The following is a 72,089-nucleotide window of genomic DNA, read 5'->3' as shown; positions in this document are numbered from 1 at the left end:
CCCACACACACACACACACACACACACACACACACACACACACACACACACACACTGGCTCGACGCACACACCAGCAACCACATGTATAAACATCAGACCACTTACGTACAGTAGGCTACGGTGAAAGCTCCGAACTTCCTGTGGAAAGCACACTGTGTTTAATCCAGGGTCTGACTTTTAATTTTAAAAAGAAACTGAAGGCATTTAATGGTCAAAATGGTATTAATAAATATTTGAATATATTTGAATATTAATAAACAAACAAACTTTGAATATGATTTTTGGGCAAAAGTCAAAGCCCTGATGTAGAGTAACAGACCGCCCCTACAGTTCGGCAGGCATGTGAACCGCAGATTGTTGCAAATGTAACCGTCATAGTGTGAAATACAGTTTAGCTGCTGCTGTTACATGAACGGGCCTCAGCAGAGAGGGGGAGCGAGATGACGTCTCTGCAGCATATTCAGGGAGTCAGGGCAAGGCCGCTAAAGCACTCACAACTTTGACTTTCATGCGTAGGCTGAAGAGGAAGCTCAGTCCTCACAGCCTCATCAGAGACAAACTCAACACATGGAAACAGAAGCTGATGGAGAGGACTGAAGACCAGACTGGAGACTCTTCTGATCCTGAGACTGATGACAGTGCTGATTGGAAGGAGACCAGAGAACCTCAGTCAGCTTTAAACTCTCTGAAACATGATTCAAGACATAAGAAAAAATTCAGCTGCTAAAAGTATTTTCTGAACATTTGAAACATTTAGCGTAACAATGATCCACGTTTCATAGACCAAACTATGGAACTGTTAGCCCATAGTAGTACAACAAAGTATTTACGTGAAGAGATATAGTATATATGAACAGTGGCAATAATAGTCACAGTAAAGATAATGGAACAGTGACTACAAATTGTAGTCGTAGTAGTTCATGTCCTAGCAGGGCACTGCAGTGCGTTACAGGATGTAGCGTGGCATAGCTGGACGTAGCAGGATGCAGCAGGGTGTAGCAGGGAGTGCAGCAGGACCACGGCGACAGCTGCAACCAAGATCTTGGTGCCATCCTAATCCAAGGAAATATGCTGGGCGACAAAAAAACATAAGGACTAGTAACACTAGTAACTAGTAAGGTTAGTAACAAGCATTTCTGGGACAAGGATGCACACAAATGGAAACAAATGGAAAGAGAGAGAAGGTTATAAATAACAGCAAGTTATAAATATAACAGCATAACTAAGAGAGACAGGTATAGGAGAGGAGCCTGGTCGGGCTAGAACTCTCCCCAACCTGATCGGGCTGTACTGGCCTGCCTCCCTCTATTTTTATTATATTACCGTATATACCCGAATATAAGACGATCCTGAATATAAGATGACCCCCCCATTTTCCAGACTTTTGAAAAAAAAGAGATTTTTGTGGAAAAAATCTGGTTTTCAACAGAAATATAATTTTATTGGAAAATTCTAGTGATAATTAATTGGAAAAAAACATTTTAACACCATTCATTAAATATTTGGATTAATTTGTCACAAAATAAAGTGCACTCATGTCAATGAGGCACTGAATGAATGAGTGACAAAAATTAATAACCTTTTCACAAAAATGCAATAATTATGTAGGCCTATGTATGTATGTAATTGTGGTACTTTGAAGATAGAAAATAACCATCTGCTTTTAATCAAACACATCTGAAATTAAAGTCTTGAAACAAACCAAACTGTGGGGTTGCAATAAGAACAGCAGTGCAAATGGGCGCGCCTTTTCACACTACACACAAAACGGGCCTATTCCTCACAGAGATCCCCTGCCTGCGCTATACTCTCACTGTCATCACTGTCATGATGCTCCACGAGCCCCTCCCACAGAATGTCATCCTCCCATTCCCATCAAGGGCATTTGATATGCAGCATTTCTTAAATCCATGAATGATGCTCTGCCGGCTTATGGCATCCCATGCTTGGAGGATCCAAGTACAGAGCAGATGCACGCTGGCGTCTGGAGTTTTCCAGTAGGCGTCAGTGAGTGATCGCCTGACAGGAGCCACTCAGTGTACCTCTTGGCGCGATTATCCTTGAATGACTTGTTGACGACTACATCCAATACCTGTAGCTGGCTTGTCATCCCCCGGTATGATCACTAGATCGCCGCGTTCATTTTCCGCAACTGAGTTTTGACGGGCTCCATCAAGTGTCTGCGGAATGCATCCAAAACGAGCATATTTCTCTTCTTATAAAGCGCACCGCGCGCCTGCCCACACTACCTTGAGCCAGTCCACTACCAGGTCAGTGTCCATCCAGCCCTTTTCCTGGGCACGTACAATAATGCCAGCTGGCATCGTCTCCTTCGGCATAGTCTTGCGTTTCAAAATCACATACGGGGGAAGTTTGGTCCCATTGAGACACGCCAACATTACAGTGATTCAGTTTTTTTCATTTCCAGTAGATGGCACAATAACTGATTTGTCCCCTTTCTTGGCAACAGTGACAGATGTTGGCATGTCTAAAAACACTGGTGTTTGGTCAGCATTCCCTATCTGATCCAGGGGGTATGAGTGAGTTTTCCTCAGTTTAAGCACATATCGCTGAAAAGACAGCAACTTCTCCTCGAAGTCAGAGGGCAGGCGCTGGGCCAGACTCGTTCTACGACGCAGTGTCAGCCCTTTGCGCCACATCATTTGTGTACACCACCCAGTGCTAGCTTTGAATTCATTTGTCGGTATGTTCAGCTCCTTGGCTAACTCCAGAGCCCTCAGCCGAATGATTTCTCTTGTGATTGGCATCGCATCCCGACGTTTTTCTATCACATATTTATAGATTCTATCATCAAGTTCTGCAAACTTGCCACTTTGAGGTCCACGGAAAGCTTTCCTTTGGCTGTTGGTATTTTTTAGTCGTTGTTTTTGTGCTCGCCACCTCCGAATGTTGCATTCTGTGACTCCAAATTTTTTGCCGGCTTTACAAAAACCGGCTTTGCAATTATTAGATGATTCCGCCTCATTCACGACCATAAGTTAAATTTGTCGTCATAACTGTTTTGAACGTGTTGGTTTAGTTGACCAACTTTTGAAGTGCTTTTCTCAAGATAATCTCTTGACCTCTCCATGGCAGCACTTTATTGTTTATTTAATTCATAACACTGTCACTACCGGTAATTACATAGCCTATCGTGTTGGCGCCCTCTGCTGTTTCCCCTTGCTTTCTACCTTTTCCCTCGTGATTTTGTCTATTTCGCGAATATAAGACGACCCCCCATTTTTCTGCCTATTTTTAGGACAAAAACCTTGTCTTATATTCGGGTATATAAGGTATATTATTAGTTAGGGTTAGGGTTAGCGACGGCTATCCAAAGGAATGGAACAAACAATTCAAAGAAGTCCTTGCCCCGATACTATTGGAATCATTTAATTGGACACTTGAGAAGGCTACAATCCCACCATCCTGGAGGGATGCTGTGGTTTGTCATTCCCAAATAGGGGAAAAATAAAGAATACTGCGAGTCATATCGCCCAATATCGATTCTGAATGTAGATTACAAACTGTTCCCATTATCACTAAAAGACTAGAGTGTTTTCTGCCTGACCTGATACACAAAGACCAGACAGGCTTTGGAAAAGGACGCCAAACACAGGACAACATCAGGACACCCTTCATATTATAGACCATGTCAATTAACACCATATAAGCGCGGACCTGATCAGCTTAGACGCTGAAAAAGCATTTGATAGGGTCAGCTGGGATTTTTTTGTATAAAGTACTAGAGAGGATGGGATTCAATGATAAATTCATTAAATGTATAAAGGCATTGTATACTGACCCATCAGCCAGAGTTAAAATCAATGGACACCTGACAGACTCTTTTAAATTGTACCGAGGGACACAACAAGGTTGTTGTGCTAGCCCCGCCCTCTTCGCGATTTTCATAGAGCCATTTGCTCAAATAATTAGACAAGTTGACAGGAATCACGATAGCAAGAGATGAACACAAAAGAGGGTTATTTGCTGACGATATAATTACCTTCCTTCAAGACCCAAATACGTTTACTAAATTAGTAAAGATAATGGAAGAATATGGAATGAGGTCGGGCTACAAATTAAATATGTCAAAAACTCAGGTTTTAACTTTCAATTACAAACCAAATAAAGAAATCAGGGAGAGATATGATTTAAATTGGAATACTAAGTCAATAAAATACCTAGGAGTGATCATAACTCAGGAATTCAACAGAATTTACGGGACAAATTACAAACTAGTAAACGATAAGATTCAAAGAGATGTGGCAAAATGGTCAACACTAGTAATGGATTTCAACTCAAAAATTGAGGTGGTCAAGATGAACCTCTTGCCTAGGTTGTTATATCTTTTTATATCGCTCCCAGATAGAGTGTCAGATTCACAATTCACGGCATCGGACAAGTTTATTTCCAGGTTCATCTGGGGGGGAGCCAGGCCCAGGATAAGACTCAAGACCCTTCAGCTAGACAAAGAAAATGGAGGATTGGCTTTGCCAAACTTTAGAGAGTACTACTATGCTGCACAATTAAGATACATAGTATACTGGTGCTCTTTGAGCTATCAAGCCAGATGGAAGGACATTGAGATGGGCCTGGGTCTGGCCCCTCCACAGTCAAGGTTAAGTGGAAAAGAACATGGATCTTCTTAAGGGTGAAAACTTGATTATGAGAGAAACAGTTAACAGGAGACTGTAAGCTGTTGATTTGGCCTTGTTACACCTCCAGGTTCAGACCAGGGGCCTCATTTGTAAAACTGTGCGTAGATTCTATTCTGAAAGATTTTGTGCGCAAAAACAATATTCTGGTTTATAACACCTTGCGGCGTACACCGGTACGCACTCTTCTCGTTATAAATACGGACGTGCGTTACCTTATGCGGTCCTGCACGAGCCTCACGCTCCTCCCAAGGTCGTCCCATATTTGTCCTAATAAGGTCCATGTTAATCAATCAATGAATATTCCAGCCTTGAAAGGAGCCCTCGATCACCAATCACAAAATGGAAAAATGGGAAAAAAACACGATTCAGTGATTGTGAGATGGATGTGCTCCTAACAGAGGTAGAACATCCAAACTAAATCCTGTTTGGAAGCCTTAACCCTTGTGTGGTGTTCATATTTTTGTTACACAAACTTAATAATGTAATGTAACAGATTTAGCTCAATTACCAATGATACATACATCATTTATGGTTCATATTTGCCATTTACCCCTGTGAGATCACATTTATGATCATTTTCATCTTTTGTGAGAAAACAAGGAAATTCAATTATTAAAAAGGTAAAAAATAGAAACAAGATTTTGGTTCATTATTGGTGCTAAACAGGTGAAAGTGCTCGAAATGTAACAATTTGGTAACTTTGTGTGGGAATAGCAGGTGCAGAAAGACAACATTCCCACACACAGACACCTACAATCAGACACAACCACATAAAGACGTACACACACACACACACACAGATACACATCAAACAAACAACGCATTTCCGGGCGGGGGGCGGGGAGAGCACGGAGGAAAAGCCATATCCTCGCCGCTACGGTGTGGGGAGCCCCTGCCTCTCCCCGTTGCTGGCAGCCCTCGCCGGACCGCGACCGGCTCTGGGTCGGTTTAGCAAGAACGGGATTGTTGGGTTCAGGAAAACAAAAACTGGATTAGGTTCGGAAAACGGGCATACCATCGGAGTTCACTAAAACGCAGTCTACAAAACCTCGGGAGCATTACGCACGATCACACGTGCGGTCAAAAGTTTGCGGAAAACTGGTAACATTTTTACGCATGGAAAGTCTTTATAAATCCCGACTATTGCGAGGAATGTTGCGACGACAAATTTCACCCTGCTTCACGCAACTTTTTCTTGCATAACAGGTTTTATAAATGAGGCCCCTGGAATGTTTGACAAGACCTTTTGAAATTGGAGAGACAAAGGAATACCAGCTTTATGTACACTTGTAGATATGTGTATATATAGAACTGATACCAGACGATGTGTTTTTGTATTTTTGTACCTGTTTCTATTGATGATTTGAAGGAAAGTAATGTCTAAACAGTTGAAGTAGTAGCTGAAAGTACTGACTAAACAGATGAAATAGTTAGGTAAAAGTACTGACTAAACAGATGAAATAGTTAGGTAAAAGTACTGACTAAACAGATGAAATAGTTAGGTAAAAGTACTGACTAAACACTAGGGGTGTGCAAAAAAAATCGTAATTGTATGTCTACTGCAATCACAGATAGATAGATACTTTATTGATCCCAAAGGGGAAATTCAAGGTCCCTGTAGCTTACAGACATCACACAAACATACACATACATCATAAACAGGATGTTCAAATAACAAACAAATCCAGACGAATAATATGGACAATAAAAGATACAAATAAACCTAAATAAAGGGGTGTGTGTGTGTGTGTGTGTGTGTATATATATGTATATATATATGTGTGTATGTATGTATATATATGTATATGTATATGTATGTATGTGTATGTATATATATATATATATATGTATGTATGTATATATATATATATGTATGTATGTATGTATATATATGTATATATATATGTATATGTATATATGTGTGTGTGTATATATATATATATATAATGTATTATATATATTATATTATATATTTATATATTTTTTTATGTTATTATTATTTTTATTATTTTATATATTTTATTTTATATTGTATATATAAATTTTTAAAAATTATCTAATATTTAAATTCAATTTTTTCTAATTTCTTCACTCCATCAATTTAATTTTTCTACAATAATTTTATTATTAATTTTATTTTTTATATATTTGATTATTCTTTTTTTTTTTAGAAATTTTAAATACACTTTTTACAATTAAACAAAATTAAATAATTTACAATTTTATTTACAAAAAAATAGAAATTAAAACTAGGAATACTCGATGATGTATATATATATATATATATGTATATATATATATATATATGTATATATGTATATATATATATATATATATATACATACATGTGTGTGTATATATGTATATGTGTATATATATGTATGTGTGTATATATATGTATATATGTGTATATGTATATATGTATATGTATATATATATATATATGTATGTGTGTATATATGCACACACATGTATATGTGTGTGTATATGAAAAGTAACTACATTTACATACTGTGAATTTTTTTTGAATCTAATCGTGAGCCTAAAAATTATATTAAATCTTGACATTTTCTGAATTGTGCACCCCTACTGAACAGTTGTAATAGTTATCTAAAAGTACTGACTAAACAGTTAAAATTGTTAGCTCCAAGTATTGACTAAACAAAGTCTGTATTTGATTCTGTTTCCTGCAGATGTTGAACAGCTGTTGGTGGTTAAAGAAGAGGTTCCCCCTGAGCAGCAGGAGTGTAGCTCCAGTGTGGACCAGCAGGAGCCAGAGCCCCCCCCACACATTAAAGAGGAACAGGAGGAACTGTGGAGCAGTCAGGAGGGAGAGCAGCTTCAAGGGCTGGAGGAGGCTGATATCACCAAGTTCCCATTCACTCCTGTCCCTGTGAAGAGTGAAGATGATGATGAGGAAGCTCAGTCCTCACAGCTTCATCAGAGACAAACTGAACACATGGAAACAGAAGCTGATGGAGAGGACTGTGGAGGACCAGAACCAGCCAGAAACTCACATCCACTTTTACAGCCAGAGACTGAAGACCAGACTGGAGACTCTTCTGATCCTGAGACTGATGACAGTGCTGATTGGAAAGAGACCAGAGAATCTCAGTCAGCTTTAAACTCTCTGAAACATGGTTCAAGATGTAAGAAAACATTCAGCTGCTCTGAGTGTGGGAGAAGATTTGGCTTCAAGTCACATCTGAACAGACACATGATGACTCACACAGGAGATAAACCTTTTAGCTGCTCTGTGTGTGGGAAAATATTTAGCCAAAAGGCAGATCTGAAGAGACACATGATGACTCACACAGGAGAAAAACCTTTTAGCTGCTCTGTGTGTGGGAAAAGATTTGGAGAAAGGCGACGTCTGAACAGACACATGATGACTCACACAGGAGGAAAACAGTTTAGCTGCTCTGATTGTGTAAAAATATTTGGCCTCAAGACAGATCTGGAGAGACACATGAGAACTCACACAGGGGAGAAACCTTTTAGCTGCTCAGTTTGTAAGAAATCTTTTACAGAGAGAGGAGGTTTACGGTCACACATGGTAGTCCACACAGGAGAAAAACCTTTCAGCTGCTCAATTTGTAAGAAATCTTTTACAGAGAGGGGAAGTTTACAGAGACACATGTTAGTCCACACAGGAGAGAAACCTTTCAGCTGCTCAATTTGTAAGAAATCTTTTACACAGAGAGGATATTTACGGTCACACATGGCAGTCCACACAGGAGAGAAAAGATTCAGCTGCAGTGTTTGTAACAGAAGATTTGCCTGGCATTCTGATGTCAAAAGACATAAATGTGTTGGTCAGATAAACACAGAAGCTGATGGAGAGGACTGTCAGTTTTTCCCACAGAATTAGATTCCATTTGTGGTGGTAGCTGACCCGGGGTGGGGGGCAGAAAGAGGTGCAGACTTCTTATATTGATTGTACTACAAATATTTTTATACAAAATTCTGCAGGTAACCGTTCAAATTCCTAAATGTAATGGTATAATGCAGTAAGGCACATGTGTCAAACTCAAGGCCCGCGGGCCAAATTCGGCCCCTCGCAGATTTTGATCTGGCCCGTGTATCAATTTAGGTTCACAATAAATTTTGGCCCACCTAGTTTTTGTAGTTTTTTTCAATGTTTTGCCACTTTTTCGGAAGTTTTTTTGGGGCCTTTTCTGTCGTTTTTTTCACTTTTTTCTTTGATGGCTAAGTTATTTTTTGGGGGCTTTATGTGGACCTAACTGTAAGTGAGAAGGCTATATGAGACACACAATAATCCAGTAAAAGATTTTTTCGATTAAATAAAAGCATGTGAATAAACTAAACATGTCCGGCCCTTGATGTGATTCTTAGTTTCCAGTGTGGCCCTTAGTGAAACTAAGTTTGAAACCTCTGCAGTAAGGGAAGAGGGCTTTCGCTTCTGACAACAAAGTCCAGTTCATTAGATTAGTATGAACAGGGCATAACCGGATATTATTCCCAAGGAGTACGTTTTGCTCCTCAGTTGAAAAATGTAGGAGTGACTTACATAAGGTAACTGCTATTACTGTTGTAGCTAATTTGTACAATAATACAATAAATTATGAATACAAAACATTATGAAGTGTAATATCTTCTATTTTGAAATATTGATGAATAAATTGTCCCTGATGTAGAGTAACAGACCGCCCCTACAGTTCGGCATGCATGTGAACCGCAGATTGTTGCAAATGTAACCGTCATAGTGTGAAATACAGTTTAACTGCTGCTGTTACGTGAAGTAAAAGTAAGTAAGTAAGTAAAATTTATTTATAAAGCGCTTTTCACAGATAAAATCACAAAGTGCTGTACAAAAGAATAGGTAACACAAACAATATAAAATGTATATACATATGTAAAATTAAAGTGACACTAGTGAAAACCCATCAACCAAAAGCTTTCCTAAATAAACATGTTTTCAGATCCTTTTTAAAAGAGACAACAGAGTCTTCCAGGTGCATGGACAGGGGCAAGGCGTTCCACAGTCTGGGAGCACCAGACTCAGAAGACCGGTCCGCCTCGTGAACCGGCCTCAGCAGAGAGGGGGAGCGAGACGACGTCTCTGCAGCATATTCAGGGAGTCATTCAGGGCAAGGCCGCTAAAGCACTCACAACTTTGACCTTCATGCGTAGGCTACTCCCAAATGGCTCGCATCAGGTGTTAAGCGTGGCGTGGCAACAGCAGTCGGAGATCTCTGCTTGGCGGTTTCTCGCTGTGCTGCCGGTACCCAGAGCAGCATGGTCAGCTGGAGAGATCGGTACAGTCTGACTCTGCAAACGCTGGCAGCTGAAAATCAGACGTTTTGGCGCTTGTGATATTTCTCTGGCGCTGGCTAAAACCTCTTTAAGGGGTGCCAAAACTTTCTCTATGCAGTATAAACCCTGAATAAATACCGGTAATAACTTCAATACTTCAATACTAACCATTAAACTCCGGATTGACTCTAGCCGTCTTCTCTGCGGGGAAAAAGATCAATGGCGGTCGATGTCTTCTGTGTGTTAATTAGTGGTTCGCAAACCAAGTTTGAGGCTCATACTGCCACCTACATTACTGTATTGGAGTGTGTAGAATAATCAATGGCATTAATGAATCTGCATGGAGGAGTAGGTTCTGTTGTGTTTGTGAGAGAGAGACAGAGGCAGACAGAGGCAGTATGTGGCGGTCAACATTGACTGTTTGGACAGACCACCACAAATATATCAATTCATGGGAAACACTGACTGTGGAGGACCAGAACCAGCCAGGAACTCTGATCCACTTTTACAACCAGAGAGGGAAGACCAGACTGACAACGGTGCTGATTGGAAAGAGACCAGAGAGACCAGAAACTTTTATGTGTCATAAACCAGTGAAAAAAAAGTATTAAATACCTTGGAAACCATATCTCTATAAATCTAAAGGAACAACTAAAAATATATTCAATATATGGCTTCAGAGAGATCTGTCTGTTAGGTAGAGTTCTTCTGAGTAAAGATGATGGTATCTCTAGATTTATTTACCCTACCCAATCTCTGTTTATCCATCAGTCCCTCTGTAAAGAAATAAATAACATTTTAATTAATTTTATTTGGAAAAATAAATGCCATCCTTTAAAAAGGGAGATTTTAGCAGCCCCGAGAAGTGTTTTTAAAGAATTAGAAGAATTAAATGGATAAAAGAATGTTTAAAAGCTCCAGAATCCCTTTGTTACTTCATTCCACAGACCATTTTTGGAAAAATGGAGGCCTCCAATTTGTATTACAATGCAGTTATAATGAAATTAAATGATTGCAAAAGTTATCTAAATTTCATCAGCAGGCGCTTAACGCTGCAAAATTATGCTTTATTCATAATTTTTCACAGAACTGTTATATGGAACAATGACTTCATAACCACAAAGAATAAGTCTTTATTTCTACAACATTTTTCTTGCAGACTTACAAAGTGATGAAGCTCAACTTCTTAATTATGAGGAATGTCTTAGACCTAAAATCTTTCCTGTCACCCACAAAGAATATGAAATGGTAATAACTGCTATACCTAGTGGAATTCTTCAACTAATAAAATGTCACTCTGAGAGACAAGAATTGGATCTGACCTTCTTTGTTGATGGAATAAATATTAAGTCATAAATTTACCAATAAACATATAAGGAATTACTTCTACAGCAAAAGGAAAATCACTCCACAGGGTAATTTGTTTGGAACTCTTTATATTCTAACATTCACTGGGAATCAACATGGCTTCTACCGTACCTATCCCCAATAAACTGAAAGAATTACATTTTAAAATACTTGTATTCTTTTTTCGCTCTTTATGTATCGAAGTGCCTTTCTTCTTGAGCTTTATTTTTTTATCATTAGGTAAGGCTATAATACTCCATATATATATATATATATATATTCCTTATATTACTCCTTATATTTTTTGATGTTTTGTAAGTATGATGCCGAATTGTTCAAACACTGTATAACATGTTTGTAAATTTGCAAATAAAAAGAGTTAGGCCAGTGACTAACCATTTTCTTGATGCCATGGAAAGACAGGACTATATATACCCTGTACAGAAAACCCTGTGTGAGCTTTTATATTTTTGCAAAAGCGTTGAAGTGAGCCTGAGATCGGAGACTTCTTTGTGATTGCTGTGCACATGATAATAAATTAATAACATTAATCAAAATGTATTACCTGCTGAAAATGAGTGTGAATGCTGAACCAAAATCGTCTATCAGGTTCCAATTGACAAATCTGAGGATAATGGACTGGAGTTGAGAACAATAGCTCTATATTTCTATGAGAATAGTTTCTGTTCTGCTTAGAGGGAGTCTAAAATAAACTTTCATGTAACTTGAATCCAGTTAATTAGGCTGCATGAAAGTAAGTGAAAATAGAAAATGGATTTCCTGCAGAAAATGCATGTGATTGCTGAAAGCTGAAAAGCTAAACTGGACTGATGTCTGAAATGTAAAAGAAGGAGGTGAAGTAGTAAGAATACTTGAAAACAGTGGGAACATGGGTGGGTCAAAGTAGTTGAAGTTTGACAGATTAATATAATTGTATATGACAATAAATTATCAAATAAAAACATGAACATTAACTCTCCTAACACCAAAACCGAAAAAGCACTTTTTGTTTAAAAGATTGCCAATGAAAAAACACTTACCCTAGAATAAAGCTGTAAAAACCGAATTGTTTGTCGGATTCTCAAAATTCAGACAGTCCCTGAATGTGCTTTGCTTAAATCGGCCATAAAAATTAATTAAAAAATTAATAAAAATCCCTGCACAAAGCTCACTAGTTAAGCCCCAAAAAACACCAAGTGAATAAAGAACTTGCATTGACCGTGTGCTTCTTTAAAAAATAAAAATAAAAAAATCAACCATTTTCTTGATCAAGAAGCTGTAAAATGCATAAAATTCTGCGTCTTCTAACGTACAGGAAGACACTGAGATTTGTTTACTGTGACACAGGGCTGGACTGGCCATCTGGCATACCGGGCATTTTCCCGGTGGGCCGACGGACTTTTGGGCCGAACCGCCGATATTTTTTGGCCGGGCCGGCCCTTAAAGAACTCAATGCGGCCCATTGGTTAATTTTCTTTATTGGCACTGGCCTGACCCAATCAAATCCAGGAACCCCCTTCCCCATTCCGGCCGCAAATTCCGAATCCCACTATGGCCACGCCCCGGCCCTGAGACCGGGCTGTAATATTATGCTGGAAGTTTAGAATTCACGTTAAAATGGACAAACGACCACCAAAGTGCAAGGGAGGTGCAGAGAAATTACAGGAGAAAAAGATTAAGAATCTACAGGCGGATTCCTCAAAAATTTCGGACATGTTTGGGGCTGTAGTAGCTTCTTCAACATCAGCATTACCTGAAGTAGAGGAAGGAGGAGGAGGAGGAGGAGGAGGAGGAGGAGAGGTGGCTGGCAGAGAAGCAGAAACAACATGATCATGAAGAAGCCGAGTGACCACGACAGGGCCATGGGAGCGAGTGAGGAAAAGATGGAAGAGAGAGTAGATGACGATGTGGTAAGGAGTAGGCAAATCAACAGGGACTCTCATGAAGGGAGGACTGGCTGCAGGGAATGTCTCTGACCAATCACGGTGGGTGTGGGCCGCCTGGGCCAAAAATGCCAGGGCCAATTTTTTGTCCCAGTCCAGCCCTGCTGTGAGGCATAGCCACGAGATGAAAATTCATCCAAACTGACTGAGACAAGCACCAAAACACAGCACAGCCTAGTGGTGAACCGTGGTAGAAGAAGTATTCAGATCCTTTCCTGCAAAAAAAGTACTAATACTACACTGCAATAAGTCCTGCATTGAAAATGTTATTTCATTAAAAGTACATAAGTATCATCAGGAAAGTTTAGTTTAAATATTAAAAGTAAAAGTAATCCATGCAAAACTAGTAACTAAAGCTGTTACAATCCAACACTGGTGTTACCTTTGTAAATATGTAACTAATTCTTTGTGTGACTGTTTATGCCATTATAACTGTTGGGAACAACAATCTTTTTACATTTGGGTAAATAGAGTCCAGATTAAAACAAATATGTAAAAAGTACCTTTTAAAGAAATAGGGAAACTAACTACCATAATATTTAAAAGTTTTCTCAGAGCTGTGGAAATGCGATAAAATATTTGTCTTTCTTCAAACGTGTATTTTAATCATTTATCTTCCTGTGTTTTCCTAAAGAAGCCTAAAACACTTCCGGAACTTTATTTTGAAGCTCAGCAACTAATCTGCACCGGAAGCTGTAGTATTCACTGCGGCTAACTTCACACTTTGAACAAGATGGCGTCTAGCAGAAAGGAGTGTTAGCAGAGTGTCTTTGTTGTGTAGAGAAAGAGGTAAAATGTGTAAAGTCCAGATGCTGAGAGCGTTGGTGGAGCAGCGACTAACTGCGGCTGCTGAAGAGATATTTGGGCTGTTTGAAAGAACGATAGCAGAGTACGAGGAGGAACTTTGTCGTTCAAAAGAGGAGAACGAGCGACAACGGGAGCTACTGGACGCTGTTTACAACCCTCAGCTTCGGCTACACAGAGCAGGTTTGGTCATTAAACCTTCAGTTGATCTTTCTCTCCTTCCTGGGATCTCTTCTCTCAGCAACGATATGACGATAGGACGTATGGAAATAAGCTTTTGTTCATAAGATCTATTGTAATCTTCGCTCTTTAACAGGCCTTCGCCAAACCCACCAGACTCCATGTAAATAATCAGGACTTTTATCATCGTAAAACACACTGCATTCAAAGTGGACAGAAACACAATAAAACTACCAAAAGCCGTCTTGGTTCGTCTTTCCACTGTTCCAACAATCACCACTCTGGTTTGGTTGAAATTAACTCTAATTCACTGATTTACATGTGGAGATATGCTGGCTCTATACACGCTAAAAGTCCTGATTATTTACATGGAGTCTGGTGTGTTTGGTGATGGTGATTTCGGGGCTGTTTTCTAGATAAACAAAGGTTCGTTTTGAATATAAAAGCCTCAGCTTCGGTTACAGGTTTGGTCCCTTTACTTCTTCCTCTCTCTCTGTTCTCTCTCTGTTTATACTGACATCTGCGCAGCAGAGCGGCTCTATTCTCAGCTTTACGGTAACTAAACCACGTTTAAGAAATGCTGTAGGAAGGGTTCTCAAGTTTTATCAAAAGCTTGGAGTGTGTGTGTACATCGTACTAGGCGCATCCCCAGGCCATGCCACAGGCGTCAGGAAGCACCCAGACGCAACTGGAGTTGGTCCATCCTCTGTCGGCGAAGAGAAAGGAGGACATCACTAAGGGGATTGTGCATTACATCGCCCAAGATATGAGGCCAGTCAACACAGTGGAAGGCGCGTGTGTGTGCGTGTGTCTGTGTGTATAGGCTGGAGCTTTGTTCTCATTATGTCTATTTAGGCTTTGCTTGTGTATCACCTGGCCGATGTGAGTCGAGTGCTGATTGTGAGTTGCGCATGCTCAGATTTGCGTCTGTGTCATACTCTTCTTCGAGTCCTTTGCAATTTCAGATGTTCTGCCAATATCTAACGCAGGTCACAGCTGATGGGGTCGGTTCGGCCAGGTCCTGAGGGCTGCACTGGGGGACGTTTTCACACTCCAGTAGGTGGGACATTGGCTGTGTCTCAAACCGCATACTTCCGTCAGACCACTTCCTGCCGTAGTGCCCACTTTCAGTGGTTAGTATCGTCCCCAAAGGAACACGTATGTTAAAACTGGGGCTGTCAACTTTAGTCGTTTAGTCGACTAACCGGTCGATGCCGTCTTGGTCGACTGACATTCTCATTAGGGCTGAACGATTAATTGCATTTGCGATAATATCGCGATATGTTAAAACGCGATTTCCTAATCGCAAAGGCTGCGATTTGGTCTCGATTTGATGACTCGCGAGAGCAAATCAGTCTGCACTACGCAGAGAAAGCATCAACTTAGCACGCTAACGCTACACTGTACCTTGAGCTGATCTCTGTCATTCAAACTATTCTGAGTTGAAGTTTAAAACTTTTACAGCCATTTTAATAAAATGAAGGGTTTTGTTTGGGCTCGAGTCCATACATGCAGTTAATGGATACAGGCACGCAGAACTGAAGGCTCGTTTGGCATCGAGCTAGCTCTGATTAGCGGTTAGCTCCGGTTAGCGGTTAGCTCCGTTATAAAGATATAAAGATATGGGTGGAGGAGCTGCCACTGAGAGGGGTAACAATCAGACTGATAAATGACGGTTTGGGGAGCTTTTCACAGCAGCGTGGCCGCGGTGTTTCAACGGTTTTATTAGTCCAGTTAATCCCACGGCAAGACCACAGCAGCTAACGTAACGATAGCCTCTCTGAGCTAGTGCAGTGTTGACGGTGTCGGCACGCAACTTCACGAGGGGGAGGGGCTGGAGGCAGCTCCTCTCTGTGCACTGTAAAAAAATATATGTGTGTGTATATATATATATATATGTGTATGTATGTGTTTTTACTTATTTAACTGTCTAGTGTGTAATTGTGTGTTGTTCATAGCCTACTATACAATGATTTATTGTTTGTCTTTGTTGAATAATACAGAAGACAAAGAGCTTAAAAAAATAATCGAATATCGAATCGCAATCGCAATATTTGGGGGAAAAATCGCAATTACATTATTTTCTAAAATCGTTCAGCCCTAATTCTCATTGTTTTTTTTTTTTTTAACCAATAAAGAAATTTTCATTGATTTACTCCTTGATATTTATTCCTTTTTATAAGCAGTTATATATTACTGTATTCTAAATATAATTAGCCTAAGTTTTATCCCCAACTTTAAATGCTTTAATTTACGCTATTTTGTAACAGCGCCACAGTTTAGCGCGCACTAAGAACACTTGGGAACCGCGACGCGGTGGCTGGCTGCACCGTTGCTTCCGCCTCAGTAAGGAATATAGGTAGTTTTGCTGTATTCATTCAGTTAGAACGCTACTTGTTTTGGATTTAGTCAACAAAATGTCCAAGAAATCTAAATCTTTTGTCTGGCTGCATTTTACAAAAAAAGACGACAAGACTGTGGAGTGCAAGCTATGTGGCCTAAAGCTAACTTACCATAGCTCAACGACCAATATGGCCTAAAAGCGGAAAGCGAGATATACACGTGTCAGACAGCTTGCTATGTCTAATGTCTAAAAGTTTATATATTTTATTGGTTATGTACTAGGCGCATCCCCAGGCCATGCCACAGGCGTCAGGAAGCACCCAGACCCAACTGGAGTTGGTCCATCCTCTGTCGGCGAAGAGAAAGGAGGACATCACTAAGGGGATTGTGCATTACATCGCCCAAGATATGAGGCCAGTCAACACAGTGGAAGGAGAGGGCTTTAAGAACATGTTTAAAATCGTCGAGCCAAGATATACTGTGCCAGCACGGGAGACTGTCATGCGTGCGCTACGTTTGCGGTTTGATGGACTTAAAGTAAATGTAAACCAGCTACTCCAATCCTCCGAGGCTGTAAGCCTCACAACTGATTTGTGGTCTTCGCTTAGAATGGAGGCATACATGACAGTTACGGCCCATTTTATCAATGCGGACTGGAAAATGAATAGCGTTGTGTTAGAAACAAAGCAGATGGATGAAGCGCACACGGGAGAAAATGTCGCTGCGCGACTCACTCAAGTCGCGGACACTTACCACATTCCACCAGAGAAGCGGGTGTCCGTGGTAACGGACAACGCTGCCAACATGGTCCTCTCGGTGGAATTACTGAAGGGATCCGGTCAGTGGCCAGACGTGGAGTTGTGTGCAGGCCACGCCCTGCAGCTGTGCGTAAATGCTGCGTTAACAGAAGACCCGGTGTCGCGCACGGTGGCTGCGGCGCGCCGTCTTGTTGGGCACTTCAAAAAGGGACACAAAGCAAAAACGGGTCTCAAAGAGAAACAGGTGCAGCAAAAAGCTCCTGGGCACGAACTCATCCAGGATGTGGCCACCCGGTGGAACTCCACCTGCTTTATGTTGGAGCAGCGCTGGCCCATCCCACCGTTTTATCGGACCCCAATTACACCAAGAGGAGTGACAGCAGCACTTTGGACATGACAACAGAGCAGTGGAATATGGCTGAAGACCTCACAGACGTTCTTAAGCCCTTTATTACACTGACCGAGCTGTTATCTTGCCGTCACAGATAACGATAGTCCAACGAAGAAGAAGATGAAACTTAAGCTTGTGCAGGAAATAGATAGTCGATGGAAACTCAAAGACCGAGTTGTGATGACAAGCAGCCTGTACATTCCAGCTGCAGTACTGGACCCGCGCTTCAAACAGCTACCTTTTCTTAGTGATGAGAAACGGGATGAGGCCTATTCTGAAGTCGTAAAACTTGCACAAAGGCACAAAGGCCTCTCAGGAGACAGCGCAGAGCAGACAGGGGATGATGAGGACCCGTTGGCAAAAAAACAGAAAACGGCAAAAGAGAAGGAGATAGCAATGCTTCTTTGTGGACACGGTGCAGAGGATGACCCTGATGAGCCAAGCACACAAAGATCCTCTTGCGACGAAATGAAAGATTATCTTCAGGACAGAAGTAAAGTGGACACTGCTGGGCCACTTGCGTGGTGGAAAAATAATGAGGAGAGATATCCACAACTTGCTCGGGCAGCCAAACGCCTGCTCTGCATCCCTGCAACCTCCACTCCTGCAGAGCGCATATTTCCCAAAGCAGGATTTATTGTTAACAAGTCGAGGAGCTGTCTTTTACCCAAGAATGTGGACATGTTAGTGTTTTTGGCCCACAACATAAAAAAGGTGGACTAGGCCTTCAGATCTGTAAGTAGCCTTAACGGCTTTATTATGCTGACTCAATAGATTGTGTTTTCTTATGTTTTTGTTTTTATTTGTACACTTGACGCGTTTGAAAATAGCCTAAATAATGTAACAAAACGAAAATAAACCTACAGGCCTTCCTACTATACAGCCTATTATTATTATTATTTATTATTAGGATTGTTTTTTAGGCTATTTGGGTTTTTTGTGTGTTTGTTTTAAAACGCCTAGATCGGCTGGACAAAAGTTAACCCATAGCTTTGAAAGTAAAGAAGAATATACAGCCTGTATAAATTAGAGCTTTTGTTAGGATTTTTCATTATTTGGCAGTTTTAGCAGTTATATTTTTTGTAGCGTGTGGTGTGGTCAGGTGCGCGATTGTGACTGTCACTATAGACCTAGGACAGAGCTCCTCACTTTACAGTTAAAAAAATCATTTAATTTTCCAAGAATTTTATTATTATTATAGTTTTATGTATTATTGATGTTTTTTCGTTGTTTTATAAATGCTCTATGACAATTGTTTAATAAATGTTCAATCAAAATGCAAAACATTGCGTCTTTTTTATTTTTTTTAGTCGACTGGACAGGACTTTGGTCGACTAAGCATTTCTTTGGTTGACTACAGCCCTAGTGAAAACCATTTCAGGTGACTACCTCATGAAGCTCATTGAGAGAACACCAAGGGTTTGCAGTTATCAAAAAAAGCAAAGGGTGGCTACTTTGAAGAATCTAAAATATAAGACATGTTTTCAGTTATTTCACACTTTTTTGTTAAGTACATAATTCCATATGTGTTCATTCATAGTTTTGATGCCTTCAGTGAGAATCTACAATGTAAATAGTCATGAAAATAAAGGAATACATTGAATGAGAAGGTGTGTCCAAACTTTTGGCCTGTACTGTAAGTTAGCATAGTTATGCTGATGATAGGGCTGCTCGATTATTGAAAAAAAATCATAATCCCGATTATTTTGGTCAATATTGAAATCACAATTATGTAACACGATTATTTCAAATTGACTTTGGGAATGTGTTGCATTTATTAAAAAGACACCTTTCAACAATTCTTAAAAAAAATCCAAATTTGAACATTTATTGTACTTTTTGAACTGTTAAAATAAATATAACAGATATTCAAATCAGAGTATTCAAGTAAAAATTATAACCACAAATAAATAAGATCAACAATAAAGTGCACTATCACAATCTCTTTAAAACAAGAAAGGAACATTTCGGCAAAATATATTCAACAAATTCCAGCTAGTAACTCAGTCCAATAATATTAAAGGCTGAGGTCTGAAGGTAAGACTGTAGCTCACTAGCTATGGCCTGCTGCTGTTGCATGAAGAGGTGTGACTGTAGTGACCTTGAAGAAGCTGCCTAGGCCCTTCTTCTTCTTCTTCTTCTTCTTCTTCTTCTTCTTCTTCTTCGGAGCATCCTCAGCAGGCGTTGCTGCAGTCTCAAGAGGGACATTCTCCTGGAATGAACAAATTATACATTTGGGAATTTATTTTTAACCTGACCGTTGTGGTATTAATGTTCACAATATGCGCCAACATGTTCATGCACTTAATACTTTATTATTATTATTAGTATTATTATTATTACCATGACAGTCTTCATCTCCGCTCTCAGTCTGTCTTCAATGGACCCTCGGTTGTCTTCATGGACATATTTGAGTTTGAACCTAGGGTCTAGGGCAGAGGCCATGTCAAGCAGCTCTTGTGTTGCTGTGTCAGTGTACTTGTCATTGAGATAATCTACTATCTTCAGTTTGATGCTTTTGGCAAGGTCCGTATCTTCACCCTGCACTTCCAGTATTTGGTTATTGAAGAGGTGGAGGGTTGGTTTCAGGAAAGAAACACTGACATATTTCTCTCCAGAAAGGGCGTCAGTGAACTCAACCAGAGGGCTGAGTGACTTGTTGATGGCCTCCAGCACATCAATATCCTTCCATGTGAGGGTGAGATGTCTAGCCTTCCGGTCACTGGAGAAAACCTTGGCAATGGCCTTCTGTTGTTCAAGGACTCTGTCGACCATTCAGTCTTTAGCGAGTGTTCAGGCAGGTTCAACTGCTTCTGAGCCTCTGTCAGAGCCCTCTTCTTTTTCCAACTGTAGGAAAAGCTACTGACCACCTTCTTGCAGACACCCATCGCCCGGTCAATCCTGGGATCCTTCATTGCATTCTCTAAGATTACAACAAATTATCACAACCTTCATCAAAGCATTATTTGCCATTTCTGGTGTGTGTGGTGGTATTATTATTATTATTATTATTATTATAGTATACTATATAGCCTAAGCTAAGCAAGTAGTAGTAGACTAATGGTAGAATGAGGCTAGTGTGAGAAACAATCACGTCACATGTAGCCTAACTGACTTATTATTATTATTATTATTATTTATTAGTATTCCTAGTATTGTTGTTGCTGTTGTTTGGCATATAATTAAATCACCACATATCATAGGTAAATCCCTATCCTTTTTTTAATTTCAAATTCAAAGAGGCTTTATTAGCATGACCATATTGACACAGTATTGCTAAAGCACATAAACAGGGAAACATTTAACACATTTAGATACAATTGTAAAGTAGGATGCAGACCCTCACAATCACAATCACTCACCTATAGCCAAGTGGAGTCTGTGCCCAAAGCACTGAAGCCTCATCCATCCATTTAGTTCAGCAGCCAGCTTTATGTTTGAGGCATTGTCCGAAGTGATGCGGATGAGCTTTTCTTCGTTTAAACCCCATGCAGCCAAAGCTTCCCTCAGTCCATTGGCGATGTTTTGGCCCGTATGGTCTTCGGGAATAAACGCCGTTTGGAGGCATTTGGTATTCAAACGGAAATCTGCATCAATATAGTGGATTGTGAGGCTAATATATGGCTCCGTGGTTCGGCTAGACCATATATCCGTTGTGATTGCGAAGTATTCTGCTTTGGTCATGTCGTCAGCCACTTTTGCATGGCATTTGTTGAACAAGTCTGGCAGAGCAACTCTTGAGAAAAAGTGTCGAGATGGCAAAGCATAACACTTATCCAACATATTGACCATTTTCTTGAATCCAGAGTTGTCAACTGTGCTAGTGGGGCGCATGTCTTTAGCTAAATGATAGGCAACAGAATCAGTAATTTTTTTGTGCTTTTCCGAATTCAAAGGATAGGGAGTTGCGCTGTAGAGTGTCTCTGTTATTGATGCCTGGGTTACACAGGATGTTGAGGAGCTTGTGGGTCGCGGTTTCTGTTTCTTCATTAGATTTTCATAGGTCACTTGGTGTTTAATTTTCAAGTGGTTAAACAAATTTGTTGTGTTCCCTTGCGTTGCAGCCACTACCATGTAGCAAATCATGCACGTAGCATTTTTCTGCTCGTCGTCGGATTCCACGAAGCCAAACTGTTCCCAGACAACGGAGTTGGTTTTGCCTTTTTTCCTCACCAATTGCTCCTGTGGCTGCCCTCCTTCTGCCATCTTTACTCGCGCTGAGTTTTTAAATTTCAGCCAGCGGATGACACACGACTTGCCTCCCTGACTGAGTTTACGGCTTCAGGAGGGGCGGATGTGCGCATGCGCGTGTCATTCAGAGCTCAAGACAAAATAAGAGTATTCTTGCAAAACAGAACATGGCAAAATAATCGTTTTTTCTCAATTATACTATTTTGGTGATCGTTGGGAGCCGAAATCGAAATTCAATTAATTGCACAGCCCTAGCTGATGACACACAAATCTACATAACAATTTCACCTGGAGACTACAGTCCAATACAAAAACTGGCTAGGTGCATTGAACAAACTAATGATTGGATGTGCCACAACTTTATTAAATTGAATGAAGGGAAAACTGAGGTGATCATTTTTGGAGCAAAAGAGGAACGATTAAGAACCAGCGCCCAGCTTCAAACAATAATGTTAAAAACAACCGACAAAGCCAGAAATCTTTGTGTACTTATGGACTCTGACCTGAATTTTAGCAGCCACGTTAAGACAATAACAAAGTCAGCCTTTTACCACCTTAAAAATATATCAAGGGTAAAAGAACTTATGTGTCAACAGGATTTTGAAAAGCTCGTCCACGACTTTATTTTCAGTAGACAAGACTACTGTAACGGTGTCCTTACAGGTCTCCCTAAAAAATCAATCAGACATCTGCAGCTGATTCAGAACGCAGCTGCTAGAGTCCTCACTAACACAAGGAAAGCGGATCACATCACTCCAATTATGTCTCTAAGTCTCTACACTGGCTTCCTATGCCTCAAAGAATAGATTTCAAAATTCTTCTGCTGGTTTGTAAGTCGCTAAATGGTTTGGGGCCAAATTACCTTTCGGATATTCTTGTTAACTATGAACCACAGAGGCCTCTAAGATAATCAGGGATACGTTTGCTTGCCATTCCCAGAATCCGAACAAAAAAGGGGGAACAGCGTTCAGTTTCTATGCACCACGTATCTGGAACAAACTTCCAGTAAACTGTAGATCGTCACCTACGCTCAGCTCTTTTAAATCAAGACTGAAGACCTTTCTTTTCGATACGGCCTTTGTTTAATTCTTCGCACTGCACAATTTGGGGAATTTTATTCCTGTATTTAATCTGTTTTTGACTGTTATTAATTTTGTATGAATTGCTTTTAATTTTGTATTAACTATTTTTAGTTTTGTATTAACTTTCTTCATTTTTAACTGTTTTAATGTTTTATGTAAAGCACATTGAAATGCACCGCTGCTGAAATCTGCTATACAAATACAATTGCCTTGCCTACAAATTCTGACTAAATGGTTGAAAGTTTGCTTTAAGTATTGACTAAACTGTTTATATAGTAGCTAAAAGTACTGACTAAACAGTTGAAATATTTAGCGCAAAGTACTGACTAAACAGTTGAAGTAGTTGGCTAAAAGTACAGTATAAATGGTCTGTATTTGATTCTGTTTCCTGCAGATGTTGAGCAGCTGTTGGTGGTTAAAGAAGAGGTTCCCCCTGAGCAGCAGGAGTGTAGCTCCAGTGTGGACCAGCAGGAGCCAGAGCCCCCCCCACACATTAAAGAGGAACAGGAGGATCTGTGGAGCAGTCAGGAGGGAGAGCAGCTTCAAGGGCTGGAGGAGGCTGATATCACCAAGTTCCCATTCACTCCTGTCCCTGTGAAGAGTGAAGATGATGAAGAGGAAGCTCAGTCCTCACAGCTTCATCAGAGACAAACTCAACACATGGAAACAGAAGCTGATGGAGAGGACTGTGGAGGACCAGAACCAGCCAGGAACTCACATCCACTTTTACAACAAGAGACTGAAGACCAGACTGGAGACTCTTCTGAACCTGAGACTGATGACAGTGCTGATTGGAAGGAGACCAGAGAACCTCAGTCAGATTTAAACTCTCTGAAACATGATTCAAGATGTAAGAAACCATTCAGCTGCTCTGAGTGTGGGAGGAGTTTTGATCGCAAGCATCTCCTGAAGAGACACATGATGACTCACACAGGAGAAAAGCCTTTCAGCTGCTCTGAGTGTCAGAGGAAATTTTGCCGCAAGTCAAATTTGGAAGATCACATGATAACTCACACAGGAGAAAAACCTTTCAGCTGCTCAGTTTGTAAGCAAAGATTTGGCCACAAGTCAACTCTTAAAAAACACATGAGCATCCACACAGGAGAGAAGCCTTTTAGCTGCTTAGTCTGTAAACAAACTTTTACACAAAGAAGACGTTTACAGTCACACATGAGAACTCACCCAGGAGAGAAACCTTTTAGCTGCTCAGTCTGCAAAAAATCTTTTAAATGGAGAAAAGATGTATATAGACACATGAGAGTCCACACAAGAGAAAAACCTTTCAGCTGCTCAGTCTGTAAGAAATCTTTTACACAGAGTGGAAGTTTACGGTCACACATGGCCGTAGTCCACGCAGGAGAGAAAAGATTCAGCTGCAGTGTTTGTAACAAAAGATTTGGCTGGAGTTCTGATGTCAAAAGACATAAATGTGTTGGTCATATAAACACAGAAGCTGATGCGGAGGACTGTGGAGGACCAGAACCAGCCAGGAACTCACATCCACGTTTACAGCAAGAGACTGAAGACCAGACTGGAGACTCTTCTGAACCTGAGACTGATAACAGTGCTGATTGGAAGGAGACCAGAGAACCTCAGTCAGCTTTAAACTCTCTGAAACATGATTCAAGATGTAAGAAACCATTCAGCTGCTCTGAGTGTGGGAAAAGATTTGGCTGCAAGTCACGTCTGAAGAGACACATGATGACTCACACAGGAGAGAAACCTTTTAGCTGCTCTGAGTGTGGGAGAAGATTTGGCTTCAAGGCAACTCTGAAGACACACATGAGAACTCACACAGGAGAGAAGCCTTTTAGCTGCTCAGTTTGTAAGAACGATTTTACACGGAGAGGAAATTTACTGTCACACATGAAAATCCACACAGGAGAGAAGCCTTTTAGCTGCTCTGAGTGTGATAAAACTTTCACTGAACGTGGAAACCTAAAGAAACACACACAGATAACTCACACAGGACAAAAGCCTTTTAGCTGCTCAGTTTGAACAATATCTTATACACAGAGTGGAGATTTACAGAAACACATGATAATCCACACAGGAGAAAAACATGATTGTGTTGGAATTTGTGTTTTTAGGGCCCGAGCGCCGACGGCGGCGAAGGCCCTATTGAAACTGAAGGAATTATTGCTTCTTTCTTTCTATTCTTTTCCCGTCAAATGAATTGGCTTTTTGAGGGGCTTATTATATTCAAAAACTCACCAAATTTGGCGGTCGCATCAAGTCTGGTGAAAATTTACGTATTTTAAGGGTTTCGGGAATAGGCGCACAAAAATGGCTCGCTAGCGCCCCCTAGAAAGTTAAGAAAATTGAGCCCCTGCAGTGCGTTTAACATAGACTCACGAAACTTGGTACACATATGTAACATGTCAAGATGTACAAAAAACTTCATTAGAGCCATACCCTAAAACCAAGCCCAAACCTCAGCACAGACTTCTTTTTTAATTGGTGATGGTTTGACCTGCCCCCTAAGCTTAAGCCACGCCCCCTTTCATAACATTTGAACCATTTAAGGTTGACACTTGTGTGATGTAGACCCTTGTGTGAGATATCATTGAACTCAGCAGAGACGTCCTTATTCATTGGTGATGGTTTGGCCCACCGCCTATGCTTAAGCCACGCCCTTTCATAAAACCTGACCCATCTAAGGTAGAGTCTTGTGTGAGGTATCATTGTACTCAGCAGAGACTTCCTTAATCATTGGTGAGGGTTTGACCGCCCCCTATGCTTTAGCCACGTCCAATCGCTGCTCGCAGCTTTAATATTTATTGTGGCTTTTTTAAAAACGTATTGATAGGATTACATCAGCCCTGAATAACAGTAAATACATGGAAGGAATGTTTCTGTTTCTTAACCGCCAACGACTGCTTCTTTGTGATTACTGTGCACACGATAATAAATTAATAACAGTAATCAAAATGTATTACCTGCTGAAAATGCTGAACCAAAATCTTCAAGCAGGTTACAATTGACAAATCTGAGGATAATGGACTTGAGTTGAGAAAATTTCATATTTCTATGAGAATAGTTTCAGTTTCTGTATTTAATATACTTATGTTCCTCTATCTATCTATCTATCTATATATATATATATATATATATATATATATATATATATATATGAGATTCAATTTTTGGTTCTATTTTTTTTTAATTCTTGTGTTTTTCCGTTTTTCTTGTATGCCATTATAACTTTGTTATACTGCTGAAAATACATTTAGGAGCTATTCATACATCTGGCTTTGGTTGTGTTTGTTAATTTGAGATGCAAAACTTGCAGATATAATGAAACATGAGCTAACAGTAATAATGTGATGGGGGCAAAAAACACTCCAAAATGGCTTGGTTTAACTTTCCCCTCAGACAAACATCAAAATCAGATGAAATATTAGACAGTCCGTGATGGGGCGATACGCTACCTATTTCATTTCACAAAGACTTAGTGTAAAGGTTGCCTATATATGTTTGTTTAGTGTGTCAATATATTCTGTTAATTGTCACACTGTTTTCAAATCATCTGTTAAACACCCCCTTCCCCCCCCCCACTGTAGCTTTCTTTTGCACATATTTAACATGTAATACAGCGATGATTTATATGGTATAGCTACAACCATCAATACACCATTCTCTTATTGTTTTAAACCATGCCATTTACTTAACAAACATAACGGTTTATAACCATGCAACACATATGTCTGTCTTTGTTTGTCTGTTTATTGAGCTTAAAAGGTAACATAGTGTAATATGTAATCTTTGTGTCTTACCAGAATCTTCTCTTTGTGTTTTAAAGTTAAAGTTTGAAACAGAGTTTTGAGTAATTAATTCATTAGCCATCAATATATCGTTGTGGCTTAGTCAAATGTTAGATTGGATCATATAAATAATATTCTGTACATTTCTAGCTTGATATATATATATATATATGCTGTTTTAAGCTTTTTTTCTACTTTTTTCTACTCACCTGAGCCACTCCTGTATTATACTGTTGCGTTGGTATGTTCCAATTCCAGTGAGACGCTTCAGGCCTCTATAATTTAGTCAGTTTCAGTTGCTCAGGAGAGCTGGAGGTAGGAGGACATAAGTCTGTTGTATGCTCTCAGTGTAGAGAACAGTGACTTGTTCTAAGGTCAATTTGAAAACAGCTGTATGTTTGTATAATTTGACCGTTTTTGACTCTCGTGTCAATTTATTTTATTTACTTGAAATTTTTTTTTTTCTTTCTTTAATTTAGTTAATTTTTGTATTATTATTCATGCTGAATTGGCCTTATTTGGGGTAAATAAAAAAATCCCATCTTTTCAACCTCCTCTCTGACTTCTCCTGAGTGTTTACACCTGCTCACGACTTCTCATCCACACCTTACCCTCGACACTGTCCCTCCAGGATTTCGCGATGTCGCGATCGCGCCAAATCACGCGAATTCAACCAATCACTGTGAATTTGGTGCGACTCGCAGTTTTGACCAATCACCGCAACCTTTCTGCAAATGTTGACCAATAACCGGAGTTTCCCGTGACTTCAACCAATCCCAGCAGTCCCACGTGCCAGACTTTACGTCAGTATGTGACGCTGAGAGCCACTGACCAAGCAGGAGTGAGAACAGGTTGACGTAACACACGTACGTCGCCAAAATCATTTCCTTGTTTATGTTTAGTTTTTACCAACTACACGTACATCGAAAGACATTTCAGTCCGTCCTGCCAACCTGTACACATTTTAACATCATTGTACGCTGTGATGATTTTGTACTCTTAAGTCGCTGAAAGCTGCTGCTGTTTCAATCCTGTCGGTTCTCTGCAGTGGGCGGGGCTGACGCACACACACACACACAACACAGACACACACACACACACACACACACCAACACACACCAACACACACCAACACAACACAACACAACACAACAGACACACACACTGTGGATGCAGGAAAAACCGGAGATGGGGACGGTATGGGGCGGGGGTGTCTGCTGGGTTTTAAAAAGTATTAAAATGTAGTAAATGAAATTAGTAAATGTTAAGGCCATTAAAAGATATTTAAAGGTATTAATCGCCATTTTACGAGGTATTTATTTTTTTAATGATTTTTTGCAAACTATGAGTTGTCCATTTGTTTTATTATGTCTATTTAAGTTGATTTTGTAAAGTTTGTGTGATATTATATCCTATCCCGCATCGGTTGATAGCCTATTTTAGCCTGACAAGCCCACATCAAGGTGTAGGGTCTGGGACCACACCATTGGCAGAGCTCAATCGGAGGGCGGGATAAACGGTTGTCTTTCAAATTCCCTCTGCACACTACAACCAGGCAGAGCAACGAAGAAGATAAGCGGAGCTAGTTGGTAGATTAAACTTTTGCCGTGTCCGGTTCGGCAAAACTCCAAACACATCTTCCTTTTTAAGAATGACTTCAATGCCGTTCTTTGTTCTTTTCTCAAAGAAAAGATTAACTCCAGGTCTTCCAGAGTCGCGGCCAAAGCCGATTCCAAAGACCACTGTTAGCCAGCCTTGTTTTATTGGCCTAGAGGGTGTATTTTTATAAATCTCAAACGCTGTTTAATGTTAGAAAACTTGTTGCCGTATGAACCTGCAACTCAATGGCGTTTTGGTTTTAAAAAATATTGCGAAGGTATTAAAAATGGTATTAAAAGGTACTGAATGTATCTCCAGGATTTCTGTATATACCCTGAGGAGGACCTAAATTCAGGACAGCTACGCTCCTTATTGTAAGTGCAATAATAAGTTAAAGTCTTTATCAAACCATATGAATGTGAGTCCCAGGCCAGGATAGGAAATGAACTAACAATGTAAAGATCAACACGCCACTGACACATATTTATTTTGATTAATTTTATCAAGTTTGATTTATTCAATAAATTATAATTTTTTCTCTTACATCCACCGGCCATTTTCATGTTATACAAACATTTGCAGCATCCGGAACCTTTTTGGTTACTAGTAAATCTCAGCCCAGAGTAGTTTTATTCTCCCCAAAACAAGTTTTATTTTTTATTTTTAAGTAACTATACAAAACAAATCGCAACTTTTTTTGCAACTTTCACTGTCTCTCGCAACTTAATTGCAACAAACATACAAAAGAAATCGCAACTTTTATCGAACTTTTTTTACAAAAGCTCCCCGCAAAATCAGGCATTTTGGGCCGCAACAATCTAAAAAAAAAAAGGCCGCAAAATCCTGGAGGGACTGATTAGATTCACACTCCGAGACTTTCATCTTCTGTTTGAAACATAAATAATAACTTCTGGTTTTTTTTCAACCTGTAATGATGGGAACAACAATATTTGTACATTTGGTTAAATAGAGTCCAGATAATAAAAAAAGACCCTTTAAAGGAATAGGGAAACTAACTACCATAATATTTAAAAGTTTTCTCAGAGCTGTGAAAATGCAATAAAATATTTGTCTTTCTTCAAACGTGTATTTTAATAATTTATCTATCTTCTATCTATCTTGCAATCTTCTGGACTTTTAATTTGAAGCTCAGCAACTGGAACACTTACGGACTTTTATTTTGAAGCTCAGCAACTAATCTGCACCGGAAGCTGTAGTCTTCACTGCGGCTAACTTCACACTTTGAAGAAGATGGCGTCTAGCAGAAAGGAGTGTTATCAGAGTGTCTTTGTTGTGTAGAGAAAGAGGTAAAATGTGTAAAGTCCAGATGCTGAGAGCGTTGGTGGAGCAGCGACTAACTGCGGCTGCTGAAGAGATATTTGGGCTGTTTGAAAGAACGATAGCAGAGTACGAGGAGGAACTTTGTCGTTCAAAAAAGGAGAACGAGCGCAGCGACAACGGAGCTACTGGACGCTGTTTTCAACCCTCAGCTTCGGCTACACAGAGCAGGTTTGGTCATTAAACCTTCAGTTGATCTTTCTCTCCTTCCTGTGATCTCTTCTCTCAGCAACGATATGACGATAGGACGAATGGAAATAAGCATTTATTCATAAGATCTATTGTAATCTTCGCTCTTTAACAGGCCTTCGCCAAACCCACCAGACTCCATGTAAATAATCAGGACTTTTATCATCGTAAAACACACTGCATTTCAAGTGTACAGAAACACAATAAAACTACCAAAAGCCGTCTTGGTTCATCTTTCCACTGTTCCAATAATCACCACTCTGGTTTGGTTGAAATTAACCCTTAAAAAATGTGGAGATATGCTGGCTCTATACACACTAAAAGTCCTGATTATTTACAGATCTGGTAAAGCTGGCTCTATACACGCTAAAAGTCCTGATTATTTACATGGAGTCTGGTGGAGATATGCTGGTTCTATACACGCTAAAAGTCCTGATTATTTACATGGAGTCTGGTGTGTTTGGTGACGGTGATTTCGGGGCTGTTTTCTAGATAAACAAAGGTTCTTATTGAATATAAAAGCCTCAGCTTCGGTTACACAGAGCAGGTTTGGTCCCTTTACTTCTTCCTCTCTCTCTGTTTATAATGACATCTGCGCAGCAGAGCGGCTCTATTCTCAGCTTTACGTTTAAGAAATGCTGTAGGCAGGGTTCTCAAGTTTTATCAAAAGCTTGGAGTGTGTGTGTGTGTGTGTGTGTGTGTGTGTGTGTGTGTGTGTGTGTGTGTGTGTGTGTGTGTGTGTGTGTGTAGGTTGGAGCTTTGTGCTCATTATGTCTATTTAGGCTTTGCTTGTGTATCACCTGGCTGCTGCAACCCCAAAAAATGATGCAGGCAGCATTAAAATAACACTTAACCTACTGCATCATGCTCCAAACAGTTAGAGGAAACAAATATGTTTTGCTCACAGCACCTGAGAAGCCCCGAGCAGAGAGTAGCAGTGCTTCGCCTTCTGAGAATATAGTTCCCAGTATGTATACGGTTAAAAGATGGCTGTGTGTCATGTGACCTTGTTATTTGTACACGCTGTGACTCTACAAATCACAGCGTGGAAATAGGAACATGTTGGTGTTATTTTGTCACTCATTGGGAGCAGTAGGCTAGATGGAGCCGGTTACCTCCAGGATCTGTGCTAAGCTAGGCTAGATAGAGCCAGTTACCTACAGGATGTGTGCTAAGCTAGGCTAGATGGAGCCGGTTACCTCCAGGATCTGGGCTAAGCTAGGCTAGATGGAGCCGGTTACCTCCAGGATCTGGGCTAAGCTAGGCTAGATGGAGCCGGTTACCTCCAGGATCTGGGCTAAGCTAGGCTAGCGGTGGGTGCATCACTCAGAGTTACGACACGCACGGAGATGAGAAGGGTATGTATAGACTTATCTAACTCTGGGGGACACGGTGAATAAGACAAAGTCCCAATAAGTCGGCGTGTTCCTTTTAATGGACAGACTTATGCAGTTACCCCATGTAATAGCATTTTCTGCAAGACCTCATTAATCTTTTGAAAGATTACTACAGCTGTGCCACAGCTACGGCTACTGGTGGTGCACATATCTAGAAACCTATGGACAACTTTGTTAGTGTCACTGTCACATATCTGCACAGTGAGTGGGGTCAGGTTATCTGGTCCTGCAAAGAAAAGGTGAATGTTTTACATGTTTCACACATCTGGATAAAATGGAGTGTGTTCTAGCAATGGGAGCCAGAAAATTTTGAAAACAAACAAATATACTGTATAGTAGAGGTCGACCGATTCATCGGTTTTGCCGATTAATCGGCACCGATAGTTGATTGGTGGAACTATCGTTATCGGCAAAATTCCATACCGATAGTTTTTTCTGGTTGCGTCCGTTGCTGGAGCGGCTGTCATTCGTTACACAGTACACAGAGCTGAGAGTCTGCTGGCATCATGCATTACAATAGCGGCCTCTAGAGGCGAAATAAAAACCATCACTGATGCCTCGTGTTGTTTATTTTCGACACGTGTTACTGCGCGCTGCACGGAGAGCATGCTGTGCGGAGAAGGCTGACATCAGATGCGCGTTTAAAGCATCGACAGCAAAAAGGTATGTATACAGTACATTTTGTCATATCATTATAAAGTTATTAATTTGTTGAATAGATGCTGCATTAGTAGAGAAAGAACAGCACAACAGTATGTTTGTTTGCTTTCGAGGCTGAGATGACGCTAAACATTAGCAGTAGGCTAACTTACCTCTAGGGGTTAAAACACTGACAAAAATAAACGCAAGTCCGACCCAAATGGATCGTCCACAATCCCAAACGGCACCTCTGATTCATATTTAGATAATTTATTAACAGTTAAACGTAGAGACTGACTGATTGCTGCAGCTAAAAGCTAACGAGTTAGCCGTCACGGAGGTGTCTTTGGTGTCTTTCTAGCCTTTACGGGTGATTTTCTATCCAGCCTGGAACTTGTGCCTTTTTTCGGGGTTGTTGAGCATTAAATCCAAACTGTTACATCCAAGATTTATCCACTTGATGTCTATAATTCATCACGTTTTCGGTCATTTCTGCCGCTAACTCCGTGCTACCGACAAGGGAATCTCCCATGATGCCTTTGTTTGTTTTCAACCAATGGGAAGGCAGGTCCGTCACACATTACGCCTTATATGGGCATCCAAGCGAGAACAGAGAGTATATAGTGGGAAAGATAGATCCCTCCAGGTCAGAGATCGTCTGTTACCGTTCGAAACTGTTCTACAGAGAAGAATGGCGTCACGGTTTTGAGATTTGGCATACATTTGGGCCTTTTTTGAAGAAATGTAAGTAGTTTGTCCTTTATATGAATTATAATGCTCATTATGTTTATTTTTGCACTGGATGACTCCAAATATGTAGGAGAACTGTTTTAGACAACACACATGTTTGTGTAGCATTGCTGTGGGTGTATCAATTCTAAATACTATCGGTCGATTAATCGGTTATCGGCAAATACGGCCCAACCTAGCTATCGGTAAAATCCACTATCGGTCGACCTCTACTGTATACAATAGCTGTCAAAGTAATACCTGTATCGTTTGACCCATCTGTGATCAATGTGACAGGATTTTCCCTAATTTTCATTACCAATTGATTTCTGAAATATGGTGCCACTGCTCTATTGATAATGCACGCCGTTTTAGTCAAGTCAAGTCAATTTTATTTGTATAGCACATTTAAACGAACAACAGTTGACCCAAAGTGCTTTACAGGTAGAGCAGGGAAGGCTGAAACAGTATGCCTTTTAAAGATACATAATCAAGTGTGCAAGGTACCATGAATATAGTTAAGCAAAGGAATAATTAAATAATGTAACATAGAATAAAACAACAATGGAACAACGTTTTTACAAACGTTTGTAAATACAAAAACATAAGAAAAAGTTGAGTTCAGTTCATAGCTCTGAATCTTAAAAAAATAAATAAAAAATTAGGAATCAAAGGGAGATAAAAGCAAGAGAGTATAAATGCGTCTTCAGATTTGATTTAAAACTAGCAATTGTATTACATGATTTGATATGGGGGAAATTCCAGAGTTTTGGGGTAATTACAGAGAAGGCTCGGTCCCCTCTGGTTTTAAGAGTAAGTAGACAGGAGATCGGAAATATACGGAGGGGCTTGACCTTGGAGTGCTTTAAAAACAAAAAGTAAAACTATACAATTAGTGCACTATTAAAGGGAAAAATCCCACACATTTGAAAGTACATTTGAGAAGCGCGCACAAGGAGGCTAATCTAGCTTACCTTAACAAGGTAAAGGAGAACGCAAAGCCCCCGTCCCATGGATGTATGGGTACAGAGCATGGATGTATGGCTACAGGGCATGGTTGTATGGCTACAGGGTATGGATGTATGGGTACAGGGCATGGTTGTATGGGTACAGGGCATGGTTGTATGGCTACAGGGCATGGATGTATGGGTACAGGGCATGGATGTATGGGTACAGGGCATGGTTGTATGGGTACAGGGTGTGAATGTATGGGTACAGGGCATGGTTGTATGGGTACAGGGCATGGTTGTATGGGTACAGGGTGTGAATGTATGGGTACAGGGCATGGTTGTATGGGTACAGGGTGTGAATGTATGGGTACAGGGCATGGTTGTATGGGTACAGGGTGTGAATGTATGGGTACAGGGCATGGTTGTATGGGTACAGGGTGTGAATGTATGGGTACAGGGCATGGTTGTATAGGTACAGGGCCAGGTAGCATGACAGAGACAACCACAGGATAGAGAACACTATAGGAGGGCTTTCACCGGCGACCCAATAGCTGCTGGTTAGTAAATACGCAGGAATACTAAAAGCAGGAGGAAGCGTGGGTTAATATGTGGATTAATACTGGGATGTCTACAAAACTGTGTGAGCCGATTGATTTCAAAATTTCGCCACTTTACTCAAACCAAAGTTCAAAACACCTGTTCATGTATGTCTTCTTTGGCTGTTTAGGTTTTTTGGTTTTGGTTTTTTCCTGGCACAGGTCACATACACATTTTGCAGTTACTGTGGCGTCTTGTGTACACTGTTGACATATTTATGACCATATGTACATTTTATGTGCTGGTGTTATTGTTGAATACATTGTGAATACATATTTCTAAAATTGTATGATGTTTTGTTGAGTTATTATTACACAATACTTTTTCTGACCTTTTTGAATCTTGCCGACAAATAACCCATATTACAAAAAAGAAAACAAAATTAACACTAAAACTAATAAAAACTAAACTAAAACTAAGCATTTTCAAAAAATAAAAACTAAACTAGTAAATCCGCTTTAAAAACGAATTAAATCTAAACTGAATTTGAAAACAAAAAGTCAAAACGAAATAAAAATTAAAAAAACTAATGAAAAATGAACTATAATAACCTTGTCGCACACTTAAAATCCTGTGCCATGGTCGAATCTTTAACTTAAAGCACTCGTTAAACAATGGGCTGAAATGGTCTGCTACTGCAAATGGCACATTGTGTTGTACCATTGCAACAGCCACCTTTGCCTCAGCTCTCCTTGTCTGCAACAGAAAGGGTTATATTAAGCACTAAATAAAGCATTCCATGCAACATAAGTGTTTTTTTATATATCTCACTACATCTACAATGAAGTCGCCGTGCAGGCGCACTGCTTAGCCTACAACGTGCGTTTCTTGAAGTTGGAATCATGGCGAAAGAAGGAAATGACAGCCCTTGGGACGTTTATTAGCCCTCTACGAAGACTAAGTCTGAAGCATGGGCATATTTTGGTTATTATAAGAATGCTGAAGGACAGTTGATTGAAGATAGTTGTCCTGTCTGCAGAACGTGCAGAAAAAAGTTGCTGCTAAAAGCGGCAATACGTCAAATCAAATAAGCTGTTTACACACTGAACCCTTGTTCCTTTGATGTTAAAAGTTGCACTTGTGATAAGGTTTTTCCTATATTTTTGTAATATAATAAACACTGTTACAGTTTTTGATTATTGATTTATTGAAATAATATCCAGAGTAGTCTAACTTTCTGCCGCTAGGGGTCTCTCAATTAAAATAATAAATGGTAAACACAGACTTTGATGACGTTGGGAAGTTGCGTGAACTATGGGAGTCGTAGTTTTTATTGTTAAACACCATCGCCGATTAAAATACATCTGTTTACGGACGAGTTTACCCATTCAAGTTTATTCACGTTACGTTTAGTAACGTTTATTCATGTAATTCTAATAAAATAGCTGCAGTTTCCCCAACATAATTACGTTTTTTGTGATACAATTTGTATTGAAAAAAAGCATAAGAAAGGCTTCTCGCCATGCTGGTAAAATGAAGATCATTACTGTCTTTGCTTAAACTAGACAACAGATCTAGTATGGCGGACACAGTGGGTAAAGACGCAGCCGCTCCGAGTAAATCTCGAATAAAACCGGAGATTTACACCACAGTAGACGGTCAAATTGTGGTGGAAGATGAGCTGTTGAACGTTCTTGTGGTTAAAATGAGAACTTTAAGTCAGGACGATATTGTTATGCTGACTGTTAACCACTTTGGGTCAGAATGGATTGAGAGCTCTAAGAAAGTTTTGTTTGAGCTATGCCCAAATACCACTCAACGCTGCATTTCGCACAAAGGACAACAAAAAGACGCTAACAACGTTAAGAGCTGTCTGAAAGTGCTCAACGAGGCTGGTGAAAACATTCCTCGGTTTGTGTCTCATCATTTGGATGATCTTCCACCTGTGACATTCAACAGCATTGATGTTTCTTGTTTGCTGGGGAAAATCGAACATCTTAGCAGGAACGTATCAACCATGAAACAGGCCATATCTGTGCAAACTGATATCTGCGAGGATCTCCGTTCAGTTACAGCCGGTCTAGACCAACGCATGTGCGCAATCGAGAAGCCTGGAGGAAGTAAGCCTGCTCCTCGGTTCACCAAGGAGGCCCCGAGTCGGGGAATGGACAGTGACGGGCATGTACCTGGATGCACGGTTGTGGGTGCCAGCGCAACGGAGGAAGTCTCGAGTGAGGGGAGCGGAGAGACAGCTACCCTGGCATGGAGCAAGGTAGTGAAGCGGGGCCGTCGACAACAGTTAACTGGAGATACTGCTCAGCCCAAGGCCAAACTGAACGCTCCGAGAAAGGAGAAGAAAAGTGGCATTGTTGGAACCAGTGAGGGAGGAAACATAAGGGTTGTGAAGACTAAGTTGGTGAGTGTTTTTGCAACAAAATTCTCCCCAGATGTAAATTCGGAAACATTGGCTAGTTACTTGAAAGATAAACTACACCATGATGTAACATGCCAGAAGATAGAAAGTGCCCAAAGACGGTATAACTCCTTCAGAGTAATTGCAGAATGCAATGAGGTGAGTGAAATGTATGAGCCACAGCTGTGGCCAGAAGGTATGTTTGTGCGGCGTTTTTATGAAGCACGCAAAACATTAGGTCAAAGAAATGTAATTGCGAATATAAATGATGATGTGTCTGAGGCTGGAGCAACTGTTGCGGTGAAGATTTGACTATGATCATGAGAGTTGTGTCATATAACTCGCGTGGTTTACGCCTCGGACAGGGGGCCGGGGACAAAGCGTGACGTTTTGTTATTGACAAGCTCTTAGACAGTGCTGATATTTTATGTATACAAGAGACTCTGTTACCCAAACAAGATCTAGATAAACTCAACTCTGTGCATGAAAATTTTTATGGTGCAGGTGAGTCGACAACAGATCTAAGTATGGGAATCGTGCGTGGCAGAATACCTGGAGGGGTGGCCATCCTATGGCATAGGAAACTTGACCCACTGATCGATGTGATTAGGCTAGAGGTGGACTGGGCCATAGCAATTAAAGTTGTACATATTATTTTAAATGTGTACACGCCATATGAATGCTATCAAAATGAAAATGAATATCTTAATAGGCTTGCCTTTATCAGCTCATTCATAAAAGAGAGTAAAAGTACTTGCATTTTTGTGATGGGTGATATGAATGCTGATATGTCAGATGATAACTCTTTATTTGCCAAACACCTTAATCAATTTTGTCTAGACAGTAAGTAAAAAAAAAGTAAGTAAGTAAAATTTATTTATACAGCGCTTTTCACAGACAAGGTCACAAAGTGCTTTACAATGTGCATAAACAATAAAACATGGTAAAAATAGTCAATAGAATAAGATACAAGTACAACAGAATCAATTTTCAAATAAATAAAAGACATAGGCTACCCGAAAGCTAGCCTGAACAAGTGAGTCTTCACTTGTCCCTTAAAACAATCCACATTCTCCGCAAACCTAATGCTAGTTGGTAAAGCATTCCAGAGTCTGGGCGCCATAGCCTTAAAAGCTCTGTCCCCACATGTTTTCAGACGAGTGCGTGGCATGACAAGCAGATTTTGATTAACAGACCTGAGAGACCGGGATGGAGTGTGTAAATGAATTAAGTTAGCAAGATAGACAGGGGCCTGACCATGTAGAGCCCTGTAGGTTATGGTCAGAATCTTGAATTGGATCCTGTAAGCTACAGGAAGCCAGTGAAGGGAGCAGAGCAAAGGGGTGATATGGGTACGCCTGTTTGATCTTGTAAGAAGCCTAGCAGCAGCACTCTGAATGGACTGCAGGCGATGAAGGACAGATTTATTGACTGAGGAGAAAAGTGAATTGCAATAGTCAATACGGGAGGAAATGAAAGCATGGATGAGCATCTCCAGTTCTAACTGAGAGACCACAGCCCTTAATTTGCTAATATTGCGTAAATGGAAAAAACAGGATTTGGTCACTGATTTGATATGAGTGTCAAAAGATAGGGATTTGTCAAATATCACCCCAAGGTTCCTTAGACTGGGCCGGACCGCCGATGACAGAGACCCAATATTCTGCCTGATCAGAGGAATAGCACTGTCTGGTGCTATGATTAAAACCTCAGTCTTGTCTGGGTTCAGCTGCAAAAAGCTTTCAGCCATCCAGTTGTTTATGGCCTCAATGCAATCTAGAAGCCTAGTAAGCTTTGATGTCTCATTTTGCCTAAAAGTAAAATGGAGTTGTATGTCATCCGCATAAAAATGATAAGAAATGTTAAAATTGCGAATAATCTGGCCTAGAGGCAACATATATAAAATGAATAATATTGGGCCCAACACTGAACCCTGTGGCCGCACACAAGACAAGGGCCGAAGATGCAGAATGGTAGTCCCCAATAGAGACCTCAAAAGTTCTATCTGAAAGATAGGATGCAAACCAGTCCAAGGCAACTCCTGATATGCCCACCCATTCATGCAGTCTCTTAATCATGATATGGTGGTCGACTGTGTCGAAAGCAGAACTAAGGTCTAAAAGTACTAACAAAGAGCATAGACCTACGTCTGAGGCCATTTGAAGGTCATTATGGACTCTCACCAGGGCCGTCTCAGTGGAATGTCTCTTCCTGTAGCCTGATTGAAATCTGTCATATATCTCCAAATTCTCTAAAACAGCTGTAAGTTGATTAGCCACAGCCTTTTCGAGAATTTTGGACAGCAACGGCAGCTTTGAGATAGGGCGATAGTTTTTTAACACTGTTGGGTCCAAATTAGGCTTCTTTAGTATAGGTTGGATAATGGCATGTTTGAAATAGGACGGGACACAGCCAGTGGCCAATGAGGAGTTGACAATAGCCACTATACTTGGGCCAATGGCAGGAAGTGCTTTTGAAAATAATGAGGGTGGTATTATATCCAGTTGACAAAAGGACATTTTCATTTTCTTGGTCATGTTTAGCAGCTCCTGGAGGCTAATTGATTGGAAAGATTCAATAGTAATAGGCCTAGGTGAAGAAAGGCAGTCTACATTAAAGTGTGGCCCAGGCCGAATACTTGATCTAATAGACTCTACCTTATCAATAAAAAATGACAGCAGCCAATTACAGTCATCTTGTGTGCATATTGTGGTCACAGTGGCAGGAGGAGAGACAATATTATTTATAGTATCAAATAAAACCTTGGGATTTCTCTTGGAAGAAGAGATTAAATTAGCAAAATAGCCCGACCTCGAATTCTTAACTAAATTATTAAAATCCTGCATAAGCTCCTTAAGATACAGACGGTGTACTTCAAGCCCAGTGGATTTCCACAGGCGTTCAGTCCTACGGCACCTCCTCCTTAGACAACGTACATCGTCCGTCATCCAAGGGGAGGCGTTACAAATGGGCTTAGATTTTAACTTTAAAGGCGCCACTTCGTCCAACACAGAAGAGCAGAGGTCATTAAAAGATTGCATTAAAAGTTCAACATCATTATTACCCATAGTGTTAAAGTCAAACCGGGAAATAAATTGCTCAACAGTTGTCTGAGTAATAATGCGCCGACATGTCAAACGTTTCCGGCACGGGGGATCAACAATGGTAGAGAGATTAAAAAAGATACACTTGTGGTCACTAATCAACATATCCTCACAGCATATAGAATTAACCTCCAGGCATAGTGTAAAAACATGGTCTAATGTATGACCACCAGCCTGTGTGGGCCCATGAACATGCTGCTTTAGATTGTGTGAATCAATAATACTAAGGAAATCCTTTGCAGCATGGTTATCGGCAACATCAGTGTGCAAGTTAAAATCCCCAACCATTAATAGTTGTTCAAATTTAATAACAGATGACATAAAGTCTGTAAACTCAGACAAAAACTGCCCAGCAGGACCAGGGGGCCGATAAATAAGAATGCAATAAAACGGCTTTAACCGACCAACTCTGGTGATTTGCAGTTCAAAAGAGGAGAAAGTTTCCACGCTCACCATCTGACAGGGGTAGATGTTTCTCCATACTACTGCAAGTCCTCCACCGCGGCCGGACAGATGCGGGGATCCAATAAACGAGCAGTCAACAGGACACAGCTCATTTAGATGAATGAACTCCGAATTACGTTGCCAGGTTTCTGTCAGAAATAAAAAGTCCAAGTTTTGCCTTACAAACATGTCATTCAGAACATGCGTCTTGTTCGCCACAGAGCGGGCGTTTACCAAGCACATATTCACAGATGTGATAACGGAATCTTCAGAGGTAGAAGAGGATGTGCACTCGATAATCCTGAGGAAAGGCAGGCCACGGCAATCCCGGCCAAAAAGGAGGGGTGGATCCCTGTTCAGCAATCCACCGGGCGCATCTGGAAACACTGCCCGCAGGTAGGATGACCTGGCGGGGATCCATGACCAGGCAACGCCTGGTTGGTATCGCGATGTGAAGTTACGATCCAAGAGCAGACAGTCCGTCCCGTTGCCAGCATGGGAATATTTCCATAGGCGGCGATGTTTAACCTGGAGGCCTGCTCTAGTCCCTCGCCTCCTCCGTTTACCACGCTTCTTGGGCGGGTGCGCAGGACTCCTTCTCCAGTCACGGTGCAGCGAGAGGTCGTGGCCCGGTAAGCACAGGCGAACACAGGGTGGTAGTGAGGGTGGATCACCGATTCCCATACAATTAGACATTTCAGCTCTAATAAGCAACAGCATTTGTCGGTCATAAACCAGTGCCGCTGATACATTTGTGGACAGAAATAGCGGCATTAAAAGGCATATTACAATAAATATCCGAGACCGCGAGACAGAGAGGGCAGCGGCCAAGCCAAACACAGGCGCCATTCTGCCAAAAACATAATGTGAAAGTTAAAGTTAGTTCTCTCAAGCAAAATGCTGTTACCAGTAGACAGTTACACATATATCAGTGAAGCTTGGCATACAACATCTTGGCTAGACCACTGTATATGTACAGCTGATGCTCATGATTGCTTGGAGATTGAGATCATGTATGGTGTAGCCACAGCAGATCACATACCTGTTTCCATGATAATACGTCTTGACAGTTTACCTGAGCTGACTAACTATGATAATGATAATAATGAGCTAAATAGAAAAGTGGACTGGGCAAAGCTCACAGAATATGATCTATGGAAGTACAACGCACTGAGTGATAGTAGTCTTAGTAATATTGATATACCACTTGAAGCTATTTTGTGTGGCAACTTAAATTGTAAGAGTCACAAACATCATAGTCAAATAGTTGTCATGTATGACAAAATTGTGAACTGTTTAATGTCAGTAAATTATTCATCCAGGACAAAAGGAAGCTTGATATTAGACCTGGATGGAACGAATATGTGTCTGAACTTCATGTGGAGGCTAAGGAAGCTTTTTGGAGCTGGGTGTCATCTGGAAAAGCTAGGTATGGCCCAGAGTTTGAACATAAGAAAAAGGCAAATGCCAGGTTTAAATATGCTGTACGGTTTATCAAAAGTAATGAGCAGATGATGAGGGCAAATTCTATGGCCAGAAAGTTTCAGCAGAATAATTTGTATGATTTCTGGAAGGAAGCAAAGGTTATTATCAATAATAGCAAGATGCCTTTGCCATCCAGTATTGATGGGATCTCTGGGGATGAAAATGTTGCGGAGTTGTGGGGGAAACATTTTAGAGAGATTTTTAACTGTGTTGAGAGTGTTGAATATCATGTTGATGATGTCATTAATAATGATGGCGTGGTTATTAGACCTGATGAAGTATGCCATGCTATTGAGAAATTGGCAGTGAACAAAGCGTGTGGTCTTGACCAAATAACAGCTGAACACCTGAAGTATGCAAGCCATAGAATCTCAGTGTTACTTGCTATATGTTTTTCTGGATTATTAGCGCATGGCATATTACCTGACTCTATGTTACCTGTACTGTTAGTGCCAGTTATTAAGGACAAAACCTGTAAGGTATCTAGCATAGAAAACTACAGGCCAATCGCTCTGGCTAGTATACTCTCTAAAGTATTAGAACAAATTCTATTTGATAGACTACAAGAATATATAACAACCACTGACAATCAATTTGGTTTTAAAAAGAAACATGGCACAGATTTGTGCATATATGCACTGAAAGAACTTGTTTCCAAGTACAAAAGCCATGGATCAACAATGTTTTTATGTTTCCTTGATGTATCCAAAGCTTTTGACCGTGTTAATCACAGTAAACTGTTTATTAAATTACAAGAGTGAGGGTTCCCCCCGTACCTAATACGTATCTTGCATTATTGGTACTCCCATCAAACAATGCAAGCTAGATGGGGTAAGATTACATCAGATCCTTTCCCAGTTACCAATGGGGTTAGACAAGGTGGAATATTGTCGCCTGTTCTTTTTAATTTGTATATGGATGATCTTTCTAGGACATTAGAAGTGTGTAAAACTGGTTGTATGGTAGGAGATAGGCGTATTAATCATCTGATGTATGCAGATGATTTAATTGTTATGTCTCCTTATAGTGCTGGCCTACAACAACTGCTTAGTGTCTGTTCAAACTACGGACTACAGTATGACATCAAATTCAATGCAAAAAAGAGTGTTGTAATGATTGTCAGAACTAAGGAGGACAGGAAGCTATGCTTTCCGTCTTTTTATTTGACAGGGCAAGAGTTAAACGTAGTTACTAAAACAAAATACTTGGGCCACATTATTAGGGATGATTTTTGTGACGATGATGACATACAGCGCCAGTGCTGTAAATTATATGGACAGGCAAATATGTTGGCACGTAAATTTCATATGTGTACTGAAGAAGTTAAAACGTCTCTTTTTAGAGCATGTACTCCACTTTATACAGCTCACCTATGGTGCAGCTATAGTAAAGCAAAGATAAATAAGATAAAGGTGGCATACAATAATGCATTTAGAATTTTGTTGAAGTGTCCAAGATGGACCAGTGCTAGACATTTGTTTGTGACGAGTAATGTTCCCACCTTCCATGCTGTGCTGAGGAATTTTATGTACAAATTTAGGTGCCGATTAACAGAGTCAAAGAATACAATTTTAACTGCCTTAACTAACCCTGCACTTAGTGATACCAGATTTACTTCCAAACTCTGGAAACACTGGCACAAGCATTTGCATATGTTTTTGTAAGTATTGTGTGTCTTTATATGTATGTAGGTATGTATGTTTTGTATGTTCCTTCTATGTACTATGTGATAGACAGTATGTCTGTATGTTTTTATGGTGTGTGTATCCTTCTTGTAATATGTTATGTGTACTTTTATATCTGGACCTTGAGTCTGTAAATAAAGTTATATATATTGATAGCTAGCTGACCAGTTAGCTAGTGAGCCAGCAAGCTAACATTAGTCAGATCACAATATATTTCACATGTAAATGTCACCTTTATCACAATAAACACTTGAAATAGTAGCTAAAAGTACTGACTAAACAGCGGAAATAGTTAAAAGTACTGACTATACAGTAGGGGTGTGCAAAAAATCGATTCGTATTCAAATCGCGATTCAAGCTCTAACGATTTAAAATCGATTCATAGAATTCCAAAAATCAATCAATTTTTTTTTTTTTTATTGCATGTCTACTGCAATCACATGATAGATACTTTATTGATCCCCAAGAAGAAATTCAAGGTCCCTGTAGCTTACAGACATCACACACAACATACACATACATCATAAACAGGATGTAAAAATAAGAAATAACAAACAAATCCACATGAATAATATGGACAATAAAAGATACTAAATGAACTAAATAAAAAATCCACATGAATGTACTAAGGGATGTATAAGTTATACAGTATATGTGTATATACATGGGAAAAGTAACTACATTACATACTGTGAATCATTTTTGATTCGAAAAATTAATTTTGAATCGAATTGTGAGCCTAAAAAAGTCTATTAAATCGTGACATTTTCTGAATTGTGCACCCCTACTGAACAGTTGTAATAGTTATCTAAAAGTACTGACTAAACGGTTAAAATAGTTAGCTCCAAGTATTGACTAAACAGTTGTCTGTATTTGATTTTGTTTCCTGCAGATGTTGAACAGCTGTTGGTGGTTAAAGAAGAGGTTCCCCCTGAGCAGCAGGAGTGTAGCTCCAGTGTGGACCAGCAGGAGCCAGAGCCCCCCCCACACATTAAAGAGGAACAGGAGAAACTGTGGAGCAGTCAGGAGGGAGAGCAGCTTCAAGGGCTGGAGGAGGCTGATATCACCAAGTTCCCATTCAATCCTGTCCCTGTGAAGAGTGAAGATGATGAAGAGAAAGCTCAGTCCTCACAGCTTCATCAGAGACCAACTCAGTACATGGAAACAGAAGCTGATGGAGAGGACTGTGGAGGACCAGAACCAGCCAGGAACTCACATCCACTTTTACAACCAGAGACTGAAGACCAGACTGGAGATCCTTCTGATCCTGAGACTGATAACAGTGCTGATTGGAAGGAGACCAGTGAACCTCAGTCAGCTTTAAACTCTCTGAAACATGATTCAAGATGTAAGAAAACATTCAGCTGCTCTGAGTGTGGAAAAAGATTTGGCTACAAGTATAGTCTGAACAGACACATGATGACTCACACAGGAGATAAACCTTTTAACTGCTCTGAGTGTGGGAAAATATTTAGCCAAAAGGCAGAGCTGAAGAGACACATGATAACTCACACAGGAGAAAAACCTTTTAGCTGCTCCGAGTGTTGTAAAGCTTTCGCTGCACGTGGAACCCTGAAGAAACACATGGTAGTCCACACAGGAGAGAAACCTTTCACCTGCTCAATTTGTAATAAATCTTTTACACGGAGATGGAGTTTACGGTCACACATGGTAGTCCACACAGGAGAGAAAAGATTCAGCTGCAGTGTTTGTAACAAAAGATTTGCCTGGGGTTCTGATGTCAAAACACATAAATGTGTTGGTCCGATGGAGACAGAAGCTGATGGAGAGGACTGTCAGTTTTTCCCACAGAATTAGATTCCATTTGTGGTGGTAGCTGACCCGGGGTGGGGGGCAGAAAGAGGTGCAGACCTCTTATATTAATTGTACTGCAAATATTTGTATACAAAATTCTGCAGGTAACAATTAAAATTTCTGAATTTAATGGTATAATGCAGTAAGGCACATGTGTCAAACTCAAGGCCCGCGGGCCAAATCTGGCCCCTCGCAGTTTTTGATGTGGCCCGCGTATCAATTTAGGTTCACAATAAATTTTGGCCCACCTAGTTTTTGTAGTTTTCTGGCATTTTTTTCCCCAATGTTTCGCTTTTTTCTTTGATGGCTAAGTTACTTTTTGAGGGCTTTATGTAGACCAAACTGTAAGTGAGAAGGCTATATGAGACACACTCCAGTGTGTGTACAATCCAGTAAAAGATCCTTGAATTTTTCGATAAAATAAAAGCATGTCAATAAACTAAAGATGTCCGGTCCTTTATGTGATTCTGAGTTTCCAGTGTGGCCCTTAGTGAAACTGAGTTTGACACCTCTGCATTAAGGGAAGAGGGCTTTCGCTTCTGACAACAAAGTCCAGTTCATTAGATTAGTATGAACAGGGCATAACTGGATCTTTTTCCCAAGGAGCACGTTTTGCTCCTCAGTTGAAAAATGTAGGAGTGACTTACATAAGGTAACTGCTATTACTGTTGTAGCTAATTTATACAATAATACAATGGTATTATGAAGTGTACAGTTCGGCAGACATGTGAACCGCAGATTCGGTCTCTGCATATTCAGGGAGTCAGGTGAATGCTGCTAAAGCACTCAAAACTTTGACTTTACAGGTGTTGTATCAAAGACTGCTCCCCCGTCGATACGCGTTCCCCAAACTAAACGCCATGTTAACCATGGATCGGGGCGCTACGCATTTTAACAGGCGGGAAAACTATTTGGCGGGGGAACAGACTAACTCATACCACCGCTGGATTCCCGCCCATGTCTAGTTTCATTGTGGATTTAATTTCACTAAAGTCATTGCAGGATAATGCGATAGACCAACAATTTCACATTAAATTCACATAAAATGTTTTTAAATCGATAACAAAACAGAGATTACATACCTTACTGGTGATGGAATTTCATAATCTGAATCACTACTGTTATCTAGTTCCTCTCGGTCCGGCTGGCAAAGGTCATCGCCTTCCGATGAAGAGTCAATTGGAAAAACAGTTGCCTCCCTGTCGTCAAATAGCATATCCAGTACACTGCAGTTGTGAACATCTTCATTTTCCTGTCTGCCATTATTTCTTTGAAACAAAAACGAGTGTTGTGGATTTCGTAGGGGAAGAATGGATATAATATGTGCGCTCTAGTATCTGTGTATTTTGCGTAATGCAGTTGAGATGAAAGTCAGACACCGTCAGCGACACAGGCAGATATCTCGAGAATCCATTGGCCAATTTGAATGATTGACACCTCTATTGAACTGTCTGAGTCAATAGAATTGAATGACACTCAAGATCAATGTCATCTACACCAGTGGCCAACCACAACAATGCTTATACACTGTAGGCCAATAGATGCCTTCTATTTACTTAATGTTAGAAACCTCCTCCCTGTACTGAAAATGCTGGTAGACTGTCAGAAACTGTTTCAAAGGGACACAGAAACATTGGAATAACACTTGGCAGAGTTGATATGTCTTCGAACACAAGTTTTCATCACAAAACAGCAAAGGTAAGACATAATACCTGGTTATGGCTGTTTAAAGTGAGGTTACCTTTTTGCTCTTCTTTGGCTGCTATCTCGGTGGTTTTCTGTTGTAGAGTGAAAAGACATATACCGTTGGAATCAGCGGAGTTTCCCCTTTCATAACATATTGGTTGTGCGGATAGTATGAAGAAAGAAAATCGCTAGTGTGACATAATGCTCCTGTACAACGTACTTGTGTTTTTCACATGTGCTCATTTAATTGCTCGGTGTTGGATTTGTATTTTGTGTAGATAAAAATGGTTATCATGGGCTTTAACCACGTTTCGTCCCGTTAAGCAGATATGCTACATGAGGATGTTGCTACGTATTTAACGTGCCCATGTATGGCGTTTGCTTTGAGTTGCATCACCTCGGGCTTAAGAGGTTAACCATTGAATGGAAACATGCTGTAGCATTTCCATATATTCACTTCCGTGGAGGTCACAACATTCTGTGATGAAAATATATAATCCATAATATCAATTCAATGGAAATCATTTCCATTGTACTACACAGGTGCATGTTAAGTAACAAACCTGACAGGTATCCTTTAGGGTTGGTGCTTCCCCTGAACCAGTATCCAACATCAGGTCAGGTCCTCGGGATCAAATCCAGTTACCTGCAATACAGTATAATTTAAAGGAATATTTCACCGCTGGAAAGCTGAATATATCTTTAAATTGGGTCACTTATGTAGTAGAAATGTGAAAAAGAAATTGAAATTGGTGCCTTCTAGGCCGAGAAAAGCCAGAAAATGTGTTTTGGTCTTATATGGATGAAAAACACCAAATCCCAGAATGCACCTGCTTCGTTGCTTTGAGTCCACTCCCAAGCCACGCCTACCGCTTGACAGACCGACAGAGGCATTCAACTCAACTCAAGCGTGTTTTATTGTCATTTCAACCATATACACGAAACAACGTTTCATCGTGACTCAAGTGGTGTTACACATTTAACATATATAAAAACGACATTATATAAAAACGACATTATATAAAAACGACATTATATAAAAACGACATTATATAAAAACGACATTATATAAAAACGACATTATATAAAAACGACATACGAAACGGGCTACATTTAGTACACACACTTTATAGGCTCCGTAAAGTTCAGCTAACGCATACTAGCATTAGCGCTTGGTGGGCTGTAAACACCGAGCATAAACACAGCCGTGAATTAGTGTGTAATGTAGAATGGTCGGCATTTAACAGTCACAAACTCCACCAGCAGTTAGCAGTTAAATCGATACAAATCACCACATTTCTGCACCACTCGGTGTTAACACAGCCCACCTCTTTTACCTGGCGACAGAGCATCTCTATCTCGGAGGGCTAGCAGGCCTGGTAGCTGGACAGTCCGGTACACTATTCAGGCAGGTTTCCACACAACAAAAACACGGCAGTCTCTGAACTCACGTTGGGAGTTTCGTTGAAGTTGGATGTAGTCCAGTTTGTGGTCTAAATGAGCGGACACTTGCAAGCAGGATCCGTAAAGTTCAGCTAACGCATACTAGCATTGGTGTAGCTAAACACAGAGTATAAACACAGGCGTGAATTAGCGTGGAATGTCGAATGGTCGGCATTTAACAGTCACAAGCTCCACCAGCAGTTAGCAGTAGCTAGTTGGATTTTATTTCTACACCAGCCCACCTCCACGGGCCGGCGAGAGCAGCCTGGTAGCTGGATAGTCCCGGTTCCGGTACACTGTTGTTCAGGCAGGTTTCCACAACAACAAAAACACAGCAGTCACTGAACTCACGTTGGGATTTTCATTGAAGGAGGATATAGTCCAGCTTGTTGTTTAATGAGCAGACACTTGCAAGCAGGATGGCTGGGACAGGTGGACAGCTAGCGTTAGCTTTCCACCTAGCCGAGGAGGATGTCCCCTAGCCGGCTAGCGGCATTGAGCGACACCGCTGGTCTCCGTGCAGGCGAAGCTCACGTAGTGTGCCGAGTATTGCGTCTGTAATAACGTTTCCTCCATATTCTCCGATCTGTACCGATGTATCCCGGTGGTACACACGTCCGGTAGTTTGAATGCAGATAATTGTTGTAAATGGTTTCTGCTGAAAACCGAAAGCCTGTTTAGCGAAGATTCAAGATGGCTGACAGTCGTTTTCATTCGGAATACCTCGGCCAGACTCGGCAGTCCAACCCCCTGTGGGCGTGTTGAAAACATACGGAAGTAGATCCTACTACTGGCTGTAGTCCTTTGCCTCTGGCCCAAAAATCTTCCAATGACCCCAAAATCGTCATTTTACGTCATCGGAAGATTTTTTCCAGGCCCCAAATGCAGAAATCTGACATGAGGGAGGGAGGCACGGTCATTCAGAAATACTATCGGGTTTCTACTGATACAAAGCTGAATGCTAAATCGGTGAAGTATCCCTTTAATCACATTCCATTTAGTTACAGATTCATTACAATCCTGCACAACACATTATTTTACATGGCATGAAACAGCTACTGTAGATTATGAAAAGCATACATTATCAAACTTAAATCCAAAAACCTCTGCCCAGCATGTTTAGCCGTGTTGTGGATAATGTGGCAGGGGCACCCATGAATGTAAATGTTTCTATTTTCATTGAGTGCTCTTGATAAAATACAAGTTTTTGCTCCTGTTTTGACAGGTGCGTTGTTAATGGACAGACTTATGCAGTTACCCCATCTAATAGCATTTTTCTGCAAGACCTCATTAATCTTTTGAAAGATTACTACAGCTGTGCCAGAGCTACGGCCACTGGTGGTGCACATATCTAGAAACCTATGGACAACTTTGTTAGTGTCACTGTCACATATCTGCACAGTGAGTGGGTTCAGGTTATCTGGTCCTGCAAAGAAAAGGTGAATGTTTTATATATTTCACACATCCGGATCAAATGGAGTGTGTGTGTTCTAGCAATGGGAGCCAGAAAATATACTGTATATAATAGCTGTCAAAGTAATACCTGTATCGTTTGACCCATCTGTGATCAATGTGAAAGGATTTTCCCTAATTTTCATCACCAATCAGGGCTCCAGACTAACTTTTTGCCTTGGACGCACTGGTGCGCCTAACTTTTTTTATGTAGGTGCACCAGCACAAAATTTAGGTGCACCCAAATTTTTCCTCGCTTCGCCATTAACGCCACAATTTCAAGGTCACCTTTTTATCACGCTCCATATACATTCATATATATTAGGGCTTTGACTTTTGCCCAGAAATCATATTCGTTTATTAATATTAATATTTGAATATATTTGACTATTTATTAATAATATTTTGACCATTAAATGCCTTCAGTAAGACCTATGTTGGTATCAAACTTAAGTAAAAAAATAAAAAAATAAAGTCAGACCCTGGATTAAACAAAAACCGTATGCTTCTGACAGGAAGTTCGGAGCTTTCACCGTAGTGGTCTGATGTTTATACTTGTGTGTGTCGAGCCGGCGTGTTGGTGTGTGGGCAGTGTTGCCAACTTTGTGACCCCCTTAGCAACTTCTTTTTCACACAAGCGTCTAGCGACAAATCTGGCGAATACAGCGAGCACGGAAGGTATTTCTCTCCTGTGGCCCCAAAACCGTCACCTCTCTCTTCTGTTCTGTGACTGAGGAGCAGCCCCTCCCCTCTTTGCTCTCTGCTGTGTAGCAGCACTGCGAACAGGCAGGTAGGAAGGGGAGAAGGGACAGGGTGTTGGGGCCGGTGTAGGTAGGAGAGACAGCAGAACGCGAAGGGAGAAAGACGCTGCTGAGCTGGTCTGGCCCTGGGCCAGCCAGCCTTCTTTTAGAATTAGGGGGGAATGCAACGCTACCGAGCCACGGCCGAGAGACATGACGTGTAGTTAGGGCCCGAGCGCCGACAGCGGCAAAGGCCCTATTGAAACTGAAGGAATTATTATTCTTTCTTCTATTATTATTTTCCCGTCAAATGAATTGGCTTTTTGAGGGGCTTAATATATTCAAAAACTCACCAAATTTGGCGGTCGCATCAAGTCTGGTGAAAATGTACGTATTTTAAGGGTTTCGGGAATAGGCGCACAAAAATGGCTCGCTAGCGCCCCCTAGAAAGTTAAGAAAACTGAGAGACTCTAGTAACTAAAGCTGTTAAAATCCAACACTGGTGTTACCTTTGTAAATATGTAACTAATTCTTTGTGTGAATGTTTATGCCATTATAACTTTGGGAACAACAATCTTTTTACATTTGGGTAAATAAGTCCAGATTAAAAAAATTAATAAAAAGACCCTTTAAAGGAATGGGGAAACTAACTACCATAATATTTAAAAGTTTTCTCAGGGCTGTGAAAATGCAATACAATATTTGTCTTTCTTCAAACGTGTATCTTAATCATTTATCTTGCTGTGTTTCCTAAAGAAGCCTAAAACACTTCCAGACTTTTATTTTGAAGCTCAGCAACTAATCTGCACCGGAAGCTGTAGTCTTCACTGCGGCTAACTTCACACTTTGAACAAGATGGCGTCTAGCAGAAAGGAGTGTTAGCAGAGTGTCTTTGTTGTGTAGAGAAAGAGGTAAAATGTGTAAAGTCCAGATGCTGAGAGCGTTGGTGGAGCAGCGACTAACTGCGGCTGCTGAAGAGATATTTGGGCTGTTTGAAAGAACGATAGCAGAGTACGAGGAGGAACTTTGTCGTTCAAAAGAGGAGAACGAGCGACAACGGGAGCTACTGCACGCTGTTTTCAACCCTCAGCTTCGGCTACACAGAGCAGGTTTGGTCATTAAACCTTCAGTTGATCTTTCTCTCCTTCCTGGGATCTCTTCTCTCAGCAACGATATGACGATAGGACGTATGGAAATAAGCATTTATTCATAAGATCTATTGTAATCTTCGCTCTTTAACAGGCCTTCGCCAAACCCACCAGACTCCATGTAAATAATCAGGACTTTTATCATCGTAAAACACACTGCATTCAAAGTGGACAGAAACACAATAAAACTATCAAAAGCCGTCTTGGTTCATCTTTCCACTGTTCCAACAATCACCACTCTGGTTTGGTTGAAATTAACCCTTAATTCACCCATTTACATGTGGAGATATGCTGGCTCTATACACGCTAAAAGTCCTGATTATTTACATGGAGTCTGGTGTGTATGTTGATGGTGAACTAAACTGCATTTAAGAAATGCTGTAGGCAGGGTTCTCAAGTTTTATCAAAAGCTTGGAGAGTGTGTGTGTGTGTGTGTGTGTGTGTGTGTGTGTGTGTGTAGGTTGGAGCTTTGTGCTCATTATGTCTATTTTATCACCTGGCTGCTGCCACCCCAACAAAATGATGCAGGCAGCATTAAAATAACACTTAACCTACTGCATCATGCTCCAAACAGTTAGAGGAATCTTGAATGTGTGTAGTAGAAATGGTAGAAGGGTGCAGTTAGTGTGGTGGGACATTGTGGACGAATGGACATATTTGAGGAGTATTATTATTATTATTATTATTATTATTATTATTATTATTATTATAATAGAGTGTGTGTGTGTGTACACAAGAGAACACATTTCCGCTTATGAAACGTGTATTGTGTGGTTTGTTGCACACACTTCTAACCGTATACATACTGGGAACTATATTCTCAGAAGGCGAAGCACTGCTACTTCTGCTACTTGGGCGGAGTGATTTGCTCGCAGCACCTGAGAAGCCCCGAACAGAGAGTAGTTATTTGTTCACGCTGTGACTTTACAAATCACAACATGGAAATAGGAACATGTTGGTGTTATTTTGTCACTCATTGGGAGCAGCTAGGCTAGATGGAGCCAGTTTCCTCCAGGATCTGGGCTAAGCTAGGCTAGATGGAGCCGGTTACGTCCAGGATCTGTGCTAAGCTAGGCTAGATGGAGCCGGTTACCTCCAGGATCTGGGCTAAGCTAGGCTAGATGGAGCCGGTTACGTCCAGGATCTGGGCTAAGCTAGGCTAGATGGAGCCGGTTTCCTCCAGGATCTGGGCTAAGCTAGGCTAGATGGAGCCGGTTACGTCCAGGATCTGTGCTAAGCTAGGCTAGATGGAGCCGGTTACCTCCAGGATCTGGGCTAAGCTAGGCTAGATGGAGCCGGTTACGTCCAGGATCTGGGCTAAGCTAGGCTAGATGGAGCCAGTTTCCTCCAGGATCTGGGCTAAGCTAGGCTAGATGGAGCCGGTTACGTCCAGGATCTGTGCTAAGCTAGGCTAGATGGAGCCGGTTACCTCCAGGATCTGGGCTAAGCTAGGCTAGATGGAGCCGGTTACGTCCAGGATCTGGGCTAAGCTAGGCTAGATGGAGCCGGTTACCTCCAGGATCTGGGCTAAGCTAGGCTAGATGGAGCCGGTTACCTCCAGGATCTGGGCTAAGCTAGGCTAGCGGTGGGTGCGTCAGACAGAGTTACAACACGCACCGAGATGAGAAGGGTATGTATAGACTTATCTAACTCTGCAAGACCTCATTAATCTTTTTGAAAGATTACTACAGCTGTGCCACAGCTACGGCCACTGGTGGTGCACATATCTAGAAACCTATGGACAACTTTGTTAGTGTCACTGTCACATATGATGTCCCCGAGTTGCCCCCGATTCTGTGTGTGAATGTTTATCTGATGAGCAGGTGGCACCTTGTACGGCAGCCTCAGCCACAGTGTATGAATGTGTATCGTTCCTGTACTATGTTAAAGCACTTTGAGTTGTCGTTAAGACTAGAAAAGCGCTATATGAAAACAGTCCATTTACATTTACATATCTGCACAGTGAGTGGGTTCAGGTTATCTGGTCCTGCAAAGAAAAGGTGAATGTTTTACATGTTTCACACGTCCGGATGAAATGGAGTGTGTGTGTTCTAGCAATGGGTGCCAGAAAATGTTGAAAACAAACAAATATACTGTATACAATAGCTGTCAAAGTAATACCTGTATCGTTTGACCCATCTGTGATCAATGTGAAAGGATTTTCATCACCAATTAATTTCTGAAATATGGTGCCACTGCAACATTGATAATGAACACTGTTTTAGTGCTCGCACACCAAGGTTATAATCGTTAACGAAAACTAAGTGGGAAAAAACATGTTGTTAACTGAAATAAAAATAAAAATGAGGCATTACAAAAAAACGTTAACTAACAAACTAATGTCTTTTAGCAAAAATAACTAAAATAAAATTATTGCGTAAATGTCCTTAGTTTTCGTCTCTTTTTGACCATGACATTTCCAACCATAGACATGTTTTATTCAGTCTACGCCGTAGGCATTTCTAGTTTCTGAATGGGATCCCAGAAATTCCGACATTCCACGTCAAATTGAACACAACATAGTCCGTATCCCTCGCCTGGCATCATGGTGGTACTGAAAGTCGGAAGAAAGCGGCAGAGTCCTGTTTGATTATGACTGTGTCCCTCATACTCTGCTTCTGACTGGCTAGTAGTCCTTACCTAGGTACTGTCAGGGCCCTCATACTCTGCTTCTGACTGGCTAGTAGTCCTTACCTAGGTACTGTCAGGGCACGCCCTCATACTCTGCTTCTGACTGGCTAGTAGTCCTTACCTAGGTACTGTCAGGGCCTCATACTCTGCTTCTGACTGGCTAGTAGTCCTTACCTAGCTACTGTCAGGGCCTCATACTCTGCTTCTGACTGGCTAGTAGTCCTTACCTAGGTACTGTCAGGGCCCTCATACTCTGCTTCTGACTGGCTAGTAGTCCTTACCTAGGTACTGTCAGGGCCTCATACTCTACTTCTGACTGGCTAGTAGTCCTTACCTAGGTACTGTCAGGGCCCTCACGCTCTGCTTCTGACTGGCTAGTAGTCCTTACCTAGGTACTGTCAGGGCACGCCCTCATGCTCTGCTTCTGACTGGCTAGTAGTCCTTACCTAGGTACTGTCAGGGCCCTCACGCTCTGCTTCTGACTGGCTAGTAGTCCTTACCTAGGTACTGTCAGGGCCCTCACGCTCTGCTTCTGACTGGCTAGTAGTCCTTACCTAGGTACTGTCAGTGGAGAGAGGGAGGGTTTTTATTTTTGTTTAATTTCTGTCAGTGTAAAATATTCTAAATAAATGACAGAATGTTTTAAGTAAATAGGTTTGGAATTATTTTTACAACTGAAAGAATTTTTTTGTAACAGACAGAGGGAAAGTACCGAAAATGGTACCGTTGGGTACTGGGAACCGAATTTCAGGTACCGGTATGGGGACTGGTTCAGATACGAAAGGTACCCAACCCTACGGGTCGGAGGTGCTGTGTGACCGTGCGGGTGGTGCCTCAGGACTAGTATTGGTGCCTGGTGCCAAAATCATGTGCTCTCCGCTCGTCTTGGGCGACGATGGTGTGTCATACTGAAATTTGTTAAAGGGGTGATAGAATGATTATATCGGGTATTTATCATGTTAAAGGGGTGATAGAATGATTTATATAGGGTATTTATCATGTTAAAGGGGTGATAGAATGATTATATCGGGTATTTCACACTGTTCCTTATGGTCTCCTAATGGGGTATGTAACATTGGTTGGGCTGAAAATGGCCTGGTTGATATTTTATTGGCCCTTATGCATCCCTGTGTTTTGGCCCTATTTGTAACAAGAGCTTTTCTTCCAAATATGGTATGGTCATGAATATTTAGATGAGCTGCGCGCTGATTGGTTGAGCCTTAGCCCGTACACATACACAGTAGAGACGGCCGCTGATTGGTTGAGCGACTCGCCATACACACGCATTAGAGGACGCGTGCTGATTGGTTGAGTGAATCCCCAATACACACACATTAGAAACGCGACAGAATCTCATATTACAGACACTGCAATGTTTCCTTACCAAATTCACTTCTGAGACTTTTTTATGCAAGAAATCAACTATATAAAGCTCAAATATGGGCCGTTTTACAAAAATGGATGGCTAATTGCAAATTTGGTTGAGTTCAGCTGCCTGTGTTGCTGGCTCGCCGCCCGGCCTGCCTTCCTCCACAGACCCCGGCCTGCTGTGAGCTCGATTGAGCTCCGGCAGCCCACAGCACCTCATACCCGCGCAAAGTCACCGTTTGGGCTGGTGGACTACTACCAAACGCCGCTGCCCTGACAGAGCTCCAGGGCTTGCAACTCCTCTCTTCCTGCTAGCTAAATGGCCCGGTGTTGGAGAGCGCGGTCAGCGAGCTTGTTACACCAGCAATCTTTTACCACATGTTACACACATGTCACACGCCAGCGCGTATACAACATATACCTAAATGTCTTATAAAGCTAACAACGGTGTCCGATTTCAAGTGAAATTTGTGAGCTGTAAGGGTTTCGATTAGCTGCGACTGTCCCTTCAATCCTATGTGTACAGATTGCGGCTAGTTAGCTTCATTTTTGGTCGTAATTCGGTATATTTACAGTTTGAATTTCGTCCCCGCCACTTATACAACATCTAACTATATGTTTTATAAAGCTAACGGCGTGTAGATTTCAAGTTAATGAATTTTTGTGAATTCCAGAGGAATTCTAAGAGGAGGCTAGCTAGCTCTCATTGATAGAGCTCCATCCAGCCGCACGCTCTATCAATGAGACTCACGGAGAAGCTGCGTTTATTTCCCCAATCGTTTGTTTAAATAACTCAACACATTATAATTACACACATTAAAAGAGTAACTGGAACCTGTGGTAAGAGATTGCTGGCGTAACAAGCTCGCTGACCGCGCTTTCACTCACACACACCGGCATTTAGCTAGCAGGAAGAGGGGAGTTGGAGGCCCTGGAGATCTGTCAGAGCAGCGGCGTTTCGTAGTTCATTAGCCCAAAACGGTGACTTTGCGCGGGTATGAAGTGCCGTGGGCTGCCAGACGTAACGGAGCTCTCAGCAGGCCGGGGTCTGTGAAGGAAGGCAGGCCAGGCGGCGAGGCAGCAACACAGGCAGCACCAGCGCTGAACTCCGACACACAGTCTGACAAAATTTGCAATTAGACATCAATTTTCGTAAAACGGCCCATATTTGACCTCTACGTAGTTGATTTCTCACATAAAAAAGTCTCAGAAGTGAATTTAATGGTAAAATAGCCGATGAACAATGTATACAATTTCTGAGATCTGCACGACCTAGATTCAGAAGACTAACTGATCTCAGGTCAGTTGTGTAGCCTATGCAAATGTTGGGGCGTGACAAGCACAGACTAGAGCCAAATGAGGAGGAGCCGCAATAGTTGACGTCAACTATGGGGCTTGTTGAGATTTGTCCGTTTTCAGAGGCAGTTTAAAATAGTGAGATTTGCAGAGAAAAGAGGTGTCAATGGGATTTAGAGGTTCTATGTATGTCCTAGTTACCCACTAAACTGTCATTATTCAACTATGACAAGGTAAAATCAGTTTTGCATTCTATCACCCCTTTAAATCCATAAAATAATAAACTTTTCTCATTACAAACAGTAACAGAAGATGGAAATCATTTCAAAACTGTTGTAGCTATCTATGATTGTTTGATTGCTAACGTTAGCTCAAAACGCCATTCCAGTGACAGCCTTTGTTGTGTTTGATAGCTAACTTGTAGCCAGCAGTAAACTAACCCAACTTCGTTATGTAGGTCCATTTTTATTGTGTTGACATTACAGAAGTCTCTCATTAGCAGGTTTTTGGAGGCTACTTCAGACATTACAGAAGTCTCTCATTAGCAGGTTCTTGGAGGCTACTTCAGACATTACAGAAGTCTCTCGTTAGCAGGTTCTTGGAGGCTACTTCAGACATTACAGAAGTCTCTCATTAGCAGGTTCTTAGAGGCTACTTCAGACATTACAGAAGTCTCTCGTTAGCAGGTTCTTGGAGGCTACTTCAGACATTACAGAAGTCTCTCGTTAGCAGGTTCTTGGAGGCTACTTCAGACATTACAGAAGTCTCTCATTAGCAGGTTCTTAGAGGCTACTTCAGACATTACAGAAGTCTCTCGTTAGCAGGTTCTTGGAGGCTACTTCAGACATTACAGAAGTCTCTCGTTAGCAGGTTCTTGGAGGCTACTTCAGACATTACAGAAGTCTCTCGTTAGCAGGTTCTTGGAGGCACATGTGAGTTGCAGATGCACGTGCAACTCACATCTGCACTCGACTCACATCGGGTAGTGACACTCTCTCTGCATCTGCATTGGAGTCGGGAAGAACTGAAAACAGAAACTGAAACATCTTAGACAGCCGTCCAAATCTGCTCAAACCGGTCACCTTTAAAAAGAAAATGAACCAATGAGGCCTAAATATACCAAGAGCCTGGGTCTGTCCCGTCAGACACCTCCTACCAAGAGCCTGGGTCTGTCCCGTCAGACACCTCCTACCAAGAGCCTGGGTCTGTCCCGTCAGACACCTCCTACCAAGAGCCTGGGTCTGTCCCGTCAGACACCTCCTACCGAGAGCCTGGGTCTGTCCCGTCAGACACCTCCTACCGAGAGCCTGGGTCTGTCCCGTCAGACACCTCCTACCGAGAGCCTGGGTCTGTCCCGTTAAGACACCTCCTACCGAGAGCCTGGGTCTGTCCCGTTAAGACACCACTGTGACTGGATGCATGGCTGCCGTGACGGTAGCGATGCGCTACCTATTTTCTATCTCAAAGACTGAGTGAAGAGGTTGCCTGTGTGTGTTTGTTTAGCTGTTAATATGTTCTGTTAATTACCACACACGGTTATCATATCATCTGTTAACATAGTCATTCATCAAATTCTTCATAGTAATCCCGTAGCTTTCTTGTGTACACATTTAACATCTTATACTACGGTGATTTATATGCTATAGCTACATTCATCTATACATCATTGTCTATTGTTTAAAACCATACAGATTGTCAGACATCACTAGTTAAAATAATCATGCAACACTTATGTCTTTGTTAACTAATGTTTGTTTTATTGAGTGTAAAAGCTAGTGGAAGGTAACATGATCTTTTGTCTTACCAGCATGTGCTCTCTTTATATTATAAGGGAAGGTTTGCCGTGATCCTTGGGTTTAAATGGGTCTAGGACCTTCAGGGTAACAGGAAGTTAACCGGCCTTTTAAGAATTACATTTGTCAGCCAACAAGATGTCTTGTGGCTGTGCCTAATTTGAATGTGAAATTATATAAATTATATGCTGTGAATTTCTTCTTTTTTTTAGATATACTAATGTTGGCTGTATGGAGCCGTTACTGTCTGTTGACCTGAGCCACCCCTGCATTGTATTGTGTTGGAATGTTCCAATTTGAGGGGCAGGCTTCAGGCTATATATAGTGGCAGTATTGGCTCAGGAACAGAGCTTGAGGAAAACCTGAAGGAGTAAGACATAAGTCTGTTAGATATCCTCAGTGTGGTGACAGTTGTTTATGTATATTGTCGGATTGTTTTGACTCCTAAGTCAATTTATTTTATTTCCTTGAAAGTATTTTTTTTTTCTGTTTTCCTTAATTGTTTTGTTAATTTTTATTTCATGATTTTGCCTGTGGGCCTTAAGCTGGATAATAATAAAAGCCCATCATCTTTGACTCATCCTGACATCTACCCTCAACATTACCAAGAGCCTGGGTCTGTCCCAGGTTTCTTCCTGAGAGGGAGTTTTTCCTCGCCACTGTCGCATTGAATGCTTGCTCTTTTTGGGGAATTACTGGAATCGTTAGGTCTTTGTAAATTATAGAGTGTGATCTAGATCTACTCTATCTGTAAAGTGTCTTGAGATAACTCTTGTTATGCATTGATACAAGGGATATTTCACCGTTGGACAGATGAATATATCTTTAAATTGGGTCACTTATGTAGGAGAAATGTGAAAAAAAATTCGAAATTGGTGGCTTCTAGGCCGAGAAAAGCCAAAAAATGTGTTTTTGGCTCATGTGGATGAAAGACACCAAGTCCCAGAATGCACTTGCTTCGCTGCTTTAGCGTCTACTCCCAAGCCACGCCTACCCTTTGAACATACGAAAACAGGCTACATTTAGAATATAAACACAGCTGTAAATTTGCGTGGAATGTAGAATGGTCGGCATTTAACAGTCACAAACTCCACCAGCAGTTAGCAGTTAGTTGGATACAAATCACCCCATTTCTGCACCAGTCCGTTTTAACACAGCCCACCTCCACTAGTAGTCTTACCCGGTGACAGAGCAGCAGGCTGGATAGTCTGTTACAGCAATATTTCCACAACAACAAAAACACAGCAGTCTCTGAACTTGCGTTGGGAGTTTTGTTGACGTTGGATGTAGTCCAGTTTGTTGTCTGTTGAGTGGACACTCGCAAGCAGGATTGATGGAACAGGTGGCCGGCTAGCGTTAGCTTTCCACCGGCACACTCGTTCAACGTTCCCCACTGATGAGGTCGATTTACCGGCCAAATGACCGAGCAACACCGCTGGTCTCCATAGCCGGCAGCCGAAACTTGCGTAGTGTGTGGAGTATTCAGTCTGTAATAAAGTTTCCTGCATATCATAGATCTGTACCCATGTATCCCGGTGGTACACATGCGCGGTAGTTTGAATGCACGTAATTGTTGTTCTAAAATTTCCTTCGGGATGAATACAGTTGCTGCTGAGAAGCTAAGCGAGAATTCAAGATGGCTGACACTCGTTTTTCCCTCTGCAATCTCCGGGACCCAACCCCTTATGGGCTATGCGGAAGTATCTCCTAGTACTGGCTGTAGTCCTTCGCCTCTGGGCAAAAATCTTCCAATGACGCAAACATCGTCATTTTACGTCATCTGAAGATTTTTTTACCCAGACCCAGAGATCTCTGGTCTCAGGGGGACATGAAGGAGGGGAGCACAGTCATTCAAAAATACTACCATGTTTCTGCTGATACAAAGCTTAAAGGTCCAATATGTAATATTTGTACTGTAATAAATCCAAAAATTACACCAATGCCTCATCAGATATTAAGGAAACATGTTAAACTGAAATACTATCTTTTCTGACAACAATGCTAATGTCAGTATTTTTTCTTTTTGAAATTTACATTCCGTCACGGAATTTATGTTTATGTTTTGATCTGTGTGTGTGTGTGTGTGTGTGTGTGTGTGTGTGTGTGTGTGTGTGTGTGTGTGTGTGTGTGTGTGTGTGTGTGTGTGTTGTGTTATCAACGGCCCAGTTTGACAGCCAGGCCGGGTTGCCAGATATACCTGTAAAAACGTAAACCCAGCGCGCTACAGCTGTAACGGTAGTACAGCCATGAAAGCAGCAAACAAACAAACAGGATCAACGGAGACAGATTCTACCGGACCTAAAAAAAAGAAAACAGCATGTTTCTAACAGTTGCGTGACCAGAGACGTAACAACCCCCTGGTAAATATTGGAGATGTATTTGAAAGATGGAGACAGCTTACATCCCAAAAGGACGCAGAATTGGCTTATTTCCTCCTGAACAGGTAAGCATAGCTTCAGGCTAATTTATCACAGCTACTAGGGACGGGCATTTTACGTCATTTCAACATTTGTGTACTCACATTGAATTATATAGCTAGAGTACCCGAGTTGGTTACTCGCAAAAACAATTGAGACATAGCCAGTAAAGTGATCCTGACTGGTCCTGGCTAACGCCGCCATGCTAACCCTGTTAACTGCTAACGTTACCGGGAGGACCAGGCAAGCAGCCCACGGCTGTTTACAGCGTGTAGTTCAGCGGCTGGAGCCGACAACGGTGAGTTATTTTAAGCCACGAGAGGGGGGCTGTAAATCGGGAAGAGAGGACTGTGAGTTTGCAGTGTGTTTAGCGATTGTTGCCGTAATTCTAAGCCAATGAAGTGTGTTCTGTCGGCAAGGTGGTGGTATTTTTAGCGTTTCGTATTGTAATTCTAAGCCGAGGAAGTGTGCCTGACTGGCGTGTGGAGAGGACGGTGAGGTTGTTGTTTTTAGCGGTTCATACTGTAATTTTAAGCCGAAAGTGTGTCTCAGTTGGTTACAGAGCTCCGCGTGAGCACAGGCTTTTATGACTGTCAATATAGCCAGCATCTAACGTTAGCTACTCTGCTGTGCTGTGGAGTAATGTCTGGCTATGTGAGACTAGCATCTAACGTTAGCTACTCCGCTGTGCTGTGGAGTAATGTCTGGCTATGTGAGACTAGCATCTAACGTTAGCTACTCTGCTGTGCTGTGGAGTAATGTCTGGCTATGTGAGACTAGCATCTAACGTTAGCTACTCTGCTGTGCTGTGGAGTAATGTCTGGCTATGTGAGACTAGCATCTAACGTTAGCTACTCCGCTGTGCTGTGGAGTAATGTCTGGCTATGTGAGACTAGCATCTAACGTTAGCTACTCTGCTGTGCTGTGGAGTAATGTCTGGCTATGTGAGACTAGCATCTAATGTTAGCTACTCTGCTGTGCTGTGGAGTAATGTCTGGCTATGTGAGACTAGCATCTAACGTTAGCTACTCCGCTGTGCTGTGGAGTAATGTCTGGCTATGTGAGAAAAGCGGCTAGCAACATTGTTGTGAATGCTGCGGTCTCAGCCTGGCACCCTCCGTGAACTTCGAGTCTGGGCAGGAGGGGGCGGGGGAAACGACTCTCCAGTATTTTGAATTGGTAGTGCAGTAACTATTTTAACCGCTAGCTGTCAGTATTACATACAATATTAAATATTGCACCTTTAATGCTAAATCAGTGAAGTATCCCTTTTAATAAAATTGAATTGAATCAAAAATTACTCCTAGATTTCTGCCAGTAGTGCTGTCGAGGCCAGGGCAATACCATCCAGAGTATACAGTTGAGATAGTAGCTTAAAGTAATGACTAAACAGTTGAAATTGTTAACTGCAACTAAAACATAAAGATAAGCTTTTTAACAAAAAAATACCTTAAAAAGAAGAAAAAAAAAAACAGGCTTACAACGAATGAAAAAGAAAAAGAAAAAGAACAATAAAAAAAAAATGAAAACAAGAGTGTATAAAAAACACTTAAGTTTAAAAGAAATAAAAAAATAAAAAAAAAAATAAAAAAATTTAAAAAAAAAATATATAAAAAATATTTTAAAAGTCAACAAACATATGCACAAATAATTAAATCTTAATACATAACAAAGAATTGCACAAAATAAATAAAACCTATAAATGAAATAATGATTAAAATCTTTTTTATCTAATAATCATCACGGAAAAAAATAGATAAAAACACATAAAAAGAATTATAATATAAAATTAAATAAATTACTTTAAAAATATAAAATAGAGACTGGGGAACAAGCATGAAAAAATAATAAATAAAAAAGTATTTTAAAGAGAAAACAACAAGTATTTGAAACAAAATATTATTATTTAAAAAAAAAAAAAAAAAATAATACACAAATTTATAAAACCATAATGGGGGAAAAACAAATGTATAAAAGAAGTAAAAAATAAAACAAAACTACAGTAAATTTGCTGACTTTTCAAATTTTTCTCAAAATAGTGTATGGAGCTTGGATTAAAACATATCCCTGAGGTAAAAATATATATAAAAGAAAAAAAAAAAACATTTTCATATTTATTTAATATAATAAATATTAAATATCCCTATTTACAATAAAATATTTATTTTAAATAAATATATAAAATATCCATTTAATAAAAATATTAGTTAAATAAAAAATGTTAACATGAAATTAAGTAGAACTTGTTCAAAACTTTATACACTATAATATTTAATTACTTTGAACGTTCGGGTTTACAGTGCAGTTTGTGCTCATTATGTCAATTTAGGCTTTGCTTGTGTATCACCTGGCTGCTGCAACCCAAAAAATGATGCAGGTAGCATTAAAACAACACTTAACCTACTGCATCATGCTCCAAACAGTTAGAGGAAACAAATATTTTTGCATCTTGAATGTGTGGAGAAGAAATGGTAGAAGGGTGCAGTTAGGGTGGTGGGACATTGTGGACGAATGGACATATTTGAGTATTATTATAGTCTGTGTCTGCTTATGAAAAGTGTATTGTGTTTTGTTTTTTGCACATTTTGATGCCTTGATGACAGGGGTGGGGAGGGGGGCTCCCACTGGAAGCACTGTGGCTCGATGCCAGCCATCTTCACCGTCATAATGGATGACAGAAGATGGAAATAATTTCAAAACTGTTGTAGCTATCTATTATTGTTTGATGGCTAACGTTAGCTCCTCTGTAAAGTCTTGAGATAACTCTTGTTATGAATTGATACTATAAATAAAATTTAATTGAATCAAAAATAACTCCTAGATTTCTGCCAGTAGTGCTGTGGAAGCCAGGGCAATACCATCCAGAGTATACAGTTGAAATAGTAGCTTAAAGTACTGACTAAACAGTTGAAATTGTATCTAAAAGTACTGACTAAACTGCTGAAATAGTTAGCTCCAAGTATTGACTAAACAGTTATCTGTATTTGATTCTGTTTCCTGCAGATGTTGAGCAGCTGTTGGTGGTTAAAGAAGAGGTTCCCCCTGAGCAGCAGGAGTGTAGCTCCAGTGTGGACCAGCAGGAGTGTAGCTCCAGTGTGGACCAGCAGGAGCCAGAGGCCCCCCCACACATTAAAGAGGAACAGGAGGAACTGTGGAGCAGTCAGGAGGGAGAGCAGCTTCAAGGGCTGGAGGAGGCTGATATCACCAAGTTCCCATTCACTCCTGTCCCTGTGAAGAGTGAAGATGATGAAGAGGAAGCTCAGTCCTCACAGCTTCATCAAAGACAAACTCAACACATGGAAACAGAAGCTGATGGAGAGGACTGTGGAGGACCAGAACCAGCCAGGAACTCTGATCCACGTTTACAACCAGAGACTGAAGACCAGACTGGAGACTCTTCTGAACCTGAGACTGATGACAGTGCTGATTGGAAGGAGACCAGAGAACCTCAGTCAGCTTTAAACTCTCTGGAACATGATTCAAGATGTAAGAAACCATTCAGCTGCTCTGAATGTGGGAACAGATTTAACCTTGAGTCACATCTGAACAGACACATGATGACTCACACAAGAGAAAAACCTTTTAACTGCTTTGAGTGTGGGAAAAGATTTAGACAAAAGGCAGATCTGAAGAGACACTTGATAGCTCACACAGGAGAAAAACCTTTCAGCTGCTCAGTTTGTGATAGAAGATTTGGACTCAAGTCAAATCTTAAAAACCACATGAGATCTCACACAGGAGACAAACATTTTAGCTGCTCTGTGTGTGGGGAAAGATTTGGTAAAAGGCGACATCTGAACAGACACATGGTGACTCACACAGGACGAAAACAGTTTAACTGCTCTGAGTGTGATAAAGCTTTCGCTGAACATGGAACCCTGAAGAAACACATGAGAACTCACACAGGAGAAAAACCTTTCAGCTGCTCAGTTTGTAAGAAATCTTTGGCAGATAGAGGAAGTTTACAGAGACACATGGTAGTCCACACAGGAGAGAAACCTTTCAGCTGCTCAGTTTGTAAGAGATCTTTTGCAGAGAGAGGAAGTTTACGCAAACACATGGTAGTCCACACAGGAGAGAAACCTTTCAGCTGCTCAATTTGTAAGAAATCTTTTACACGGAGAGGAAGTTTACAGTCACACATGGTAGTCCACACAGGAGAGAAACCTTTCAGCTGCTCAATTTGTAAGAAATCCTTTACACGGAGAGGAAGTTTACGGTCACACATGGCAGTCCACACAGGAGAGAAAAGATTCAGCTGCAGTGTTTGTAACAGAAAGATTTACCCGGCGTTCTCATGTCAAAAGACATAAATGTGTTGGTCAGATGGAGACCGAAGCTGATGGAGAGGACTGGCAGTTTTTCCCACAGAATTAAATTCCATTTTTGGTGGTGGCTGACCCAGGGTGGGGGGCAGAAAGAGGTGCAGACTTCTTTATATTAATTGTACTGCAAATATTTTTATACCATTTAAATTAGGGAAGGCGGCTTTCGCTTCTGATAACGTTTTGCCCCTCCTTAGTTGAAAAATGTAGGGGTGACTTACATAAGGTAACACAAAACATTATGAAGTGTAATATTTTCTATTTTGAAATATTGATGAATAAATTGTCCCTGATGTAGAGTAACAGACCGCCCCTACAGTTCGGCATGCATGTGAACCGCAGATTGTTGCAAATGTAACCGTCATAGTGTGAAATTTGTTTGGAACTCTTTATATTCTAACATTCACTGGGAATCAAAATGGCTTCTACCGTACAAATTTGTTATCCCCAATAAACTGAAAGAATTACATTTTAAAATACTGCACAATTATCCTACTAACAAATTTGTTTCAAGATTTGTGGCTCTGGACAATAAATGTGAATTTTTTTAAATTGAGGAAGAAATTATTATACATCTATTCTGTGGAGTTTAGGATTTTTTTTTTTAAACTATTTCAATGTTCAAAAGAAGTACGTAATTAAATTGGAAGAAAAAGATGATATTCTCAATTATGATAACAAAAACAAAACAATACATGGGATTTTCAGCCTAGTAATTCTACAGGGGAAATTTTATATCCATAAAGCGAAATTTTCTAAATCTCTGCCAGCTTTTACTCACTTCAGAATTGAATTTCTGAATTTTTTTGAGTCTATCCAAATTATTATTGAGAAAAGTATTCATATAGCTGATGTACAACCAATACCTTTTCAAGGAAATATGATTATATAGCCTATATTCCACTTCACCTTGTATTTGTATTGTATTCTTTTTTCTCTCTTTATGTATTGAAGTGCCTTTCTTCTTGAGCTTTATTGTTTTATCATTAGGTAAGGCCATAATACTCCATATATATATATATATATATATATATATATATATATATATATATATATATATATATATATATATATATATATATATATTAGGGCTGTCAATCGATTAAAAAAAATTAACTAATTAATCGCACAATTTGCTGTAGTTAATCGCGTTTTTAAATTGAGAAGCTTGTAATAATGGATATTTAAATGCTAAATCACTTAACTTTGCAAATATGAAGAGAAAACAAACAAGGAAAGGTTCTGCTAAGTTCAGAATGTTTAATATCTTTCAGAACAACAGCAGCAACAATTTGGCTTATTTAGTCCTGCTGAAGGCTGCTGAAACGGCTAGAAACTGTCCGACTTGGGAGCAGATTTTTTTCACCACCCCCAATATTAGCCACATACCTAATATACCATATTCTGAATAATATACACACACACACATATATATATATATATATATATATATATATATTACAATCTAGGCAGTACTTAATATCATAAATATTATAATATACATAGTGTTTAATCTGAATGACTAAGCAAAGCACATATATCTAAACACAGAAATGCACATCAATATCAATATCAATGTTACACATTAAACCAGTACCCAAAACCACAAAGGTGTATGTTGGCCTAAAGTGAAAACATTGAGTGTAGTTTTAGATAGCGACGCTGTGCACAGCAATCCATTACCAATGTAAAGCGATTGACTACATTTCCCTTCCAGCACCGCAACCAGGAAGTAGCTTGTGTGACAGTGAGACGCACCAATTTCAAACATTTACTGGAATATAGTCACGGATACTATCGAGTCGACAGCGTTAAACATCAGACTGCAAATAAGGTTTTATCAGCGTGACCAACGTAACAGTTATCAAGCAAACAAATCGCGCACGTACATATCGGCAGCACAGCAGTAGAGCAACAGACAAACAAACTTAAACTGCAGCTCTATGTAGAGAAACAGCAGCATACTGGTGGCGCATCTCTCCTGACGAGACAACCTGTCGGAACTAGTACTCGGTCCCGTTATAGCCCGCGCTCATTCATTTCTGGATTCTAACACATCATCTTTTTTCTCTTTTGGGATCTTACTGGTCCATGTTTCAACTCTTGACTGGCCCGTAGGCCTACTTCAATCAGGTAAGTCCCTCCTAGAGTAGCGCCGCCTGCTCTTATGGAGGCAGTATTACGTTTCTCAGCCGCCACATGAAGTAAACAAACACAGCTGCGTTAATTTCGTTAATTTTTTTTAACGAGTTAAATATTAAAAACTTAACGCAAAAATTAACGCGTTAATTTTGACAGCCCTAATATATATACTCCCATATATAGGGGATATATATATATATATATATATAATATATATATATATATATATAAGTATTATGGCCTTACCTAATGATAAAACAATAAAGCTAGAATATAATGTTAGAATATAAAGAGTTCCAAACAATATGATAATAAATTAATAACATTAACAGGGCTCGACATTAACTTTTTGAGGCACTTGTCCTTTGGACAAGTAAATTTACATTTCACTTGTCCATGTACAAAAGTCACTTGTTTGGGTAAAGATTTATCATTTTATTTATTTATTTTAATAATTTGTTTGTGTGTGTTTTGCTAATGCAGAATTCGAACAAACCGTTGAAGGCATCCAAACACTATCAACATTAATACAATTTAGTTGAAACAGTAGAAACAAACGTGTCCTGTATTGGTAAAATAGACATAATGAGTGGCACATAATGTGAAGTAACATGGGATTTTATTTTGTTTTTAAGTTTTAAATTTCTCTTCCACTTGCCCTACAAAACAATCCACTTGTCCCGGACAAGCCTTAATGTCGAGCCCTGATTAATCAAAATGTATTACCTGCTGAAAATGAGTGTGAATGCAGAACCTAAATCTTCTATCAGGTTCCAATTGACAAATCTGAGAATAAAGGACTGGAGTTGAGAACAATAGCTCTATATTTCTATGAGAATAGTTTCTGTTCTGCTTAGAGGGATTCTAAAATAAACTTTCATGTAACTGTAATCCACGTAATTCGGCTGCATGAAAGTAACTGAAAATAGAAAATGGATTTCCTGCAGAAAATGCGTGTGATTGCTGAAAGCTGAAAAGCTAAACTGAAGTTAATGTAGTAATTGAAGTTTGACAGATTAGTATAATTGTATATGACAATAAACTATCAAATTAAAACATGAACATTAACTCTCAAAACTTTTTGTTTCAAAGTTTGCCAATGAAAAAACACTTACCCTAGAATAAAAACCCGAATTGTTTGTTGGATTCTCAAAATTCATACGGTCCATAAATGTGCCTTGCTTAAATCGGCCGTAAAAAATTAATGATAAAAATTTATAAAAATCACTGCATCAAGCTCCAAAGTTAAGCCCAAAAAAACACCAAGTGAATAAAGAACTCGCATTGACCATTCCCTTCTTTAAAAAGAAAACTTAAAAAATCAACCATTTTTATGATCAAGAAGCTGTAAAATGAATAAAATTCAGCAGCTATGCCTTACGTACGTATCGTCATAGAGATGTGTTTACTGTGAGGCATAGCCATGTGATGAAAATTCATCCAAAGTGACTGAGACAAAACACAGCGCAGCCTAGTGGTGAACAGTGGTAGAAGAAGTATTCAGATCCTTTACTGCAAAAAAAATGTACTAATACTACACTGCAATAAGTCCTGCATTGAAAAATGTACTTCATTAAAAGTACATAATTATCATCAGGAAAGTGTAGTTTAAATATTAAAAGTAAAAATAATCCATGCAAAACTAGTAACTAAAGCTGTTAAAATCCAACACTGGTTTTACCTTTGTAAATATGTAACTAATTCTTTGTGTGAATATTTAAGCCATTTTAACTTTGGGAACAACAATCTTTTTACATTTGGGTAAATGGAGTCCAGATTAAAAAAGAAATGTAAAAAGACCCTTTTAAAGGTATAGGGAAACTAAGTACCATAATATTTAAAAGTTTTCTCAGAGTTGTGAAAATGCGATAAAACATTTGTCTTTCTTCAAACGTGTATTTTAATCATTTATCTTGTTGTGTATTTTTCTGAAGAAGCCTAAAACACTTCCGGACTTTTATTTTGAAGCTCAGCAACTAATCTGCACCGGAAGCTGTAGTCTAGTCGAGGTGAGGCGAGTCGAGCAGGTACCATGTAATGGAAAAACGCCATTAGATTTAAATGCTATAAGGAGGGAGTGAGCGCCCTATATATGAAAACTAAAATAGGCCATTCATTGAAGGTGCGCCTTATAATCCGGTGCGCCTTATAGTGCGGAAAATACACTAAGTATCACCAGGAAAGTTTAGTTTAAATATTAAAAGTAAAAGTAATCCATACAAAACTAGTAACTAAAGCTGTTAAAATCCAACACTGGTTTTACCTTTGTAAATATGTAACTAATTCTTTGTGTGACTGTTTATGCCATTATAACTTTGGGAACAACAATCTTTTTACATTTGGGTAAATAGAGTCCAGATTTAAAAAAAAATTAAAAAGACCCTTTAAAGGAATAGGGAAACTAACTACCATAATATTTAAAAGTTTTCTCAGGGCTGTGAAAATGCAAAATATTTGTCTTTCTTCAAACGTGTATTTTAATCATTTATCTTGCTGTGTTTTCTAGAGAAGCCTAAAACACTTCCGGACTTTTATTTTGAAGCTCAGCAACTAATCTGCACCGGAAGCTGTAGTCTTCACTGCGGTTAACTTCACACTTTGAACAAGATGTCGTCTAGCAGAAAGGAGTGTTAGCAGAGTGTCTTTGTTGTGTAGAGAAAGAGGTAAAATGTGTAAAGTCCAGATGCTGAAAGCGTTGGTGGAGCAGCGACTAACTGCGGCTGCTGAAGAGATATTTGGGCTGTTTGAAAGAACGATAGCAGAGTACGAGGAGGAACTTTGTCGTTCAAAAGAGGAGAACGAGCGACCACGGGAGCTACTGGACGCTGTTTACAACCCTCAGCTTCGGCTACACAGAGCAGGTTTGGTCATTAAACCTTCAGTTGATCTTTCTCTCCTTCCTGGGATCTCTTCTCTCAGCAACGATATGACGATAGGACGTATGGAAATAAGCATTTGTTCATAAGATCTACTGTAATCTTCGCTCTTTAACAGGCCTTCGCCAAACCCACCAGACTCCATGTAAATAATCAGTACTTTTATCATCGTAAAACACACTGCATTCAAAGTGGACAGAAACACAATAAAACTATCAAAAGCCGTCTTGGTTCATATTTCCACTGTTCCAACAATCACCACTCTGGTTTGGTTGAAATGAACCCTTAATTCACAGATTTACATGTGGAGATATGCTGGTTCTATACACACTAAAAGTCCTGATTATTTACATGGATTCTGGTGAAAATATGCTGTCTCAAAAATGTTTCGAATTGTTTGGCTTCTGATCTTCTACAGATTGTAAACACATCTCTGCTCTCAGGTATCTTCCCACAGGCCCTGAAAACTGCAGTCATCAAGCCACTCCTAAAAAAGAACAATCTAGACAGTCACTAATGAGCAACTATAGGCCAATATCAAACCTTCCATTTTTAAGTAAAATCGTAGAAAAAGTTTTGATGCCTTCCAGTCAGGTTTTCGACCACACCACAGCGCTGAGACGGCTCTCGTTAAAGTCTTTAATGACATCCACTTAAACACAGATAGTGGCAAAATTTCAGTCTTAGTATTACTTGATCTCAGTGCTGCATTTGATACGGTCGACCACGACTTATTACTTGACCGATTGGAAAACTGGGTTGGTCTTTCTGGCTCAGTACTAAAGTGGTTTAATCCTATTTAAAGAATAGGGACTACTTTGTGTCTATAGGTAATTATACATCTGAGCATACAAACATGACGTGCGGAGTTCCCCAAGGCTCAGTTCTGGGGTCTCTTCTGTTCAACATTTACATGCTTCCACTGGCTCAGATTATGGAAAACAACAAAATAAGTTACCATAGTTATGCGGATGACACACAAATTTCCATAACCTTATCGCCAGGGAACTATAGCCCAATACAACAACTAAATATGTGCATTGGACAAATTAATGACTGGATGTGCCAGAACTTTCTTAAATTAAATGAAGAAAAAACTGAGGTGGTTGTTTTTGGAGCAAAAGAGGAACGATTAAAGGTCAGCACTCAGCTTCAAACAAAAATGTTAAAAACAACAGACAAAGCCAGAAATCTTGGTGTAGTCATGGACTCAGACCTGAATTTTAAAAGCCACATTAACATAATTAAAAAATCGGCCTATTATCACCTTAAAAATATTTCAAGGGTTAAAGGACTTATGTCTCAGCAGGATCTGGAAAAACTTGTCCATGCTTTTATCTTCAGTAGACTTGACTACTGTAACGGTGTCTTTACAGGTCTCCCTAAAAAATCAATCAGACAGCTGCAGCTGATTCAGAACGCTGCTGCCCGAGTCCTCACTAAAACCAGGAAAGTGGATCACATCACTCCAGTACTGAAGTCTTTACACTGGCTTCCAGTGCCTCAAAGAATTGATTTCAAAATACTTTTAATGGTTTACAAATCACTAAACGGTTTAGGGCCAAAATACATCTCTGATCTGCTACTACATTATGACCCACCCAGACCTCTCAGGTCGTCTGGGACAGGTCTACTTGTTGTCCCCAGAGTCAGAACTAAACAGGGGGAAGCAGCGTTCAGTTTCTATGCTCCACATACTGTATATGGAA

The 72,089-nt window shown here is 40.4% G+C and overlaps 2 protein-coding genes across 2 annotated transcripts in view; both read left to right on the top strand.

Moving 5' to 3' along the window:
• LOC120571001 (zinc finger protein 665-like) overlaps positions 1–8,768 on the top strand; it is an 18,815-nt gene extending 10,047 nt beyond the window's left edge. Inside the window, exons 4-5 of the mRNA XM_039819685.1 lie at positions 7,350–7,942; positions 8,111–8,768. Coding sequence (XP_039675619.1) covers positions 7,350–7,942; positions 8,111–8,530 — 1,013 coding nt within the window. The 3' untranslated portion in view covers positions 8,531–8,768. The remainder of the gene's footprint in view (positions 1–7,349; positions 7,943–8,110) is intronic.
• A 19,856-nt stretch (positions 8,769–28,624) lies between these two features.
• LOC120571000 (zinc finger protein 84-like) lies at positions 28,625–66,315 on the top strand. The gene is made up of 4 exons (XM_039819684.1): positions 28,625–28,637; positions 29,777–29,847; positions 44,188–44,929; positions 64,038–66,315. Exons 1-4 carry the CDS (start codon positions 28,625–28,627, stop codon positions 65,348–65,350), a joined length of 2,139 nt encoding a protein of 712 aa, XP_039675618.1. The 3' UTR covers positions 65,351–66,315.
• The last annotated feature ends 5,774 nt before the right edge of the window (positions 66,316–72,089 follow it).

This window comes from Perca fluviatilis, chromosome 13, assembly GCF_010015445.1.
Source record: "Perca fluviatilis chromosome 13, GENO_Pfluv_1.0, whole genome shotgun sequence".
NCBI classification, from domain to species: domain Eukaryota; kingdom Metazoa; phylum Chordata; class Actinopteri; order Perciformes; family Percidae; genus Perca; species Perca fluviatilis.
This window is presented reverse-complemented; position numbering and strand designations above follow the sequence as displayed.

What these genes read in the sequence shown, in the direction of transcription:
- LOC120571000 (XM_039819684.1), top strand. An exon ending in GCTTCGGCTACACAGAGCAG is followed by an intron (nt 29,848 to 44,187) that starts GTTTGGTCATTA and finishes CCCCCTGAGCAG; the next exon opens with CAGGAGTGTAGCTCCAGTGT. An exon ending in GTCACACATGGTAGTCCACA is followed by an intron (nt 44,930 to 64,037) that starts CAGGAGAGAAAA and finishes TTCTGTTTCCTG; the next exon opens with CAGATGTTGAGCAGCTGTTG.